Source organism: Thalassophryne amazonica, chromosome 14 (genome assembly GCF_902500255.1).
Source record: "Thalassophryne amazonica chromosome 14, fThaAma1.1, whole genome shotgun sequence".
Classification (NCBI taxonomy): domain Eukaryota; kingdom Metazoa; phylum Chordata; class Actinopteri; order Batrachoidiformes; family Batrachoididae; genus Thalassophryne; species Thalassophryne amazonica.
The window spans coordinates 19310342-19370305 of NC_047116.1; the positions used below are offsets into that span (position 1 = coordinate 19310342).

General features: G+C 43.1%; 1 protein-coding gene across 1 annotated transcript; it reads right to left on the minus strand.

The window, feature by feature from the left end:
- Nucleotides 1-3958: 3958 nt before the first annotated feature.
- LOC117524351 (lanC-like protein 3) lies at nucleotides 3959-53907 on the minus strand. Its single transcript, XM_034186113.1, has 5 exons — nucleotides 53318-53907; nucleotides 49324-49447; nucleotides 16444-16641; nucleotides 6651-6858; nucleotides 3959-4403 (listed from the first exon to the last, which is right to left on the minus strand). Exons 1-5 carry the CDS (start codon nucleotides 53849-53851, stop codon nucleotides 4244-4246), a joined length of 1224 nt encoding a protein of 407 aa, XP_034042004.1. The 5' UTR covers nucleotides 53852-53907; the 3' UTR covers nucleotides 3959-4243.
- Between the last annotated feature and the right edge of the window lie 6057 nt (nucleotides 53908-59964).

Here is a 59964-nt window from a genome sequence, read left to right on the forward strand (position 1 = left end):
ACCGACACAGGACGACCAGCTTTTAAAGTCCTGTCCCAAATATTACTGCAGATATGCTTTAAAAACTACATTTAATCAAATCATGTCTTTGCCTCAATTACTGAGCAGGGGCGTAGGCAGAGCGGGGCCTCAGCACTCAGACTCACTCATTCTTTTGTTTAGCATGAGGAACATCATTTACTTTGCCTAAACCTTTGCATAGTACTGTACAAGTATATGTCACTCTTTATTTGATAGATTTGTCAACAATGACAGTTAAAAGTTAAAAAAAGACCTGCAAGAAAACAATAAATTGTGTAAAGTGTGTAAATGGTTATAAGCTTGAGTCTCTTCATGTACAAATAAATGTTTCTGAATGCTTTAAATGACACCACAGCATATTTTCAGATAATAACAAAATTAAGCAGATATAGTCAATGTAATATAGGTAAACCAGTAGCTTCTTCACAAATACTGACTTTATTAAACTGTATAAATCAGGTGACTCTGTGGGACAGAAGGATCTGGACTACCATCATATAGACTGGGGTCTTATTCCAGATCAGTCGACTTGTGTGGCATCCTGTCCATTTGCATTTGATGACTGAGGTGTTGATTCAGCTCTGTGTTCATTTTTAACACCCTCTCAATTAAGTTGTATGAACTATATTGAAATATTTCTAAGATATTTTCTCATGCGCATTTGTTTAAAGGAGCTTGACAAAATATTAGAAAGCGGTTTCAAGTTCAGTGCAATCAAATGCAACAGCTGATCCTGATAAATTTGACTCCCTTTGTGCTCTTGTGTGATTAAAAGTGAAGCTTTTCTATTGGATTCTGAAGAAGTGACCATTTTAGTTTGATCCACATACTTTATTGATAATTGTTTTTTAGGCTTGTTGTAGACAGGTGAGATTGCAAACACAAAGAACAGCCCACACATAAACACACTTTATTTAATTTCACAGGTAAATATAATAAATGTTCCACATCAGGCACAGTTAATTTGGACTTTATATCGTCCACTTGAACACAAAGTGTTTTCAGTTTCCAGTTTCTACTCTGTACTCTGAAAAATAAACTCTGCAGACGCATACATTTGATCGTAAGGCCTCATCATCACGTTTACTGCAGGTTAACTGGAATTCTGACTTTTGAAAAAAAAAGCACAAAAATGAAACATCCTCAATATCTGCACACATCTGAAGCATAATGACAACAAATAGAACATTTTAAAAGTCCTGACAGCTAACACAGCTTGAAACGTCAAACACAAACTGGAACATCCACATAGTGTCACTGTGTTTCAAAGCGGCTCCATATTGCTCGGACAATAAGCTCTATTTAACCACTCAATAGTGTTTCTGTCACTGCTGGTTTTTTTTCTGATATGATTCAGCGAGTTTAGTATCAAAAATCATTTTCATCAGCATTGGATTTGCATGTTTTTATAAGTAAAGCTTGTTCCATCAATAATCTGAGACCAATTTGTTAGAAATTAGGAAACCAGGGACAATAAAGTCAAAGGGTTTGTGATTGGTGAGCTGGTGAAGCGGTAGAAAAATTTCAAAGGCATTCATGTGACGTTCTTCTCCGTTTCGTGCGATTTGCATGAGTGTGATTATGGTTTATTTTAGCCTTTTCATTAGTGCAGATGCATCTGTGTTCCTGACCTGAGAGCAGCGTTTGTGCAGACTTTGCTGCAGCTTTCATTCACTGCACGAACACTCAAAAGGAGAACTTTTTCACTTTTTTGCAGCCTTACTCACATTACGTAAAATGTTGTTATCTGACAATCCATGTGAGTGTTGACATCACTTTTATCAATTGCATCGTGTGAAAGAAATCCTGTCATCAAAAATGCTCAAATACAAGAGAATGAATAGGGTGCGTGTAGTAGAGCTGTAATTTAAACCTTAAAACTGTGTTGTGTAGTTCTTACTATATTATTGCATTTTAAGTCTGCGTACAAAATACACTCACCGGCCTCTTTATTAGGTACACCTTGCTAGTACCGGGTTGGACCCCTTTTTGCTTTCAGAACTGCCTTAATTCTTCATGGCATAGATTCAATGGGGTGTTGGAAACATTCCTCAGAGATGTTGGTCCATACTGACATGACAGCATCACGCATTCACTCATTCATCCAGTGTGACCTCTGACATCAACAAGGCATTTTCGTACACACAACTGCCGCTCACTGGATATCTTCTCTTTTTCGGACCATTCTCTGTAAACCCTACAGATGGTTGTGTGTGAAAATCCCAGTAGTTTCTGAAATATTCAGACCAGCCCGTCTAGCACTAACAAACATGTCACGTTTAAATTCACTTAAATTGCTTTTCTTCCTCATTCTGATGCTCGGTTTGAAGTCGTCTTCACCTCGTCTAGATGCCTAAATGCATTGAGTTGCTGCCATATGATTGACTGATTAACTATTTGTTTTAACAAGCAATTGAACAGATGTACCTAATAAAGTGGCCAGTTAGTGTATTTTTGTGGTGATATTATTAAAAGTGTAGTCCCTTTTGATTTTGCACAAACTTGACCAAATTAACTTCATGTTGAAATCAAGTTATTGTAAAGTGCCTTCATTTCTTTTATTGTTCGCAAAGTATTTATTTTGTAGGAACTCTGTGGAAAATATAGTACGTTAACACTGACAGACAGCATGGAGGAGGAAGTGCACATGCAAGGTTTGAAGTTCATGCTGCATCTGATGGAAACTGGGAACTCTGGATTTCTGATGGGGAAAAATACATATAGAGTTTATAAATCTATGATAAATTGTTAGTCTCCCTTTTGACACCTTATTGTTGTCAGATGACACAGTAGCTATGTGGGTTGTCTTACCTGTCCAGCAGATATCCAGCGAAACTGCCATGCTAAATTTGTCCAAATGTTATCCTGAATTCTTCCCAGTGGGATGTAGCTGTGACTGTCACTGTCTTTCTGCTTCAATTTGACATTTGGGTACTTTCAGTCCCAATTAAAAGTCTACTCTGTTCCTTCGGCTGCATGATGCTAACACTGCCATACATAGCATAGCAGTCACTTTATACACAAATGGTATCGTTTCCCAGCATGCCATTCAGCAGTTGGACCCCACACCTCCCCCGATATCATCAATGATGTCACCACCATCCAAAGTCAAAGAAGTGAAACTGAGCTGGTTTGGACACGTGCAACGGAGGGACCCAGGGTATATAGGGAGAAGGATGCTGAGGATGAGGTCACCAGGCAGGAGGAGAAGAGGGAGGCCACAGAGGAGGTTTATTATTTTATGGGTGCAGTGAGGGAGAACATGCAGGTGGTTGGGGTGGCAGAGGAAGATCCAGAGGACAGGGTGGGATGGAGACAGATGGTCTGCTGTGGTGATCCGCCACAAAACAGCCAAAAGAAGAATACTAAGGAACAAAATTCTAGTGGTGCAGAAGAAAATCCTTCTAAAGGCTTACATGGTTTAAAAAAATCTAAAGAGACTATATTTTTTAGGTAATAATATAACTATTTACCACAGTATACATCCGAACAAACAAATTGACCGGAACTATCTTCTAAGGCCGATACAGGCTTGATGTAATTTATTAATTTAGAAAATAGAAATACTCATCTGGCCTTTTTATTTATTTATTTGTACCACTAAAATGTCAGTAATTTTAAAATAGAATTTATACCATAGCTATTTTGAGCATGAAGTACAAGTAGATTTTACTTTTCCCCATTGAGTGTTGAGTGATTACCTCCTTTAAAAAACAACAACAACAACAACAAAAAAAAAGGATTTCTTGCACACGAAGAAAACATCAAACGTGAATTGCTGAAGAAATGAAATCCCTCCTCATCACGGCGGTAAAGACCTCAGGTTAAAATGAAAGAATTGCGTCATTCAGTGGTCAGTTTATGAATAATTCTTTGAAAGTCTTTGTCACTCATTAATTTTTCTGTGATTTTTTTTTGTTTGTTTGTTTGTTTTTTGGTCTGCTTTCTGCACAGCAAAGACGGTGCGAATGGATTAAAGCCTGAAAGCTGAACAGCAACTTGATCACAGACACAAAACGATAGTTTTCTATTGTAACATATTCACATGATTTCTTTTTAAACTACCACCACAACAAATACCATCATCCCAATTTCCAATTCGACTCTAATCACAGTTTGGGTTCTGTTTTTTTTTTTTTAACTGCTGCTGCTCACTACATTTATATGGAGCCACTTCTCCAGAGGGATGATGTCTGTTCGGGTCAGTGCCTGTCAGCTCTGTTCATGTAAACACGCTAAAAAGGGGGAACTCTGCTTGGTCCGGCTGCAGGAGGTCAACCAGGAAGCAAACTGTTCCTGACAGGCCTTCGAACAAACTGTAGATGCTGGTCATAGAGCGGGAGCCCGACTTAAATTCCTCTGTGAAGAGGAACTCAGCAAACCTTTGCAGAAGGGGAAACAAAAACAACACAAAAAAAAAACACATATGATCAGACAGTAAAACTTTAAATATACTCCCCAATCCAGGTTTAAAGGGGTCATGTTACACTGGCTTTCAGATCTGTCTTAAAAACAGATTTTAAAGTCTACAGCCAAAAATACCTCATAGACACTGAGATGACACAACCACTTACAAAAAATAAGTTTGTTTATGTGTCTGTTGCTTTAAATGGAAAGGAGCTGCTGCAGGCCACGCCCTCATCACACTGTGGGCTGCTTTTCTCCCACAAACTGTCTGGTACAGAGTTAGACCAACTTATTGAGGGCGCTCACAGAGAAAGTCCAAACATATGTGTCTGTGACATATGTCACAGTAATGTGAAGTGAGCCATTTTAAGGCTAAATGGTTTTAAAGCAGGTTTTTGACATGCACAGCCACAGAATTATGGGAGTTGGTGGAGGTAGTAAGAGGAAATTTTATTTGACTTAAAGCGGTCATATTTTGCAAAATTGTTGGTGTCTACTTTTTAGTTACATATGTATGGGGTTTCATGTTAAACACCCACAAACAATTTAGCAAAATATGACCGCTTTAAGTCAAATAAAATTTCCTCTTATTACCTCCTACAATGAAGTTGAGCGGAGGTTATGTTATCGCCCATGTTTGTGTGTTTGTTTGTTTGTTTGGCTGTTTGTGAACAGCCTGGAACCCACAATTTTTCATATATGTTATAAAAGTTTTACTGAAGATTCATATCCTGGTAGGCAAGAACTGATTCAATTTTCAAGGTAATAGGTCAAAGTCAGGAAAAATCCCTATGCTTTAACATTGAACAATTTTTAAAAAAAAAATCATAACTGTCAGAAAATATAAATTTTTTTTCATATTTGAGAGCGTTACGTAGTATGGTATCCTTTATCGACTGACAAATTTTGATGCAGATCTGATTCATTTAAATTTATCATTGAAACCCCCATTTAATATATATTTTACATTGTATCTTAATCAAACGTGCCCCAATCACTCTCGTATTTGAAAGTGAGGTGCAGACTGACACACACTATCACCTGACAAAGTTTGATCAGGATCTGATCTGGATTGTTGACTTTGTGGACATTTGAATTTAATATTGAAAAGCCTATCTGGTGTACATTTTGCATTATATCTCAATCAAAAGTGCTTCAGTCACTGTCATTTGTGACACTGAGGTGCAAACTGGCACTCTCAATGAACAAGTTTGATCCACATCTGTTCCATTTTGTGGATTTAGAGGTTATTTGATTTTAACATTGAAAAGCCCTTTTGATCTATATTTTTTATTATATTTTAGCTTATGAAAAAAGCCATTTCTAACAGGACTTTGACCTTGAAATTTTTTTCCAAGGTAAAAATTTGTGGAATTGGAAACTAGTGTTGGCGGAGGTTCATGCTCTTTTTGTTTTTTGTTTGAAACTGTTCCATTAAAATACTGAATAAATGTTCATCTTCTCATGATCCCACTTTGAAAAAGACAAGCACAAATAAGCCCCGCCCTCTGGTCTAGTTGTGGGAGGCTCCACCCTCATGTTCATTTGCATACTTGGCTGTTATTGGCCTGATCAAATGTGTGATGTTAAAAATCAAAGTTGCCTGTCCTTTGACTCTATTAGAGGAAAAGCAACTGCAAAGAAACTTACTAATTTCTGCAGAGAGTTGAATGGGAGAAAAAAGTCCATTAATCACTCACTCATCTTCAACCACCAACTCCAATTAAGGGTCATGGGGGGGAGGGGGGCTGGAACCTATCCCAACAGTCATAGGGCGTGAGGTGGGGTACACCTTGGACAGGACGCCGGTCTGTCGCAGGGTCACATGTAGACACACAAACACATTCACACACCTACGGACAATTTTAAGTCTCCAACCCAACTAACCTGCAGGTCTTTGGATGTGGGAGGAAGCCGGAGCACCCAGAGGGAACCCACGCAAACACACTGAGAACATGCAAACTCCACACAGAAAGGCCATAGGTGGGAATCGAGCCCATGACCTGCTTACTGTGAGGCAACAGTGCTAACCACTAAGCCACCGTGCTGCCCAACTCCATTAATGTATCATGAAAATAAAACATCCATGGAAGTATTTCCACAAGAAGAAGAAAAACAAAACATTTATGAGTGAAGAGGCTCTTTAGTTAAAATCACCAGGAAGCGCTGTGCAATTAGCCAATTAATCCATGTAAGTGATAATCACAGGGGACATGACTTGCCTCTGAGCACGGTAGATGTATTTGGAGTTACCGGTGAGCCGAAAAAGGAGGAGGAAGACGTAAGCGCTGCCTGCAACACCATGACAAATCCCAGGTCCTTTTTTCAGCAAACCTTTCTGCCACACCAGCTCCCCACTGCGGATGCACGTGTCCAAATACTGAGGCTTCTTATTAATCAGGTACGCTTTTGCAAAAAGGTACGCCACACCTGCACAAGAGGATCACAACATACATTCCACTTAGAGGTGTGCACGGATCCAGCGACATGTGCTGAGAGCTTGAGGGGGCGCGGGGGTGTCTGACACTACGACTGTCGCCACATCGGCACAATGGTGCATGTTATCACACATCTACAGTTCAACTATAAGTTTGTGCAGAAGATAGAGTATTTACAGAGGAATCCTGCAAATGGTGATACAAGCATCAAATTAGGCACAAATACAATTTAGACATTCCTCTTATGAAAAAAAAAAGAAAAAAAAAAACATTGGCCACTTCAATTTTCAATAGGCAGCCAGGTAGGGGTCAACTGAAAAATTACACAGGAGTCAAAATTAAAAGATGCTTCAATCATATTGAAAACTATACCACAGTATTTGCCTAATCATAAAGATTCCAAAAAGGTATAGTTTGGACTATCTGTGACTGAATGTTATGGAGTTATGGGGTAAAAACAGCAAGAATGGTGACAAAGGTCAGTTTCAGTTTGTACAGGGGTCAAAAGTTAAAGTTGCTCCAATTTTGGTAAAAAAAAAAAAAAAGTAATGCAAATTATTGGCTTTTAAAAAGGAATAGTTTGGACCATGTATCATGCTTAGTTATCACGTTACACACAGGGATCAAATATTAAAGTTGCTCCAATTTCAGTAACAAACTATGTAAAAAAGTAGTAAAAAATTATTAATATTATTATTAAATGATTGTCTGGGTTAATGGGGTTCTAAAAAGGAATAGTTTGCACCATCTGCATGCTTAGTTGTCATGTTACAGGGTAACGTCACATGTCATAGAATCCAATGGACGTTGTGTTGTGTGGGCCGCTGAAGAGGAGGTACTGCTGGCCCACCACCACCAGAGGGAGCCCTGCCTGGAGTGCGGGCTCCAGGCACCAGAGGGTGCCGCCGCCTCACGGGAGCAGCCTCGGTGACAGCTGTCACCCATCACCTGAGACAGCTGATGGCAATCATCAGTGGGGTATATCAGCAGGACGGCATCTCCACCTCATCGCCGAGATATCGTTTCTACCGGAGAGGTAACATATCGAAGCAAACAGAGTACATATTTTTGGATTGAGCTAGTTTATTGGATTACTGTTCCAACGAGAGGTGGAGGTACCTTTCCTGCTGTTCGGAGTTCTGGGTGCAAACGCGCCCCCATCTAACTGTTCTTTGTTCCTCGCCAGCAGTACCAGGTCCGACACGCGGAGGCAGTGGCCACCTGGGAGTTCGGGACTTGCCGGCTCCAGTATTCCCGGGGTCCTGTGGCGGAGGAAGCCGTGTGGTTCCGGTCTTACCTTGGAGAGGCGTCTCCTATCTTCGAGCCTGCCCACACGACACTTTTGTGAATTGACTGTTGTCCATTTCTGTAATTGGTTGTATTCGTTGTGCACATTCACAACAGTAAAGCGTTGTTATTTTGACTTATTCCATTGTCCGTTCATTTGCGCCCCCTGTTGTGGGTCCGTGTTCCTACACTTTCCCAACAGGATATCTCGGCCAGCGTCATGGATCCCGAGGGGCGTCAACCGGCTGTTGAACAGCCAATGGAAGAACAAGGCGCACAGGCGTCCGCAGGAGGGGTAATCGGTGAGTTGCAGCGGATCCTCACCGCTTTCACGACTCGGTTGGACTTGATGGCCGAGCAGAACGTCCTCCTGAACCGCAGGGTGGAGGCTCTCGCCGCGCAGGTGGAAGCGCGCCCTCCGGGCGCCGCTGCGGCTCTCCCTCCCGTAGACCCTGTGCGTGACAGCGACGTTCCACTGGTTGTCCAACGACCCCTCCCACCTTCCCCTGAAGCATACATAAGCCCCCCAGAGCCGTACGGAGGCTGTGTGGAGACGTGCGCGGATTTCCTTATGCAGTGTTCGCTCGTCTTCGCACAGCGTCCCGTCATGTACGCGACCGACGCTAGCAAAGTAGCTTATGTGATAAATCTGCTTCGTGGTGAGGCACGCGCTTGGGCTACAGCGCTCTGGGAGCAAAGTTCACGGCTCCTTCTGACATATGATGGGTTTGTGAGGGAGCTCAGAACGGTGTTCGATCACCCTAATAGAGGAGAGACCGCTTCAGCCATGCTGCTGTCAATGAGACAGGGGCGCCGAAGCGCAGCTGCCTATGCAGTCGACTTCCGCATCGCGGCTGCGAGGTCCGGCTGGAATAGCACTGCCCTCCGTGCCGCCTTCGTAAACGGACTGTCGTTGGTCCTCAAGGAGCACCTGGTGGCTAAGGACGAACCGCGGGATTTAGATGGGCTTATCGATCTTGTCATACGATTAGACAATCGGTTAAATGAGCGCCGTCGGGAACGAGACGAAGGGCGTGGCCAGGCACGCGTCGTCCCTCTCCCTTCCGGTTCCGACCGCGTTCCGCCCTCCCCACGCTCCACGGCCCCTGCGCTCCGTGCGATTACAGCCCCCCCTGCTGACGAAGCTATGGACACGAGTAGGGCAACATTTAGGGCACCGGTCACACAAAGGAGGCTGGCCCGCGGGGCGTGTTTTGTTTGTGGCTCGATTGAGCATCAGGTAAGAGACTGCCCCGAGCGGTTAAACACCAACGCCCGCCCCTAGAAACTGGGCTAGGGGGGGGCCGAGACGTTCACGTGGGACACACCCACATCGCCACACGACTCCCAATTACAATCCTTTATGAGGATTTAACCCTGAAGGCCCCAGCACTGGTGGACACGGGCTCAGAAGGGAATTTGCTAGACAGCAAATGGGCCAGGGAGATAGGGTTCCCTCTGGTGGCGCTTACCTCGCCTGTGCAGGTACGGGCGCTAGATGGCTCCCTACTCCCTCCAATCACTCACAAGACACCACCAGTAACTCTGGTGGTGTCGGGGAATCACCGGGAGGAGATTGAGTTTTTTGTGACTCCGGCCACCTCCCGTGTGATTTTAGGTTTTCCCTGGATGTTGAAACACAATCCCCGGATCGATTGGCCGTCCGGGGTAGTGGTTCAGTGGAGCGAAACCTGCCATCGGTTATGTTTAGGTTCCTCGGTTCCTCCCGGTTCCCAGGCCAGAGAGGAGGTCAGAGCCCCGCCCAATCTAGGGACGGTGCCGGTACAGTACCATGACCTTGCGGAGGTGTTTAGCAAGGATCTGGCGCTCACCCTTCCCCCGCACCGCCCGTATGATTGTGCCATTGATTTGGTTCCAGGCGTTGAGTTCCCGTCCAGTAGGCTGTACAACCTCTCACGACCCGAACGCGAATCAATGGAGACCTACATCCGGGACTCTTTGGTTGTCGGGTTGATCCGGAATTCCACCTCCCCGATGGGTGCGGGTTTCTTTTTTGTGGGGAAAAAGGATGGCGGATTACGTCCATGCATTGATTATAGGGGGCTGAACGAAATCACGGTTCGTAACCGATACCCTTTACCCTTGTTGGATTCGGTGTTCACGCCCCTGCATGGAGCCAAGATATTCACCAAGCTTGATCTTAGGAATGCGTATCACCTGGTTCGGATCCGTAAGGGAGACGAGTGGAAGACGGCATTTAACACCCCGTTAGGTCATTTTGAGTACCTGGTCATGCCGTTCGGTCTTACAAACGCTCCCGCGACGTTCCAAGCATTAGTTAATGACGTCTTGCGGGACTTCCTGCACCGATTCGTCTTCGTATATCTAGACGACATACTCATCTTTTCTCCGGATCCTGAGACCCATGTCCGACATGTACGTCAGGTCCTGCAGCGGTTATTGGAGAACCGGCTGTTTGTTAAGGGCGAGAACCCAACCCACAAGCCGTAGGAAGCTGCAACAGTTCCTCGGCTTTGCAAATTTCTACAGGAGGTTCATTAAGGGCTACAGTCAGGTTGTTAGCCCCCTGACAGCCCTGACCTCACCAAAAGTCCCCTTCACCTGGTCGGATCGTTGCGATGCCGCGTTCAAGGAGTTGAAACGGCGCTTCTCGTCTGCACCCATTCTGTTGCAGCCCAATCCTAGTTGCCAGTTAGTGGTTGAAGTGGACGCCTCGGACTCAGGGATAGGAGCTGTGCTGTCCCAGAGTGGGAAGACCGATAAGGTCCTTCATCCGTGTGCCTATTTTTCCCGCAGGTTGACCCCGGCTGAACGGAACTATGACGTCGGCAACCGAGAACTCCTTGCGGTGAAAGAGGCTCTTGAAGAGTGGAGACATCTGTTGGAGGGAACGTCCGTGCCATTCACGGTTTTCACTGACCACCGGAACCTGGAGTATATCAGGACCGCCAAGCGGCTGAATCCCAGGCAAGCCCGCTGGTCACTGTTCTTCGGCCGTTTTGACTTCCGCATCACCTACCGGCCCGGGACCAAGAACCAGAAATCGGATGCCTTGTCCCGGGTACACGAAGACGAGGTCAAAACGGAGTTGTCGGATCCACCGGAACCCATCATCCCGGAGTCCACTATCGTGGCCACCCTCACCTGGGACGTAGAGAGAACCGTCCGGGAGGCCCTGCCACGAAGCCCGGACCCCGGGACTGGACCAAAGAACAGACTTTACGTCCCACCAGAGGCAAGGGCTGCAGTCCTGGACTTCTGTCACGGCTCTAAGCTCTCCTGTCATCCAGGGGTGCGAAGAACCGTGGCAGTTGTCCGGCAGCGCTTCTGGTGGGCGTCCCTGGAGGCCGACGTCCGGGACTATATCCAGGCCTGTACCACCTGCGCCAGGGGCAAGGCCGACCATCGCAAGGCTCTGGGACTGCTACAGCCGCTGCCCGTGCCTCATCGCCCCTGGTCCCACATCGGGCTGGATTTTGTCACGGGCCTCCCGCCGTCCCAGGGAAACACCGTCATCCTCACGATAGTGGACCGATTCTCCAAGGCGGCCTACTTCGTGGCCCTCCCGAAGCTCCCAACGGCCCAGGAGACAGCGGACCTCCTGGTCCACCACGTCGTCCGTCTGCATGGAATCAACTCAACTCAACTCTTTTTTTTATATAGCGCCAAATCATAACAAACAGTCGCCCCAAGGCGCTTTACATTGTAAGGCAAGGCCACACAACAATTATGAAAAACCCCAACGGTCAAAACGACCCCCTGTGAGCAAGCACTTGGCTACAGTGGGAAGGAAAAACTCCCTTTTAACAGGAAGAAACCTCCAGCAGAACCAGGCTCAGGGAGGGGCAGTCTTCTGCTGAGACTGGTTGGGGCTGTGGGAAAGAACCAGGAAAAAGACATGCTGTGGAGGGGGGCAGAGATCGATCACCAATGATTAAATGCGGAGTGATGCATACAGAGCAAAAAGAGAAAGAAACAGTGCATCATGGGAACCCCCCACAGTCTACGTCTAAAGCAGCATAACCAAGGGATAGTCCAGGGTCACCTGATCCAGCCCTAACTATAAGCCTTAGCGAAAAGGAAAGTTTTAAGCCTAATCTTAAAAGTAGAGAGGGTATCTGTCTCCCTGATCTGAATTGGGAGCTGGTTCCACAGGAGAGGAGCCTGAAAGCTAAAGGCTCTGCCTCCCATTCTACTCTTACAAACCCTAGGAACTACAAATAAGCCTGCAGTCTGAGAGCGAAGCGCTCTATTAGGGTGATATGGTACTACGAGGTCCCTAAGATAAGATGGGACCTGATTATTCAAAACCTTATAAGTAAGAAGAAGAATTTTAAATTCTATTCTAGAATTAACAGGAAGCCAATGAAGAGAGGCCAACACGGGTGAGATATGCTCTCTCCTGCTAGTCCCCGTCAGTACTCTAGCTGCAGCATTTTGAATTAACTGAAGGCTTTTTAGGGAATTTTAGGACAACCTGATAATAAAGAATTACAATAGTCCAGCCTAGAGGAAATAAATGCATGAATTAGTTTTTCAGCATCACTCTGAGACAAGACCTTTCTGATTTTGGAGATATTGCGTAAATGCAAAAAGGCAGTCCTACATATTTGTTTAATATGCGCTTTGAATGACATATCCTGATCAAAAATGACTCCAAGATTTCTCACAGTATTACTAGAGGTCAGGGAAATGCCATCCAGAGTAAAGATCTGGTTAGACACCATGCTTCTAAGATTTGTGGGGCCAAGTACAATAACTTCAGTTTTATCTGAGTTTAAAAGCAGGAAATTAGAGGTCATCCATGTCTTTATGTCTGTAAGACAATCCTGCAGTTTAGCTAATTGGTGTGTGTCCTCTGGCTTCATGGATAGATAAAGCTGGGTATCATCTGCGTAACAATGAAAATTTAAGCAATACCGTCTAATAATACTGCCTAAGGGAAGCATGTATAAAGTGAATAAAATTGGTCCTAGCACAGAACCTTGTGGAACTCCATAATTAGCTTTAGTCTGTGAAGAAGATTCCCCATTTACATGAACAAACTGTAATCTATTAGACAAATATGATTCAAACCACCGCAGCGCAGTGCCTTTAATACCTATGACATACTCTAATCTCTGTAATAAAATTTTATGGTCAACAGTATCAAAAGCAGCACTGAGGTCCAACAGAACAAGCACAGAGATAAGTCCACTGTCCGAAGCCATAAGAAGATCATTTGTAACCTTCACTAATGCTGTTTCTGTACTATGATGAATTCTAAAACCTGACTGAACCTCTTCAAATAGACCATTCCTCTGCAGGTGATCAGTTAGCTGTTTTACAACTACCCTCTCAAGAATCTTTGAGAGAAAAGGAAGGTTGGAGATTGGCCTATAATTAGCTAAAATAGCTGGGTCAAGTGATGGCTTTTTAAGTAATGGTTTAATTACTGCCACCTTAAAAGCCTGTGGTACATAGCCAACTAACAAAGATAAGTTGATCATATTTAAGATTGAAGCATTAAATAATGGTAGGACTTCCTTGAGCAGCCTGGCAGGAATGGGGTCTAATAAACATGTTGATGGTTTGGATGAAGTAACTAATGAAAATAACTCAGACAGAACAATCGGAGAGAAAGAGTCTAACCAAATACCGGCATCACTGAAAGCAGCCAAAGATAACGATACATCTTTGGGATGGTTATGAGTAATTTTTTCTCTAATAGTCAAAATTTTGTTAGCAAAGAAAGTCATGAAGTCATTACTAGTTAAAGTTAATGGAATACTCAGCTCAATAGAGCTCTGACTCTTTGTCAGCCTGGCTACAGTGCTGAAAAGAAACCTGGGGTTGTTCTTATTTTCTTCAATTAGTGATGAGTAGAAAGATGTCCTAGCTTTACGGAGGGCTTTTTTATAGAGCAACAAACTCTTTTTCCAGGCTAAGTGAAGATCTTCTAAATTAGTGAGACGCCATTTCCTCTCCAACTTACAGGTTATCTGCTTTAAGCTACGAGTTTGTGAGTTATACCACGGAGTCAGACACTTCTGATTTAAAGCTCTCTTTTTCAGAGGAGCTACAGCATCCAAAGTTGTCTTCAATGAGGATGTAAAACTATTGACGAGATACTCTAACTCCCTTACAGAGTTTAGGTAGCTACTCTGCTCTGTGTTGGTATATGACATTAGAGAACATAAAGAAGGAATCATATCCTTAAACCTAGTTACAGCGCTGATGGAATACCATCAGACATCGTCTCCGATCGCAGTCCCCAGTTCTCCTCACATGTCTGGAGGAGCTTTTGCCGGGAACTGGGGGCCACGGTCAGTCTCTCATGCGGGTATCACCCCCAGACCAACAGGCAGGCAGAGCGGGCCAATCAAGAAATGGAGCAAACGCTACGTTGTGTGACAGCCGCGCACCCGGCGGCCTGGAGTACTCATCTGGCCTGGATCGAGTACGCCCACAACAGTCAAGTGTCATCAGCCACCGACCTCTCCCCCTTTGAGGTGTGTTTGGGGTATCAGCCCCCATTATTCCCGGTGGTTGAGGGAGAGGTCGGTGTGCCCTCGGTCCAGGCCCACCTGCGGAAGTGCCGTTGGGTGTGGCGCGCCGCCCGTTCTGCTTTGCTGAAGGCCCGGATGAGGGCGAAGACCCATGCAGACCGGCGGCGGACCCCGGCCCCTACGTATCGCTCCGGGCAGGAAGTGTGGTTGTCCACCAAGGACATTCCACTGCAAGTGGCCTCCCCAAAACTGCAAGACAGGTACATAGGTCCGTTTACAATTCTCAAGGTCATCAATCCCGCCGCAGTGAGGCTTCGGCTTCCAGCCTCACTGCGGATCCATCCAGTATTTCATGTGTCAAAAATCAAGCCCCATCACACCTCGCCCCTCTGTACACCCGGTCCGGCACCACCTCCTGCCCGGATCATCGATGGCGAGCCGGCTTGGACAGTGCGCCGGTTGTTGGACGTCCAACGGATGGGCCGGGGCTTTCAATATCTGGTGGACTGGGAGGGGTACGGTCCCGAAGAACGCTCCTGGGTGAAGAAGAGCTTCATCCTGGACCCGGCCCTCCTGGCCGACTTCTACCGTCGCCACCCGGACAAGCCCGGTCGGGCGCCAGGAGGCGCCCGTTGAGGGGGGGGTCCTGTTGTGTGGGCCGCTGAAGAGGAGGTACTGCTGGCCCACCACCACCAGAGGGAGCCCTGCCTGGAGTGCGGGCTCCAGGCACCAGAGGGCGCCGCCGCCTCACGGGAGCAGCCTCGGTGACAGCTGTCACCCATCACCTGAGACAGCTGACGGCAATCATCAGTGGGGTATATCAGCAGGACGGCATCTCCACCTCATCGCCAAGATATCGTTTCTACTGGAGAGGTAACATATTGAAGCAAACAGAGTACATATTTTTGGATTGAGCTAGTTTATTGGATTACTGTTCCAACGAGAGGTGGAGGTACCTTTCCTGCTGTTCGGAGTTCTGGGTGCAAACGCTCCCCCATCTAACTGTTCTTTGTTCCTCGCCAGCAGTACCAGGTCCGACACGCGGAGGCAGTGGCCACCTGGGAGTTCGGGACTTGGCGGCTCCAGTATTCCCGGGGTCCTGTGGCGGAGGAAGCCGTGTGGTTCCGGTCTTACCTTGGAGAGGCGTCTCCTATCTTCGAGCCTGCCCACACGACACTTTTGTGAATTGACTGTTGTCCATTTCTGTAATTGGTTGTATTCGTTGTGCACATTCACAACAGTAAAGCGTTGTTATTTTGACTTATTCCATTGTCCGTTCATTTGCGCCCCCTGTTGTGGGTCCGTGTTCCTACACTTTCCCAACACGTTGACCTTGTTTGACCTTTACTTTGCAGACCAAGCATTCAGCACTGTCAAAACTATTCCATTTATTAATTCTATTAGCTCAACCAATAATTTGCATCACTTTTTACCAAAATTGGAGCAACTTTAACTTTTGGTCCTGTACCAACTGAAATTGACCTTTGTCACCATTCTTGCTGTTTTTACCCCAAAACTCCAGAACATTCAGTCACATATAGTCCAAACTATACCTTTTTGGAATCTTTATAATCAGAAAAGTAATGTGGTATAATTTTCAATTTGATTGGAGCATTTTAAAATTTTGACCCCTGTGTAATTCAATTGTCCCCTACTTGGCTGCCTATTGAAAATTCAAGTGGCCAGTCACCTTTTTCAAAAGAGTAACATCTAAGGTGTATTTGCACCAAATTTGGTGCTTGTATCACCATTTGAACAATTGTTTCAGGTGTCTGCTGTACTAAAGGTTCTGTGCAGTAACAACATGGTAACCAGCATACCTGGGGCTCCGTGGCACCAGTGCACGAGTTCATTCTCTCTCTCGATGATGGCGCCCAGCTCAGCGGGCCAGTTGCAGTTCTGCTCCTGGTTCATGAGGAAATCGACACTCTGCCATACCAGATCCTTTTCCGTGCCGCTCAGCAAATCCTGGTAGCTCAGCAACATCTGCAGCACTGAGGAAAGGCCGTGTGCTGCACCTGTGAATAAAGGTGCCAGTAAGACATGCAGGAAGAAGGAACCATGCCAAGGATGCAAAAACAACTTGAAGCATACAACAAGCTCTCACAAAGAAACATTTTTGTTTTCTTGACTGTTGCATTATAAGTTTAGCCAGGTTCAATATATTCAGGTATGACGAGCTGTCTTTGGAATTTTGTGGAGATTTGCAAAACTAGAAATTTTTTGAAAAGCGCATACAATAGCCAATCAGAAAATGGATGATTCCAGTTTCCCAAAAGACACCATGGTGGTGACCAGCTTGGATTTGTAAAAATGGCGTCTTAGAATGGGAGTCTTTCACCACTTTGGCTTCTTGATGACCCAGGATCTTGATTCCAGTAGTTAAGTAGACATTTTCAAGGCCAAGGAACCCAATGGAGCTAATTAAAATCCAAGATTGCCACCCATAAATGTGACTTTACCCATTTTTGCAATTAGCTTCATGGGATTCCTTGAGCCTGATGTATGTGTCTCCACTGGAATAAATAACCCAGGTCATCTACAAGCTTAGATGTTGGGGGGAGATAGGTGAACTCAAACCATTTGAGGAAACCGATTGCCTTAAACCATTTGAGTTTGCCAACTTAAATAAAATAATTTTTAAAAATTTAATTGTTAACCCTCTGGGGTCCGAGGGTATTTTTTGGACAGTTCACTCACCTGGCATAAATGATTTATTATTGCTGTTAACAGCTCTCCCTGCATCCCACAATCAAGTTTTATGTCTCTTTTTTCAGGACAATCTGTGCTTTCATAATATATATGCGTTTGTTGTGTTTTATAAGTGTAATAAAGGTTTACAATCAAAAATAAGGAAGGAAAAAGTAAAGCGGAAAATAATTTTCCACACACATTTATTCAAAACACACAGCAAACTATAATAAACAACTGTTTTGACACTTTATAAAGGTAATTTGAGGTCGTGTGAAAGACGGTACAACAAAAAGGTTCAAACAATAAACACAAATGCACATTTTGAACAATATATACAAAATGGTCTATGTGTTTTTTTGTCTTCATGGTAAAAGCAAGAGTTATCCAGTAACATTCATATGCAAACTAGTGGATCAATCCTGATAGTTACACACTCTTTGTTTGAGCACACTGTCATCAGAGGCGCTCTGTCTGCTTTCACTGATCACTGTGCGTAATGGCGCAGGGCGCATTTGGAGCCCAATAGTATGTACTCATTGGAGCACGGAGTTAACTTTTCAGCAAAAAAAAAAGTAAGTTTCTATCTCATATCATTAAAAAGTTATTTATAATTTAGTAAAGCTTGGTCTTAGCTGTCGTATACGATGTCGTCGGCCCCAGAGGGTTAAAGTTTTTGTAACTTAACAATTTATAGTTAATTAAACTTATGTAAATCTAGTTTATGTTTTTCAATAAAAAAGTGACAAATAAATGTCTGCCAAAAAAAATTCCATTACATTTTGGATTAGATTTTTTGATGCATGCTTTGGTTTACTTGTTGACTCTGCGTTGTGTTGTTATGACTCTGCCCATTCCCTCCCCTCGGAACGCAAACTCTCAATCTCCGGCAAAGAAGTCGGACTCTCTAACCAGAAGGCTAAAACCCAGGGCTCTGGCATTGTGACCAGAGAGGTTTACTAACTATATATGCACAGCGACACCTGCTGGCTTCTGTTACATAAATTCAATTAAAATGAGTGAATGGAATGCACTGGAAATACATCACCAACACTTAAATGCCCCAAAACCTTAAATGCACTTAAAGGAACTGAGTTGTTATGACAACAATTCATTTTGAGTTAGTTTAATTAATAGAAATGAGTGACTATAACTTTTTCAAAGCTTGAGTTACAGTAACTTAATTATTCTATTAAAATGGAGTGTTTGGTTTAACAGTGTACAAATCCATGGTGGCGGCCGGCTATTGCATGCACTTTTCAAAAATGCATAATTTTACGAATCTCCACAAAAGTTCGATGAAATTGCATAACAAACCTGACTACAGTTGTAACTCACTATACATACTTGACAGTTTTGTCTGAGGGTAATTCCTTTGTTTTGCAGAGAGGTCATGTGCAGTACTTAGAAAATAAATGGTAAACAAATCTACTGTCAAGTACATAAAGCAGCTACACATCACCGTCTGTCCAAAATGCCTTTTTAAGACCACTCTGCTGGGATGCAAATTAACCAGAACATACTGACCCAAAACACTTTTAATTCATTTCATCCCTGAGAGCGATCGAGCCACACGCATGCGACTAAAATGGAGTTGAAATGGGAGCGTCAGCCTCTCATGCACGGAGAACGCGGCTCCCTGAGATAATCAGTGCCTGAGAATTCCCTTCAGATCTGAAGGGAAAAATCCGATCAAAAACTCCCAATGAACAAACTTTGATTATTCAGGCAAATCGTGTCACATGCACAATCCTCAACCTTTAAGTGTGTTTACACAAATAGCAACAGATTTGTTGTTCGATAATATAACAGAATGTTCATTATTTCACGTTGGTGACCACGTAGTTGCCATTGTTGTATCCATGCAGAAGAGTCCGCCGGCGCTATGCTTACTATGAACTTTGTGTTGGTTTGATAGTTACTGATGACCTCCGACCCTTATGATCTCTTCATCTGATGCAATTGAGGAAAAGGAAAGTTTGTTTTACACATGTAAAAGCAACATCAAATAAATAAATAAATAAATCTGTGCCTCCGGTATGTTTTTGTTCCAGTACATGGAGAGTGAGAATAAAGGGGTGATCTCACTACTGAAAGAATTTACTATTCTTATTTAAAAATTGTTCACAATTAAGTTTCTGAGTGCCTGATTCAGATTTGATTGGTTTGTTTGCAAAAAAACAAAAACAAAACAAAAAAACAACCTTTTTCCAAAAAATAAGTTTGGGGAATATTTGTTCTGGTCTGGCCAGTGTAACTTTTTTTAACATGTTGATTATTTTTTGTGGTGTTTGATTGTTTTAGATATTTTTCAGTAGCACGAATCTGTTGCACATCAGATCTCAGTTTTCTATCTCTGTCACTATGTTCTGTTTTCATCAGCGATTCTGTTTGTCAAGTCCCTGTCAAGTTTCATCTCAATGCCAAGTCATCACATCGTGTCAGTCAAGCTTCCACATCAATCACATCAGAGCCTTCACGGCACATGACTGTGTTCCAGTGTAAACGGAACTTGGAAAAAAAACTGAGCTCTGACTGGAAAAAGTGTAGTGGAATGGCTATATGAGTAAGAATTGCAAGTCAGAAACTTAGGTAAGATCATTATGGACCAAGATCGCCAATCTGGCGTCACAACAATATGGCAGCGTGCACAATGAGCGGTAAGCAGAATGACTTTTTCATCAGTATTTACTTGTATGTTGTAGTGAGTGATGGTGGGTTTTACACAATAAGTTTATCCAGTGGATATTGAAATTAATTGTGGATCTTGGTGTTGCGGTCAGTACAGTGGTGGGCCACTAAGTTCTGACAATCCTTCTCCCAAGATGGTGGGGTGCAATATTGCAGAAAGCACCTTGATGTCCCTAGGCATGGGTTTTGCTGCTATTTATGGAGTACAAATCACCTTTTTTTAAAAAAACTAGTGTAGGAGGTCTTGCGACTTATATTATGAAGTAACTTATATATAAAAAAAATACTGCATTATCATCTATGGCCACAAGATGGCACTATTTACACGTATGACAAGCTGCTCCTGTATGCTGAAAGGGGTACCGTGATTTACCCTCTGGTGCAGAAGAAGAATATAACTTTTATTCTGCTCGACACAACACTTATTAAAAGTGTGAGACAACAAGAAGTGCATCGGCAAGTCAGTTAAGACAAATTAAGTCTATGACCTCATGTGTCCCTCATGTACGACCAAAAGAAGCAGTTCACTTATGTTTTGGTGCCTGTCACCATAACATTAATGAGCTTGTTAGCGTCTGGTGACTAGCGGAGTGTTTGTGTTTAAATAAATAATTCTTCGAATACATTTTTGGTAGGTGTGACTTATACTCTGTAAAATATAGTAGATCGGAAGTCGGAAATCCCAACTCAAAATGATCAACTTCCAACTTGTAATGGAACGCAGCCAAGTCCTCGCACCATGCCAAGCTTTCACTACTATACCTGACATTTCGAAACACATTTTTTTCTCCTTTTTCAGCAATTTTCTGAACAGATTTCTCTTGTGTTATCCTGTTCGTTGACAAATGTTTGCAGAGCACTCAGAAGCTTGATTAATGTTTTAATATGACTAAGGCTGAAATAAACCAAAATCTTGGTTGACAATTCTTGCTCTGATAATGAGAACAGACTTTAAAGACCAGTAAGGTGATGACATATTTCTCTTTTAGTCATCTTCCCTTTTAAGTTGGCTACTGTTTGAAGTTCTTACCAAGATACTCGGTTCCGTAGTATGAATACATGAGGGGGGAAAGGCTTCCTCTTCCTCTTGGCATTACTGCTTTCCCGAATCAGTGATGGCCTGGCAAATAGATTTGATTTGATCCTTGCTCAGAATCTGCAAAATAATAATGACATACTTAATTGCAAAGTAGATAATAACAGGATAAGGATAAAGGATAAAATCCTTTGCATCATTAGTCATTCAACACCTTTAACAGACAAAAAGCCCCTATCATCACTTTTACAGATAGTTGACTTCAGAAGTCCATTACTGAAATAGAGTTCAGCTGTGATGATGAGTTAAAGAATTTTAATAAAGTGGTGTCCAGATGGGTCATCTTGTGACACGGTCATGGGAAGAGGATTTGGGTTGGGGTACTGTAGCAGGGTGTCCCGCTAAACTGACAAGAACACATACAAAAAGGCTACATACAATATTTTAATGGCACAAAATTGACTATATTTTATGAAAAACAGCCTTCTCTGTGGCAGGGCACAGGCATCGGGGATACACACACGCATGCACGTACACACACATCCATTAACAGCATTTCCAAATCAATAGATGCTACAAAAAAATTGAGCAAGTGTTGCAACTAACACTATCAAATTCCCTTATACTGTTGTAGAATACTTATTCAAAATGGCTTATTACTCTCAAAAACTTCATCAAACATTCCATTTTGTTGTAAATAAGTAAGTCATGTTTATTTATATAGCACGTTTCACAGAGAAGTCACAAAGTGCTTCACAAAAGGCACACACAGATAAAAAATTCTGTGAAAAATTCATCACAGTAATATTTTATTAACAATTTTTTACAAAAATTAATTGTTAAACTTGTTTAAAAATGTAAAAATTTAACACATTTTAAAAATGTTTATTCATTTCTTTTTTATTATACTTTTGTCATCTGGCAAGTGGTGCTGTGACATAGAAAAGTGGTTTAGTGTACTTGATTTGCTTTGTCCTCTACAACGTTAATTAAACTGAACCAACTTAATTAAAAGGTGTTGGTGTTAATAGGTAGGCAACTTATTTTATTTGTTATGCTAACTTCTTTATCTTACCTCCAACTCTACTCAGAAAAATCTACGCAAATCGTTTAAATTGTATTTTGATTGTTTGTTTGTTTGAACTTATTTTACTTACTTTGAACTGTTTCCTTTCAAACCATTGCCACCCCATAGTTCAACAGTTTTTTTTAAACTGTGAACAATTTACAGACATCTTGTTGGTTATCAACTTACTAAAATGTGAACATACAAAGATTTTATTATTCGCATGGTGGAAATACTCTTCAGTTTAAGTTACACAAACTAATCCCATGAAACATTTTTTTTTAGAGTGTACAAACACCATCCTGGCTGTCGCGGTGGCAGCAGCAGAATGCTGTGGGAGGCTTCTGTGCTCAAGGCCCAGGAAGCTTATTAGGACAGATGGCAATAAGATGCACAAAATCCAGGAGGGAAACCTGATATCACCTGACAGTACAAGAATAGAATAAGCAGAAACTGTAGTGTCCTGATGTGCAAAGCTGAGAAAGTGCCCAAAATCTAACACAAAAGAAAATAGTAAACCTGTTTCTGAATAAAAGAATAACATTTGATCTGCATCACATGTAAGTAAAATAATCAGCTCACTAAATACATCGTTCATGTGAATACAGCATGAAATTTTGGATCATTCACATACAAACATTCATACACAGAGGATCTGGCACGCAAGAAGCTCAGCTGCACACCGGGAGCAACAATGGCATTGTGGAACATGCTCAAGGGCACCTTAGCAGAGGTAAGACAAGAAAGACAAATGCTGCTTCTCAACCACATTTCCCTGTCTGATGAGGGATTGAACTAATGATCCTGTGGTCCCCACATAGCTGCCTTTCTAACCTTTACACCATCACAATTCCTGGAAGCTCATCTCTGTTATTTGACTGCTGCAAGAAAAAAATTGTAGAGCCAATTTGCATTGAATGATCACAAATGCGCTCAAAAACTGATGCATTGGATGAACTCAATTCAATTATGTGCAGGATTTCCATCTAATAAATATATGTAGCCCCAACTCAAATGGAAATCCTGCCCATAATTGAATTGAGTTCATCCAATGAGTTATTTGTTTGAGTGATATCACTCAAAAAACTGACTCACTGTATTGGATTCCATCTCATAAATATATGCAGTCCCAACTAAATTAAATTACATTATCTTGCATTGATGTATTTTATTTGAGTTTGGGCTACATATATTTATTAGATGGAAGTCCTGCACATAATTGAATTGAGTTCATCCAAAGAGCCATTTTGAGTGTAGTGTTAAGTCAATTCTGTCCTGTTGTTAGATCAACTCCATGATAGTCTGACATCAAGCAAATCAATCGAAATACATGTAATTATATTACAGTAGTGTTGATTTAGCACTCTTTGGAATCAGACTAGATGCACTCCCTGAAGAGTCAGTTTAACTCTGCAAAATTTACTGTGTTTCTGAAAGAGAAAATGTGTCTGGCCAAAAAAAGAAGAACAAAAAACAAAGATTCAGGTCACTTCCGATGGTAATGTAAATGCATTGCAGATCCTGTACAACAGTTTTATCAAGATATGCTTAAGAGTTATTGGCCAAAATAATCAAAGTGCTCAAACAGATTAGCACTCGAACACCAACTCATGGATCCAGTCCCAGTTTCCCCAATAAACTCACATTAATATAAGCAGTTGCAGGTTTCTGGCTTTTGGGGGAGGGCTGGAGGGTATGTGGCAAGAAAATCTACTAACCATGGGGTGAAATAGTTTTGGAAGTCTGCTCAGGATCATCCACCATGGTGCAGAACGCCCTGGATCCTAATTGGCAACCACCCAGACCATGGAATCAGAAATATATTGATTCTTCTTGAATCAGAATATTGCCAACCCTCTGAAGTAACATTTTCTGCAGCCAGGTCAAAAATGGGCATCCCTTGGGCATTTCCAGTTGCTTGTGTCTTCAGCACCGAGTCTCCTGCACATGAGATCATCCTCAAGGAAGTGTGACATGGCCACAGTGTCATAGCTGAGGTTCCTTCACAATTCAGGTACATCTCATGTAAGGGAAGTCCCTTCGGCTGCTCCCTTGTTTGCACTCAGGGTCACCACAGCAAATCCAAGGTGGATCTGCATGTTGAATTGGCACAGGTTTTACGCCGGATGCCCTTCCTGACGCAACTCCACATTACATGGAGAAATGTGGCAGGGGTGGGATTTGAACCCTGAAACCTTCTGCACTGAAACCAAGTGCATTAACCGCTTGGCCACCACCCCTGCCTCAGGTACATCTCATGTGAATCTTGTAAAGTAGGTGTTCTCTTGACTCAAAGTTATTCCAAGCAGTACCTTAAGATTCTGTGCATATAGGCTGTGGGCCACACACCCTGAAAGTGGATGTGTCACTTCCACCTATGGGTGCAAAATTTACCATCCATCATTTAGAGATACATCTCTTGTTAATATTCTGGTATGATAGCCATCCCAGGGTGGTAACTATGGTATAATTTAGATTATAGACCAAATGTTATGTCGTAAAAAGTGCAAAAATGGTGACAAAGGTCAGTTTTAGTTTGTAGAGGGATCAAAAATGAAACTTTCCCAAATTTTGGCTAAAAAAGTGATGCCAATCATTGGTTGAGTTAACAGGGTTCTAAAAAGGAATTGGTTGCCCCTTACAGGGTAACATATCAATGGAAGTTGACCTTCTTTGACCATGACTTTGGAAACCCAATGTCAAAGTAATTAATCCTAACGATCAACAATAATTTGCAATAGAACTGGACCAACTTTAACTTTTGAAGACGTCAAACCTGATTTATTCAAATGCGTAAGTGGCGCAATCAGATCCATCTGTGGTCATATGACCAGAGAACCTGTCAGGTCAAACATGAAAGTCAACTCATGGGTTTGTTCTTGTTGAAGTTTGTGACCGAGATATGAGAGCAGCTCACCTCGATGCCCAGCTTCTGCCTGAGGACCAGGGCGGCGCACAGGTACCGGCCCGACCCACGAACAGCTCGTCGGAGCCGCACTCCAGGAAATTGATGGGCGCGCACACCTCCCACAGGTTCCGAAATTTGGTCAGCGGCTTGACGAAGTCAGCCAAGCCCATTGTCTTGTAGATCATCGCGGCCACCGCGTAGATTCCCGCCCCGCCGAGCAGGAAGGCGACGCGCATGTTTTTGTCCGGTTCCGCGTCCACGTACTTCACCGACACGTCGATGATCTGCTTGGCCGCCTTCAGGTATTCTTCCCGGTGCTCGGAGAAGTACGCGGACTCGCTGACGTGATACAGCATGTAAGCCCGCCGGCGGGGCCATCGTACAGTCCGCCGTCACAGTCGGTCTGGTCCAGAGGAACCTTCTTCAGGATCCGGTCCACGGCGCCGTCACGGCTGGAACCACCAGCCTCCGCGCCCTGACCCGGCAGCAGCGCCACCTTTGTAGTCGAGAAGCGGTTCGCAAAACAGCGGGGTTTTCCATCACAGAGTGCGGGCCCGCGCCGAGAACGAGCTGTGCGTCAGGCGGCTCTAGGTATCCAAGGATGCGGCGGCGCTCCGTGGAGCCCGCAGATGATTTGGACGCCAGGAGGTGATGTGACGGAGGCGCAGACCCGAACTTCAACTTAATCCAAATATGATTAGTATTGTTCATAAAGATAAAATTATTTTCTCCAAAGTGTTTATTGTACATAGGTCCACACCCTGCAGTGTTACTGCAACTCTTTCCAAAGTGTTAACATTTACACCATAATGCAGAGGCAGATCCAAGATTTTGTAAAGGGGGTGGGGGAATATTTGAGGTGCCATTTCCTGCATTTTGGTGCATGTTTTCATCAGAAAATACACCACAGAGAAAACATAGTTTACAACCAGTTTTATTATTATTCATTTGAACTTGTATTGTAGAATGATGGCAAAACAGACAACATATGAAATGTCTGTACCTAAAAAAGTGAAGAACACATCTTACTGAATCATGGTTTGGTACAAATCTTGCCGAGTCACTTGTTGCTGAATAGTTTCTGGCCCCACTCAAAAAATGGATGTATTGGATGAACTCAGTTCAATTATGTGGAGGATTTCCACCTATACTGGTAAAGATGGAAATCATGCATTATATTATATATCATAGTATACACTGGTGCTACATATATTATATGTAGGGCCAATTCAAATAAAGTACATCCATGCAAGATAATTTAATTTAGTTGGGACTACATATACAACCCCTGGCAAAAATTATGGAATCACCGGCCTCTGAGGATGTTCATTCAGTTGTTTAATTTTGTAGAAAAAAAGCAGATCACAGACATGACACAAAACTAAAGTCATTTCAAATGGCAACTTTCTGGCTTTAAGAAACACTATAAGAAATGTGTGGCTGGCGTGCCTGGCTGGCTTTTGTTTGTCTTCTGTTTCTGTCTTTTGGTTTTCCTTCCAGGTGGTGCACATTGGGACTGAGGCTGGGTGCTGAGTTACCAGGACCGCACCTGATCAGCCTCAGGTGATCAGGTGCGGCTCGTCAGGACTCACAGCTGTGGTGCATCTACACGGACTGGAACATGGTGGCATTTAAGTCTGGAGTACACAGTGTGTATTTGCCAGAGACTCGACCTTGTGACCAGACGGGTGAGATCGTCGTCTCGAGAGCCCTCATCATCAGTGGATGCAGAGAAGTCCAGGTTTGATGCATGGTCTGTGAAAGAGGAGAGGGTGAGGTCTCACGCTCGTCAGCACACTTCCTGAGGTACGTTAGGTTTTGTGACTAACATTTGTACAGTCAGTAAATGTGGTGTCCCTCACACCTTATTATATTGAGCTGTTATGTTAGTCGTTTAATCAGCTTCCACTGCAGTGAGTTTGTGAACAGGGTGTTCCATGCCTGCAGGGTGGGAAGCTGATTAGTAATTAAGCCAGGAAGTGTTTGTACACCTTTGAGTGGTCTCTCTGTGTGTGGAGTGTGGACTCACATGATGATTTCTTCTTTCACAGACTCGGTTTGTCGTGGCCACCTGGGGGGTGTCGGCGGGGTCCTTGGGTCCGAACTGGTTCTGGCTCCGGACCGTTAGCGCTGCTGAGAGCGCACCATAATCCACCACGCCAGACCACGCACTCTTTTGTTATATTAGCACGTCACTGTTATGTTTATTAAACTCTGTTATCCTTTGTACCGTGCTCTGCTTATTTTATACTGGGTCCTTCAAACGCTGGTCGGTTCTCCGGGCTGCGTCCGACACATAACAAGAAATCAAGAAAAAAAGATTGTGGCAGTCAGTAACGGTTACTTTTTTAGACCAAGCAGAGGAAAAAAAAATATGGAATCACTCAATTCTGAGGAAAAAATTATGGAATCACCCTGTAAATTTTCATCCCCAAAACTAACACCTGCATCATATCAGATCTGCTCGTTAGTCTGCATCTAAAAAGGAGTGAACACACCTTGGAGAGCTGTTGCACCAAGTGGACTGACATGAATCATGGCTCCAACACGAGAGATGTCAATTGAAACAAAGGAGAGGATTATCAAACTCTTAAAAGAGAGTAAATCATCATGCAATGTTGCAAAAGATGTTGATTGTTCACAGTCAGCTGTGTCTAAACTCTGGACCAAATACAAACAACATGGGAAGGTTGTTAAAGGCAAACATACTGGTAGACCAAGGAAGACAAAGCGTCAAGACAGAAAACTTAAAGCAATATGTCTCAAAAATCGAAAAATGTACAACAAACAAATGAGGAACGAATGGGAGGAAACTGGAGTCAACGTCTGTGACCGAACTGTAAGAAACCGCCTAAAGGAAATGGGATTTACATACAGAAAAGCTAAACAAAAGGCATCATTAACACCTAAACAGAAAAAAACAAGGTTACAATGGGCTAAGGAAAAGCAATTGTGGACTGTGGATGACTGGATGAAAGTCATATTCAGTGATGAATCTCGAATCTGCATTGGGCAAGGTGATGATGCTGGAACTTTTGTTTGGTGCCTTTCCAATGAGATTTATAAAGATGACTGCCTGAAGAGAACATGTAAATTTCCACAGTCATTGATGATAGGGGCTGCATGTCAGGTAAAGGCACTGGGGAGATGGCTGTCATTACATCATCAATAAATGCACAAGTTTATGTTGATATTTTGGACAATTGAAAGGATGTTTGGGGATGATGAAATCATTTTTCAAGATGATAATGCATCTTGCCATAGAGCAAAAACTGCAAAAACATTCCTTGCAAAAAGACACATAGGGTCAATGTCATGGCATAGGGTCAATGTCAATGAGCAGATCTGATTTGATGCAGGTGTTAATTTGGGGGATGAAAATTTACAGGGTGATTCCACCATTTTTTCCTCAGAATTGAGTGATTCCATATTTTTTTCCTCTGCTTGGTCTAAAAAAGTAACCGTTACTGACTGCCACAATCTTTTTTTCTTGATTTCTTATAGTGTTTCTTAAAGCCAGAAAGTTGCCATTTGAAATGACTTTAGTTTTGTGTCATGTCTGTGATCTGCTTTTTTTCTACAAAATTAAACAACTGAATGAACATCCTCTGAGGCCGGTGATTCCATAATTTTTGCCAGGGGTTGTATATTATGTGGAAATCCTGCACATAATTGATTTGAGTTCATCCAATGAGTCATTTGTTTGTGTGATACACTCAAAAAACTGACTTATTGGATTGGATTCCATCTAATAAATATATGTAGTCCCAACTTAATTCAATTATCTTCCATGGATGTGCATTTTTGAGTTAGGGCTACATATATTTACTAGATGGAAATCTTGCCCATAATTGAATCAAATTCATCCAATGAGTCATTTGTTTGTGTGATACACTCAAAAAACTGACTCACTGGATTGGATTCCATCTAATAAATATATGTAGTCCCAACTTAATTCAATTATCTTCCATGGATTTGCATTTTTTGAGTTAGGGCTACATATATTTATTAGATGGAATCCTGCCCATAATTGAATTGAGTTAATCCATTGAATCATTTTTCCCCCTGCCACAGTGGACTAACTAATAAATTTAACAATACTGACTATCAAATGTTTTTAAAAAAATGTTCTCAACACTTGTATCAGGAGTTAAAATTAAATTATTTTGAAGTGTTGCATACTTTTAACACTTTAAGCTGTTAAAAGTGTTTCCATGCAGGCATAAGTCAGCTCAGATCTGCCAAAATGTGTCACATCAGGGAACTGGTCTTGGACCCTGGGTGGCGACTTCCAAGGCAGACAACCGGTTAATCTCCATCTCGCAAAAGTAATCGTCTATCTGCTGCAGCCAGGTGGGACGTGGGCGTCCCTTTGGTCTTCTCCAGCTGCTGAGGTCCTGACCACTGTGGCATTTTTGGCATCAGCAGTAGACCGCTGGTAGAAGTGTCAGGCTTTGACCGCTAGAGGGTGATAGAGGCGCGCTGGTGCTGTCCATGGTTCTGAAAGCAGCCAATATGGGTGAATTAAATTAATAATCTCATATTACACTTTATCTTTTTTTTTTTTTTTTTTTTTGCTGTTTTACATGAATACGCTAGCAACAAAATAAACTATTTAACATCACTTAAATAAATTGGTTTGTTTGGGTTTTGTAATTTCTGCCTGTCTTTAAAGCAGCAGTACTTTAACATTTAAATTCTAATTTGCATAGGAAAATACTTTTTTCTTTTTTGGTAAATATTTATTTTCCTTATTTTTGGTCTATTAATTACTAAAATCCAATCAGATATTGCGAAGGCTTACCGTTCATCTGTCTATCCGTTGGTCATATAACTCTATTCCTATTACTACCAGGGTCTTTAAATTCACAGGGAACATTCCTGGGACACAGACCTTGGACACAAAGGCATTCATGTGACGTTCTTCTCCGTTTCGTGCGATTTGCATGAGTGTGATTATGGTTTATTTTAGCCTTTTCATTAGTGCAGATGCATCTGTGTTCCTGACCTGAGAGCAGCGTTTGTGCAGACTTTGCTGCAGCTTTCATTCACTGCACGAACACTCAAAAGGAGAACTTTTTCACTTTTTTGCAGCCTTACTCACATTACGTAAAATGTTGTTATCTGACAATCCATGTGAGTGTTGACATCACTTTTATCAATTGCATCGTGTGAAAGAAATCCTGTCATCAAAAATGCTCAAATACAAGAGAATGAATAGGGTGCGTGTAGTAGAGCTGTAATTTAAACCTTAAAACTGTGTTGTGTAGTTCTTACTATATTATTGCATTTTAAGTCTGCGTACAAAATACACTCACGGCCTCTTTATTAGGTACACCTTGCTAGTACGGGTTGGACCCCTTTTTGCTTTCAGAACTGCCTTAATTCTTCATGGCATAGATTCAATGGGGTGTTGGAAACATTCCTCAGAGATGTTGGTCCATACTGACATGACAGCATCACGCATTCACTCATTCATCCAGTGTGACCTCTGACATCAACAAGGCATTTTCGTACACACAACTGCCGCTCACTGGATATCTTCTCTTTTCGGACCATTCTCTGTAAACCCTACAGATGGTTTGTGTGAAAATCCCAGTAGTTTCTGAAATATTCAGACCAGCCCGTCTAGCACTAACAAACATGTCACGTTTAAATTCACTTAAATTGCTTTTCTTCCTCATTCTGATGCTCGGTTTGAAGTCGTCTTCACCTCGTCTAGATGCCTAAATGCATTGAGTTGCTGCCATATGATTGACTGATTAACTATTGTTTTAACAAGCAATTGAACAGATGTACCTAATAAAGTGGCCAGTTAGTGTATTTTTGTGGTGATATTATTAAAAGTGTAGTCCCTTTTGATTTTGCACAAACTTGACCAAATTAACTTCATGTTGAAATCAAGTTATTGTAAAGTGCCTTCATTTCTTTATTGTTCGCAAAGTATTTATTTTGTAGGAACTCTGTGGAAAATATAGTACGTTAACACTGACAGACAGCATGGAGGAGGAAGTGCACATGCAAGGTTTGAAGTTCATGCTGCATCTGATGGAAACTGGGAACTCTGGATTTCTGATGGGGAAAAATACATATAGAGTTTATAAATCTATGATAAATTGTTAGTCTCCCTTTTGACACCTTTGTTGTCAGATGACACAGTAGCTATGTGGGTTGTCTTACCTGTCCAGCAGATATCCAGCGAAACTGCCATGCTAAATTTGTCCAAATGTTATCCTGAATTCTTCCCAGTGGGATGTAGCTGTGACTGTCACTGTCTTTCTGCTTCAATTTGACATTTGGGTACTTTCAGTCCCAATTAAAAGTCTACTCTGTTCCTTCGGCTGCATGATGCTAACACTGCCATACATAGCATAGCAGTCACTTTATACACAAATGGTATCGTTTCCCAGCATGCCATTCAGCAGTTGGACCCCACACCTCCCCCGATATCATCAATGATGTCACCACCATCCAAAGTCAAAGAAGTGAAACTGAGCTGGTTTGGACACGTGCAACGGAGGGACCCAGGGTATATAGGGAGAAGGATGCTGAGGATGAGGTCACCAGGCAGGAGGAGAAGAGGGAGGCCACAGAGGAGGTTTATTATTTTATGGGTGCAGTGAGGGAGAACATGCAGGTGGTTGGGGTGGCAGAGGAAGATCCAGAGGACAGGGTGGGATGGAGACAGATGGTCTGCTGTGGTGATCCGCCACAAAACAGCCAAAAGAAGAATACTAAGGAACAAAATTCTAGTGGTGCAGAAGAAATCCTTCTAAAGGCTTACATGGTTTAAAAAAATCTAAAGAGACTATATTTTTTAGGTAATAATATAACTATTTACCACAGTATACATCCGCACAAACAAATTGACCGGAACTATCTTCTAAGGCCGATACAGGCTTGATGTAATTTATTAATTTAGAAAATAGAAATACTCATCTGGCCTTTTTATTTATTTATTTGTACCACTAAAATGTCAGTAATTTTAAAATAGAATTTATACCATAGCTATTTTGAGCATGAAGTACAAGTAGATTTTACTTTTCCCCATTGAGTGTTGAGTGATTACCTCCTTTAAAAAACAACAACAACAACAACAAAAAAAAAGGATTTCTTGCACACGAAGAAAACATCAAACGTGAATTGCTGAAGAAATGAAATCCCTCCTCATCACGGCGGTAAAGACCTCAGGTTAAAATGAAAGAATTGCGTCATTCAGTGGTCAGTTTATGAATAATTCTTTGAAAGTCTTTGTCACTCATTAATTTTTCTGTGATTTTTTTTTGTTTGTTTGTTTGTTTTTTGGTCTGCTTTCTGCACAGCAAAGACGGTGCGAATGGATTAAAGCCTGAAAGCTGAACAGCAACTTGATCACAGACACAAAACGATAGTTTTCTATTGTAACATATTCACATGATTTCTTTTTAAACTACACACCACAAAATACCATCATCCCAATTTCCAATTCGACTCTAATCACAGTTTGGGTTCTGTTTTTTTTTTTTAACTGCTGCTGCTCACTACATTTATATGGAGCCACTTCTCCAGAGGGATGATGTCTGTTCGGGTCAGTGCCTGTCAGCTCTGTTCATGTAAACACGCTAAAAAGGGGGAACTCTGCTTGGTCCGGCTGCAGGAGGTCAACCAGGAAGCAAACTGTTCCTGACAGGCCTTCGAACAAACTGTAGATGCTGGTCATAGAGCGGGAGCCCGACTTAAATTCCTCTGTGAAGAGGAACTCAGCAAACCTTTGCAGAAGGGGAAACAAAAACAACACAAAAAAAAAAACACATATGATCAGACAGTAAAACTTTAAATATACTCCCCAATCCAGGTTTAAAGGGGTCATGTTACACTGGCTTTCAGATCTGTCTTAAAAACAGATTTTAAAGTCTACAGCCAAAAATACCTCATAGACACTGAGATGACACAACCACTTACAAAAAATAAGTTGTTTATGTGTCTGTTGCTTTAAATGGAAAGGAGCTGCTGCAGGCCACGCCCTCATCACACTGTGGGCTGCTTTTCTCCCACAAACTGTCTGGTACAGAGTTAGACCAACTTATTGAGGGCGCTCACAGAGAAAGTCCAAACATATGTGTCTGTGACATATGTCACAGTAATGTGAAGTGAGCCATTTTAAGGCTAAATGGTTTTAAAGCAGGTTTTTGACATGCACAGCCACAGAATTATGGGAGTTGGTGGAGGTAGTAAGAGGAAATTTTATTTGACTTAAAGCGGTCATATTTTGCAAAATTGTTGGTGTCTACTTTTTAGTTACATATGTATGGGGTTTCATGTTAAACACCCACAAACAATTTAGCAAAATATGACCGCTTTAAGTCAAAAAAATTTCCTCTTACCTCCTACAATGAAGTTGAGCGGAGGTTATGTTATCGCCCATGTTTGTGTTTGTTTGTTTGTTTGGCTGTTTGTGAACAGCCTGGAACCCACAATTTTTCATATGTTATAAAAGTTTTACTGAAGATTCATATCCTGGTAGGCAAGAACTGATTCAATTTTCAAGGTAATAGGTCAAAGTCAGGAAAAATCCCTATGCTTTAACATTGAACAATTTTTAAAAAAAAATCATAACTGTCAGAAAATCTAAATTTTTTTTCATATTTGAGAGCGTTACGTAGTATGGTATCCTTTATCGACTGACAAATTTTGATGCAGATCTGATTCATTTAAATTTATCATTGAAACCCCCATTTAATATATATTTTACATTGTATCTTAATCAAACGTGCCCCAATCACTCTCGTATTTGAAAGTGAGGTGCAGACTGACACACACTATCACCTGACAAAGTTTGATCAGGATCTGATCTGGATTGTTGACTTTGTGGACATTTGAATTTAATATTGAAAAGCCTATCTGGTGTACATTTTGCATTATATCTCAATCAAAAGTGCTTCAGTCACTGTCATTTGTGACACTGAGGTGCAAACTGGCACTCTCAATGAACAAGTTTGATCCACATCTGTTCCATTTTGTGGATTTAGAGGTTATTTGATTTTAACATTGAAAAGCCCTTTTGATCTATATTTTATTATATTTTAGCTTATGAAAAAAGCCATTTCTAACAGGACTTTGACCTTGAAATTTTTTCCAAGGTAAAAATTTGTGGAATTGGAAACTAGTGTTGGCGGAGGTTCATGCTCTTTTTGTTTTTGTTTGAAACTGTTCCATTAAAATACTGAATAAATGTTCATCTTCTCATGATCCCACTTTGAAAAAGACAAGCACAAATAAGCCCCGCCCTCTGGTCTAGTTGTGGGAGGCTCCACCCTCATGTTCATTTGCATACTTGGCTGTTATTGGCCTGATCAAATGTGTGATGTTAAAAATCAAAGTTGCCTGTCCTTTGACTCTATTAGAGGAAAAGCAACTGCAAAGAAACTTACTAATTTCTGCAGAGAGTTGAATGGGAGAAAAAAGTCCATTAATCACTCACTCATCTTCAACCACCAACTCCAATTAAGGGTCATGGGGGGGAGGGGGGCTGGAACCTATCCCAACAGTCATAGGGCGTGAGGTGGGGTACACCTTGGACAGGACGCCGGTCTGTCGCAGGGTCACATGTAGACAAACACATTCACACACCTACAGACAATTTTAAGTCTCCAACCCAACTAACCTGCAGGTCTTTGGATGTGGGAGGAAGCCGGAGCACCCAGAGGGAACCCACGCAAACACACTGAGAACATGCAAACTCCACACAGAAAGGCCATAGGTGGGAATCGAGCCCATGACCTGCTTACTGTGAGGCAACAGTGCTAACCACTAAGCCACCGTGCTGCCCAACTCCATTAATGTATCATGAAAATAAAACATCCATGGAAGTATTTCCACAAGAAGAAGAAAAACAAAACATTTATGAGTGAAGAGGCTCTTTAGTTAAAATCACCAGGAAGCGCTGTGCAATTAGCCAATTAATCCATGTAAGTGATAATCACAGGGGACATGACTTGCCTCTGAGCACGGTAGATGTATTTGGAGTTACCGGTGAGCCGAAAAAGGAGGAGGAAGACGTAAGCGCTGCCTGCAACACCATGACAAATCCCAGGTCCTTTTTTCAGCAAACCTTTCTGCCACACCAGCTCCCCACTGCAGATGCACGTGTCCAAATACTGAGGCTTTATTAATCAGGTACGCTTTTGCAAAAAGGTACGCCACACCTGCACAAGAGGATCACAACATACATTCCACTTAGAGGTGTGCACGGATCCAGCGACATGTGCTGAGAGCTTGAGGGGGCGCGGGGGTGTCTGACACTACGACTGTCGCCACATCGGCACAATGGTGCATGTTATCACACATCTACAGTTCAACTATAAGTTTGTGCAGAAGATAGAGTATTTACAGAGGAATCCTGCAAATGGTGATACAAGCATCAAATTAGGCACAAATACAATTTAGACATTCCTCTTATGAAAAAAAAAAGAAAAAAAAAAACATTGGCCACTTCAATTTTCAATAGGCAGCCAGGTAGGGGTCAACTGAAAAATTACACAGGAGTCAAAATTAAAAGATGCTTCAATCATATTGAAAACTATACCACAGTATTTGCCTAATCATAAAGATTCCAAAAAGGTATAGTTTGGACTATCTGTGACTGAATGTTATGGAGTTATGGGGTAAAAACAGCAAGAATGGTGACAAAGGTCAGTTTCAGTTTGTACAGGGGTCAAAAGTTAAAGTTGCTCCAATTTTGGTAAAAAAAAAAAAAAAAAAGTAATGCAAATTATTGGCTTTTAAAAAGGAATAGTTTGGACCATGTATCATGCTTAGTTATCACGTTACACACAGGGATCAAATATTAAAGTTGCTCCAATTTCAGTAACAAACTATGTAAAAAAGTAGTAAAAAATTATTAATATTATTATTAAATGATTGTCTGGGTTAATGGGGTTCTAAAAAGGAATAGTTTGCACCATCTGCATGCTTAGTTGTCATGTTACAGGGTAACGTCACATGTCATAGAATCCAATGGACGTTGTGTTGTGTGGGCCGCTGAAGAGGAGGTACTGCTGGCCCACCACCACCAGAGGGAGCCCTGCCTGGAGTGCGGGCTCCAGGCACCAGAGGGCGCCGCCGCCTCACGGGAGCAGCCTCGGTGACAGCTGTCACCCATCACCTGAGACAGCTGACGGCAATCATCAGTGGGGTATATCAGCAGGACGGCATCTCCACCTCATCGCCGAGATATCGTTTCTACCGGAGAGGTAACATATCGAAGCAAACAGAGTACATATTTTTGGATTGAGCTAGTTTATTGGATTACTGTTCCAACGAGAGGTGGAGGTACCTTTCCTGCTGTTCGGAGTTCTGGGTGCAAACGCGCCCCCATCTAACTGTTCTTTGTTCCTCGCCAGCAGTACCAGGTCCGACACGCGGAGGCAGTGGCCACCTGGGAGTTCGGGACTTGCCGGCTCCAGTATTCCCGGGGTCCTGTGGCGGAGGAAGCCGTGTGGTTCCGGTCTTACCTTGGAGAGGCGTCCTATCTTCGAGCCTGCCCACACGACACTTTTGTGAATTGACTGTTGTCCATTTCTGTAATTGGTTGTATTCGTTGTGCACATTCACAACAGTAAAGCGTTGTTATTTTGACTTATTCCATTGTCCGTTCATTTGCGCCCCTGTTGTGGGTCCGTGTTCCTACACTTTCCCAACAGGATATCTCGGCCAGCGTCATGGATCCCGAGGGGCGTCAACCGGCTGTTGAACAGCCAATGGAAGAACAAGGCGCACAGGCGTCCGCAGGAGGGGTAATCGGTGAGTTGCAGCGGATCCTCACCGCTTTCACGACTCGGTTGGACTTGATGGCCGAGCAGAACGTCCTCCTGAACCGCAGGGTGGAGGCTCTCGCCGCGCAGGTGGAAGCGCGCCCTCCGGGCGCCGCTGCGGCTCTCCCTCCCGTAGACCCTGTGCGTGACAGCGACGTTCCACTGGTTGTCCAACGACCCCTCCCACCTTCCCCTGAAGCATACATAAGCCCCCCAGAGCCGTACGGAGGCTGTGTGGAGACGTGCGCGGATTTCCTTATGCAGTGTTCGCTCGTCTTCGCACAGCGTCCCGTCATGTACGCGACCGACGCTAGCAAAGTAGCTTATGTGATAAATCTGCTTCGTGGTGAGGCACGCGCTTGGGCTACAGCGCTCTGGGAGCAAAGTTCACGGCTCCTTCTGACATAATGGGTTTGTGAGGGAGCTCAGAACGGTGTTCGATCACCCTAATAGAGGAGAGACCGCTTCAGCCATGCTGCTGTCAATGAGACAGGGGCGCCGGAGCGCAGCTGCCTATGCAGTCGACTTCCGCATCGCGGCTGCGAGGTCCGGCTGGAATAGCACTGCCCTCCGTGCCGCCTTCGTAAACGGACTGTCGTTGGTCCTCAAGGAGCACCTGGTGGCTAAGGACGAACCGCGGGATTTAGATGGGCTTATCGATCTTGTCATACGATTAGACAATCGGTTAAATGAGCGCCGTCGGGAACGAGACGAAGGGCGTGGCCAGGCACGCGTCGTCCCTCTCCCTTCCGGTTCCGACCGCGTTCCGCCCTCCCCACGCTCCACGGCCCCTGCGCTCCGTGCGATTACAGCCCCCCCTGCTGACGAAGCTATGGACACGAGTAGGGCAACATTTAGGGCACCGGTCACACAAAGGAAGCTGGCCCGCGGGGCGTGTTTTGTTTGTGGCTCGATTGAGCATCAGGTAAGAGACTGCCCCGAGCGGTTCAACACCAACGCCCGCCCCTAGAAACTGGGCTAGGGGGGGGCCGAGACGTTCACGTGGGACACACCCACATCGCCACACGACTCCCAATTACAATCCTTTATGAGGATTTAACCCTGAAGGCCCAGCACTGGTGGACACGGGCTCAGAAGGGAATTTGCTAGACAGCAAATGGGCCAGGGAGATAGGGTTCCCTCTGGTGGCGTTACCTCGCCTGTGCAGGTACGGGCGCTAGATGGCTCCCTACTCCCTCCAATCACTCACAAGACACCACCAGTAACTCTGGTGGTGTCGGGGAATCACCGGGAGGAGATTGAGTTTTTTGTGACTCCGGCCACCTCCCGTGTGATTTTAGGTTTTCCCTGGATGTTGAAACACAATCCCCGGATCGATTGGCCGTCCGGGGTAGTGGTTCAGTGGAGCGAAACCTGCCATCGGTTATGTTTAGGTTCCTCGGTTCCTCCCGGTTCCCAGGCCAGAGAGGAGGTCAGAGCCCCGCCCAATCTAGGGACGGTGCCGGTACAGTACCATGACCTTGCGGAGGTGTTTAGCAAGGATCTGGCGCTCACCTTCCCCCGCACCGCCCGTATGATTGTGCCATTGATTTGGTTCCAGGCGTTGAGTTCCCGTCCAGTAGGCTGTACAACCTCTCACGACCCGAACGCGAATCAATGGAGACCTACATCCGGGACTCTTTGGTTGTCGGGTTGATCCGGAATTCCACCTCCCCGATGGGTGCGGGTTTCTTTTTTGTGGGGAAAAAGGATGGCGGATTACGTCCATGCATTGATTATAGGGGGCTGAACGAAATCACGGTTCGTAACCGATACCCTTTACCCTTGTTGGATTCGGTGTTCACGCCCCTGCATGGAGCCAAGATATTCACCAAGCTTGATCTTAGGAATGCGTATCACCTGGTTCGGATCCGTAAGGGAGACGAGTGGAAGACGGCATTTAACACCCCGTTAGGTCATTTTGAGTACCTGGTCATGCCGTTCGGTCTTACAAACGCTCCCGCGACGTTCCAAGCATTAGTTAATGACGTCTTGCGGGACTTCCTGCACCGATTCGTCTTCGTATATCTAGACGACATACTCATCTTTTCTCCGGATCCTGAGACCCATGTCCGACATGTACGTCAGGTCCTGCAGCGGTTATTGGAGAACCGGCTGTTTGTTAAGGGCGAGAACCCAACCCACAAGCCGTAGGAAGCTGCAACAGTTCCTCGGCTTTGCAAATTTCTACAGGAGGTTCATTAAGGGCTACAGTCAGGTTGTTAGCCCCCTGACAGCCCTGACCTCACCAAAAGTCCCCTTCACCTGGTCGGATCGTTGCGATGCCGCGTTCAAGGAGTTGAAACGGCGCTTCTCCGTCTGCACCCATTCTGTTGCAGCCCAATCCTAGTTGCCAGTTAGTGGTTGAAGTGGACGCCTCGGACTCAGGGATAGGAGCTGTGCTGTCCAGAGTGGGAAGACCGATAAGGTCCTTCATCCGTGTGCCTATTTTTCCCGCAGGTTGACCCCGGCTGAACGGAACATGACGTCGGCAACCGAGAACTCCTTGCGGTGAAAGAGGCACTTGAAGAGTGGAGACATCTGTTGGAGGGAACGTCCGTGCCATCCACGGTTTTCACTGACCACCTGGAAACCTGGAGTATATCAGGACCGCCAAGCGGCTGAATCCCAGGCAAGCCCGCTGGGCACTGTTCTTCGGCCGTTTTGACTTCCGCATCACCTACCGGCCCGGGAACCAAGAACCAGAAATCGGATGCCTTGTCCGGGTACACGAAGACGAGGTCAAAACGGAGTTGTCGGATCCACCGGAACCCATCATCCCGGAGTCCCACTATCGTGGCCACCCTCACCTGGGACGTAGAGGAGAACCGTCCGGGAGGCCCTGCCACGAAGCCCGGACCCCGGGACTGGACCAAAGAACAGACTTTACGTCCCACCAGAGGCAAGGGCTGCAGTCCTGGACTTCTGTCACGGCTCTAAGCTCTCCTGTCATCCAGGGGTGCGAAGAACCGTGGCAGTTGTCCGGCAGCGCTTCTGGTGGGCGTCCCTGGAGGCCGACGTCCGGGACTATATCCAGGCCTGTACCACCTGCGCCAGGGGCAAGGCCGACCATCGCAAGGCTCTGGGACGCTACAGCCGCTGCCCGTGCCTCATCGCCCCTGGTCCCACTCGGGCTGGATTTTGTCACGGGCCTCCCGCCGTCCCAGGGAAACACCGTCATCCTCACGATAGTGGACCGATTCTCAAGGCGGCCCACTTCGTGGCCCTCCCGAAGCTCCCAACGGCCAGGAGACAGCGGACCTCCTGGTCCACCACGGTCGTCCGTCTGCATGGAATCAACTCAACTCAACTCTTTTTTTATATAGCGCCAAATCACAACAACCAGTCGCCCCAAGGCGCTTTACATTGTAAGGCAAGGCCACACAACAATTATGAAAAACCCCAACTGGTCAAAACGACCCCTGTGAGCAAGCACTGGGCTACAGTGGGAAGGAAAAACTCCCTTTTAACAGGAAGAAACCTCCAGCAGAACCAGGCTCAGGGAGGGGCAGTCTTCTGCTGAGACTGGTGGGGCTGGGGAAAGAACCAGGAAAAAGACATGCTGTGGAGGGGGGCAGAGATCGAATCACCAATGATTAAATGCGGGAGTGATGCATACAGAGCAAAAAGAGAAAGAAACAGTGCATCATGGGAACCCCCCCACAGTCTACGTCTAAAGCAGCATAACCAAGGGATAGTCCAGGGTCACCTGATCCAGCCCTAACTATAAGCCTTAGCGAAAAGGAAAGTTTTAAGCCTAATCTTAAAAGTAGAGAGGGTATCTGTCTCCCTGATCTGAATTGGGAGCTGGTCCACAGGAGAGGAGCCTGAAAACTAAAGGCTCTGCCTCCCATTCTACTCTACAAACCCTAGGAACTACAAGTAAGCCTGCAGTCTGAGAGCGAAGCGCTCTATTAGGGTGATATGGTACTACGAGGTCCCTAAGATAAGATGGGACCTGATTATTCAAAACCTTATAAGTAAGAAGAAGAATTTTAAATTCTATTCTAGAATTAACAGGAAGCCAATGAAGAGAAGGCCAACACGGGTGAGATATGCTCTCTCCTGCTAGTCCCCGTCAGTACTCGTAGCTGCAGCATTTTGAATTAACTGAAGGCTTTTTAGGGAATTTTAGGACAACCTGATAATAAAGAATACAATAGTCCAGCCTAGAGGAAATAAATGCATGAATTAGTTTTTCAGCATCACTCTGAGACAAGACCTTTCTGATTTGGAGATATTGCGTAATGCAAAAAGCAGTCCTACATATTTGTTTAATATGCGCTTTGAATGACATATCCTGATCAAAAATGACTCCAAGATTTCTCACAGTATTACTAGAGGTCAGGGAATGCCATCCAGAGTAAAGATCTGGTTAGACACCATGCTTCTAAGATTTGTGGGGCCAAGTACCATAACTTCAGTTTTATCTGAGTTTAAAAGCAGGAAATTAGAGGTCATCCATGTCTTTATGTCTGTAAGACAATCCTGCAGTTTAGCTAATTGGTGTGTGTCCTCTGCTTCATGGATAGATAAAGCTGGGTATCATCTGCGTAACAATGAAAATTTAAGCAATACCGTCTAATAATACTGCCTAAGGGAAGCATGTATAAAGTGAATAAAATTGGTCTAGCACAGAACCTTGTGGAAACTCATAATTAGCTTTAGTCTGTGAAGAAGATTCCCCATTTACATGAACAAACTGTAATCTATTAGACAAATATGATTCAAACCACCGCAGCGCAGTGCCTTTAATACCTATGACATACTCTAATCTCTGTAATAAAATTTTATGGTCAACAGTATCAAAAGCAGCACTGAGGTCCAACAGAACAAGCACAGAGATAAGTCCACTGTCCGAAGCCATAAGAGATCATTTGTAACCTTCACTAATGCTGTTTCTGTACTATGATGAATTCTAAAACCTGACTGAACCTCTTCAAATAGACCATTCCTCTGCAGGTGATCAGGTTAGCTGTTTTACAACTACCCTCTCAAGAATCTTTGAGAGAAAAGGAAGGTTGGAGATTGGCCTATAATTAGCTAAATAGCTGGGTCAAGTGATGGCTTTTTAAGTAATGGTTTAATTACTGCCACCTTAAAAGCCTGTGTACATAGCCAACTAACAAAGATAAGTTGATCATATTTAAGATTGAAGCATTAAATAATGGTAGGACTTCCTTGAGCAGCCTGGCAGGAATGGGGTCTAATAAACATGTTGATGGTTTGGATGAAGTAACTAATGAAAATAACTCAGACAGAAACATCGGAGAGAAAGAGTCTAACCAAATACCGGCATCACTGAAAGCAGCCAAAGATAACGATACATCTTTGGGATGGTTATGAGTTAATTTTTCTCTAATAGTCAAAATTTTGTTAGCAAAGAAAGTCATGAAGTCATTACTAGTTAAAGTTAATGGAATACTCAGCTCAATAGAGCTCTGACTCTTTGTCAGCCTGGCTACAGTGCTGAAAAGAAACCTGGGGTTGTTCTTATTTTCTTCAATTAGTGATGAGTAGAAAGATGTCCTAGCTTTACGGAGGGCTTTTTATAGAGCAACAAACTCTTTTTCCAGGCTAAGTGAAGATCTTCTAAATTAGTGAGACGCCATTTCCTCTCCAACTACAGGTTATCTGCTTTAAGCTACGAGTTTGTGAGTTATAACCACGGAGTCAGACACTTCTGATTTTAAAGCTCTCTTTTTCAGAGGAGCTACCAGCATCCAAAGTTGGTCTTCAATGAGGATGTAAAACTATTGACGAGATACTCTAACTCCCTTACAGAGTTTAGGTAGCTACTCTGCTCTGTGTTGGTATATGAACATTAGAGAACATAAAGAAGGAATCATATCCTTAAACCTAGTTACAGCGGCTGATGGAATACCATCAGACATCGTCTCCGATCGCAGTCCCCAGTTCTCCTCACATGTCTGGAGGAGCTTTTGCCGGGAACTGGGGGCCACGGTCAGTCTCTCATCCGGGTATCACCCCCAGACCAACAGGCAGGCAGAGCGGGCCAATCAAGAAATGGAGCCAACGCTACGTTGTTGACAGCCGCGCACCCGGCGGCCTGGAGTACTCATCTGGCCTGGATCGAGTACGCCCACAACAGTCAAGTGTCATCAGACACCGACCTCTCCCCCCTTTGAGGTGTGTTTGGGGTATCAGCCCCATTATTCCCGGTGGTTGAGGGAGAGGTCGGTGTGCCCTCGGTCCAGGCCCACCTGCGGAAGGCCGTTGGTGTGGCGCGCCGCCCGTTCTGCTTTGCTGAAGGCCCGGATGAGGGCGAAGGACCCATGCAGACCGGCGGCGGACCCCGGCCCTACGTATCGCTCCGGGCAGGAAGTGTGGTTGTCCACCAAGGACATTCCACTGCAAGTGGCCTCCCCAAAACTGCAAGACAGGTACATAGGTCCGTTTACAATTCCAGGTCATCAATCCCGCCGCAGTGAGGCTTCGGCTTCCAGCCTCACTGCGGATCCATCCAGTATTTCATGTGTCAAAAATCAAGCCCCATCACACCTCGCCCCTCTGTACACCCGGTCCGGCACCACCTCCTGCCCGGATCATCGATGGCGAGCCGGCTTGGACAGTGCGCCGGTTGTTGGACGTCCAACGGATGGGCCGGGGCTTTCAATATCTGGTGGACTGGGAGTGGTACGGTCCCGAAGAACGCTCCATGGGTGAAGAAGAGCTTCATCCTGGACCCCCCCTCCTGGCCGACTTCTACCGTCGCCACCCGGACAAGCCCGGTCGGGCGCCAGGAGGCGCCCGTTGAGGGGGGGTCCTGTTGTGTGGGCCGCTGAAGAGGAGGTACTGCTGGCCCACCACCACCAGAGGGCGCCCTGCCTGGAGTGCGGGCTCCAGGCACCAGAGGGCGCCGCCGCCTCACGGGAGCAGCCTCGGTGACAGCTGTCACCCATCACCTGAGACAGCTGACGGCAATCATCAGTGGGGTATATCAGCAGGAAAGGTACCTCCACCTCTTCGCCGAGATATCGTTTCTTACTGGAGAGGTAACATATCGAAGCAAACAGAGTACATATTTTTGGATTGAGCTAGTTTATTGGATTACTGTGTCCAACGAGAGGTGGAGGTACCTTTCCTGCTGTTCGGAGTTCTGGGTGCAAACGCGCCCCCATCTAACTGTCTTTGTCCTCGCCAGCAGTACCAGGTCCGACACGCGGAGGCAGTGGCCACCTGGGAGTTCGGGACTTGGCGGAGGAAGCCGTGTGGTTCCGGTCTTACCTTGGAGAGGCGTCTCCTATCTTCGAGCCTGCCCACACGACACTTTTGTGAATTGACTGTTGTCCATTTCTGTAATTGGTTGTATTCGTTGTGCACATTCACAACAGTAAAGCGTTGTTATTTTGACTTATTCCATTGTCCGTTCATTTGCGCCCCCTGTTGTGGGTCCGTGTTCCTACACTTTCCCAACACGTTGACCTTGTTTGACCTTTACTTTGCAGACCAAGCATTCAGCACTGTCAAAACTATTCCATTTATTAATTCTATTAGCTCAACCAATAATTTGCATCACTTTTTACCAAAATTGGAGCAACTTTAACTTTTGGCCCTGTACCAACTGAAATTGACCTTTGTCACCATTCTTGCTGTTTTTACCCCAAAACTCCAGAACATTCAGTCACATATAGTCCAAACTATACCTTTTTGGAATCTTTATAATCAGAAAAGTAATGTGGTATAATTTTCAATTTGATTGGAGCATTTTAAAATTTTGACCCCTGTGTAATTCAATTGTCCCCTACTGGCTGCCTATTGAAATTCAAGTGGCCAGTCACCTTTTTCAAAAGAGTAACATCTAAGGTGTATTTGCACAAATTTGGTGCTTGTACTCACCATTTGAACAATTGTTTCAGGTGTCTGCTGTACTAAAGGTTCTGTGCCAGTAACAACATGGTAACCAGCATACCGTTGGGCTCCGTGGCACCAGTGCACGAGTTCATTCTCTCTCTCGATGATGGCGCCCAGCTCAGCGGGCCAGTTGCAGTTCTGCTCCTGGTTCATGAGGAAATCGACACTCTGCCATACCAGATCCTTTTCCGTGCCGCTCAGCAAATCCTGGTAGCTCAGCAACATCTGCAGCACTGAGGAAAGCCGTGTGCTGCACCGTGAATAAAGGTGCCAGTAAGACATGCAGGAAGAAGGAACCATGCCAAGATGCAAAAAACAACTTGAAGCATACAACAAGCTCTCACAAAGAAACATTTTTGTTTTCTTGACTGTTGCATTATAAGTTTAGCCAGTTCAATATATCAGGTATGACGAGCTGTCCTTTGGAATTTTGTGGAGATTTGCAAAACTAGAATTTTTTGAAAAGCGCATACAATAGCCCAATCAGAAAATGGATGATTCCAGTTTCCCAAAAGACACCATGGTGGTGACCAGCTTGGATTTGTAAAAATGGCGTCTTAGAATGGGAGTCTTCACCACTTTGGCTTCTTGATGACCCAGGATCTTGATTCCAGTAGTTAAGTAGACATTTTCAAGGCCAAGGAACCCAATGGAGCTAATTAAAAATGCCAAGATTGCCACCCATAAATGTGACTCTTTACCCAGTTTTGCAATTAGCTTCATGGGATTCCTTGAGCTGATGTATGTGTCTCACTGGAATAATAACCCAGGTCATCTACAAGCTTAGATGTTGGGGGGAGATAGGGTGAACTCAACCATTTGAGTAAACCGATTGACCTTAAACCATTTGAGTTTGCCAACTTAAATAAAATAATTTTAAAAATTTAATTGTTAACCCTCTGGGGTCCGAGGGTATTTTTGGACAGTTCACTCACCTGGCATAAATGATTTATTATTGCTGTTAACAGCTCTCCCTGCATCCCACAATCAAGTTTTATGTCTCTTTTTTCAGGACAATCTGTGCTTTCATAATATATATGCGTTTGTTGTGTTTTATTAAGTGTAATAAAGGTTTACAATCAAAAATAAGGAAGGAAAAAGTAAAGCGGAAAATAATTTTCCACACACATTTATTCAAAACACACAGCAAACTATAATAAACAACTGTTTTGACACTTTATAAAGGTAATTTGAGGTCGTGTGAAAGACGGTACAACAAAAGGTTCAAACAATAAACACAAATGCACATTTTGAACAATATATACAAATGGTCTATGTGTTTTTTTTGTCTTCATGGTAAAAGCAAGAGTTATCCAGTAACATTCATATGCAAACTAGTGGATCAATCCTGATAGTTACACACTCTTTGTTTGAGCACACTGTCATCAGAGGCGCTCTGTCTGCTTTCACTGATCACTGTGCGTAATGGCGCAGGGCGCATTTGGAGCCAATAGTATGTACTCATTGGAGCACGGACGTTAACTTTTCAGCAAAAAAAAAGTAAGTTTCTATCTCATATCATTAAAAAGTTATTTATAATTTAGTAAAGCTTGGTCTTAGCTGTCGTATACGATGTCGTCGGCCCCAGAGGGTTAAAGTTTTGTAACTTAACAATTTATAGTTAATTAAACTTATGTAAATCTAGTTTATGTTTTCAATAAAAAGTGACAAATAAATGTCTGCCAAAAAAAAATTCCATTACATTTTGGATAGATTTTTGATGCATGCTTTGGTTTACTTGTTGACTCTGCGTTGTGTTGTTATGACTCTGCCCATTCCCTCCCCTCGGAACGCAAACTCTCAATCTCCGGCAAAGAAGTCGGACTCTCTAACCAGAAGGCTAAAACCCAGGGCTCTGGCATTGTGACCAGAGAGGTTTACTAACTATATATGCACAGCGACACTGCTGGCTTCTGTTACATAAATTCAATTAAAATGAGTGAATGGAATGCACTGGAAATACATCACAACACTTAAATGCCCCAAAACCTTAAATGCACTTAAAGGAACTGAGTTGTTATGACAACAATTCATTTTGAGTTAGTTTAATTAATAGAAATGAGTGACTATAACTTTTTCAAAGCTTGAGTTACAGTAACTTAATTATTCTATTAAAAGGAGTGTTTGGTTTTTAACAGTGTACAAATCCATGGTGGCGGGCCGGCTATTGCATGCACTTTTCAAAAATGCATAATTTTACGAATCTCCACAAAAGTTCGATGAAATTGCATAACAAACCTGACTACAGTTGTAACTCACTATACATACTTGACAGTTTTGTCTGAGGGTAATTCCTTTGTTTTGCAGAGAGGTCATGGCAGGTACTTAGAAAATAAATGGTAAACAAATCTACTGTCAAGTACATAAAGCAGCTACACATCACCGTCTGTCCAAAATGCCTTTTTAAGACCACTCTGCTGGGATGCAAATTAACCAGAACATACTGACCCAAAACACTTTTAATTCATTTCATCCCTGAGAGCGATCGAGCCACACGCATGCGACTAAAATGGAGTTGAAATGGGAGCGTCAGCCTCTCATGCACGGAGAACGCGGCTCCCTGAGATATCAGTGCCGAGATTCCCTTCAGATCTGAAGGGAAAAATCCGATCAAAAACTCCCAATGAACAAACTTTGATTATTCAGGCAAATCGTGTCACATGCACAATCCTCAACCTTTAAGTGTGTTTACACAAATAGCAACAGATTTGTTGTTCGATAATATAACAGAATGTTCATTATTTCACGTTGGTGACCACGTAGTTGCCATTGTTGTATCCATGCAGAAGAGTCCGCCGGCGCTATGCTTACTATGAACTTTGTGTTGGTTTGATAGTTACTGATGACCTCCGACCCTTATGATCTCTTCATCTGATGCAATTGAGGAAAAGGAAAGTTTGTTTTACACATGTAAAAGCAACATCAAATAAATAAATAAATAAATCTGTGCCTCCGGTATGTTTTTGTTCCAGTACATGGAGAGTGAGAATAAAGGGGTGATCTCACTACTGAAAGAATTTACTATTCTTATTTAAAAATTGTTCATAATTAAGTTTCTGAGTGCCTGATTCAGATTTGATTGGTTTGTTTGCAAAAAAACAAAAACAAAACAAAAAAACAACCTTTTTCCAAAAAATAAGTTTGGGGAATATTTGTTCTGGTCTGGCCAGTGTAACTTTTTTTAACATGTTGATTATTTTTGTGGTGTTTGATTGTTTTTAGATATTTTTCAGTAGCACGAATCTGTTGCACATCAGATCTCAGTTTTCTATCTCTGTCACTATGTTCTGTTTTCATCAGCGATTCTGTTTGTCAAGTCCCTGTCAAGTTTCATCTCAATGCCAAGTCATCACATCGTGTCAGTCAAGCTTCCACATCAATCACATCAGAGCCTTCACGGCACATTGACTGTGTTCCAGTGTAAACGGAACTTGGAAAAAAACTGAGCTCTGACTGGAAAAAGTGTAGTGGAATGGCTATATGAGTAAGAATTGCAAGTCAGAAACTTAGGTAAGATCATTATGGACCAAGATCGCCAATCTGGCGTCACAACAATATGGCAGCGTGCACAATGAGCGGTAAGCAGAATGACTTTTTCATCAGTATTTACTTGTATGTTGTAGTGAGTGATGGTGGGTTTTACACAATAAGTTTATCCAGTGGATATTGAAATTAATTGTGGATCTTGGTGTTGCTGTCAGTACAGTGGTGGGCCACTAAGTTCTGACAATCCTTCTCCCAAGATGGTGGGTGCAAATATTGCAGAAAGCACCTTGATGTCCCTAGGCATGGGTTTGCTGCTATTTTATGGAGTACAAATCACTTTTTTAAAAAACTAGTGTAGGAGGTCTTGCGACTTATATTATGAAGTAACTTATATATAAAAAAAATACTGCATTATCATCTATGGCCACAAGATGGCACTATTTACACGTATGACAAGCTGCTCCTGTATGCTGAAAGGGGTACCGTGATTTACCCTCTGGTGCAGAAGAAGAATATAACTTTTATTCTGCTCGACACAACACTTATTAGAACAGTGTGAGACAACAAGAAGTGCATCGGCAAGTCAGTTAAGACAAATTAAGTCTATGACCTCATGTGTCCCTCATGTACGACCAAAAAGAAGCAGTTCACTTATGTTTGGTGCCTGTCACCATAACATTAATGAGCTTGTTAGCGTCTGGTGACTAGCGGAGTGTTTGTGTTATAAATAAATAATTCTTCGAAATACATTTTTGGTAGGTGTGACTTATACTCTGTAAAATATAGTAGATCGGAAGTCGGAAATCCCAACTCAAAATGATCAACTTCCAACTTGTAATGGAACGCAGCCAAGTCCTCGCACCATGCCAAGCTTTCACTACTATACCTGACATTTCGAAACACATTTTTTTCTCCTTTTTCAGCAATTTTCTGAACAGATTTCTCTTGTGTTATCCTGTTCGTTGACAATGTTTGCAGAGCACTCAGAAGCTTGATTAATGTTTTAATATGACTAAGGCTGAAATAAACCAAAATCTTGGTTGACAATTCTTGCTCTGATAATGAGAACAGACTTTAAAGACCAGTAAGGTGATGACATATTTCTCTTTTAGTCATCTTTCCCTTTTTAAGTTGGCTACTGTTTGAAGTTCTTACCAAGATACTCGGTTCCGTAGTATGAATACATGAGGGGGAAAGGCTTCCTCTTCCTCTTGGCATACTGCTTTCCCGAATCAGTGATGGCCTGGCAAATAGATTTGATTTGATCCTTGCTCAGAATCTGCAAAATAATAATGACATACTTAATTGCAAAGTAGATAATAACAGGATAAGGATAAAGGATAAAATCCTTTGCATCATTAGTCATTCAACACCTTTAACAGACAAAAAGCCCCTATCATCACTTTTACAGATAGTTGACTTCAGAAGTCCATTACTGAAATAGAGTTCAGCTGTGATGATGAGTTAAAGAATTTTAATAAAGTGGTGTCCAGATGGGTCATCTTGTGACACGGTCATGGGAAGAGGATTTGGGTTGGGGTACTGTAGCAGGGTGTCCCGCTAAACTGACAAGAACACATACAAAAGGCTACATACAATATTTAATGGCACAAAATTGACTATATTTTATGAAAAACAGCCTTCTCTGTGGCAGGGCACAGGCATCGGGGATACACACACGCATGCACGTACACACACATCCATTAACAGCATTTCCAAATCAATAGATGCTACAAAAAAATTGAGCAAGTGTTGCAACTAACACTATCAAATTCCCTTATACTGTTGTAGAATACTTATTCAAAATGGCTTATTACTCTCAAAAACTTCATCAAACATTCCATTTTGTTGTAAATAAGTAAGTCATGTTTATTTATATAGCACGTTTCACAGAGAAGTCACAAAGTGCTTCACAAAAGGCACACACAGATAAAAAAATTCTGTGAAAAATTCATCACAGTAATATTTTATTAACAATTTTTTACAAAAATTAATTGTTAAACTTGTTTAAAAATGTAAAAATTTAACACATTTTAAAAATGTTTATTCATTTCTTTTTTATTATACTTTTGTCATCTGGCAAGTGGTGCTGTGACATAGAAAAGTGGTTTAGTGTACTTGATTTGCTTTGTCCTCTACAACGTTAATTAAACTGAACCAACTTAATTAAAAGGTGTTGGTGTTAATAGGTAGGCAACTTATTTTATTTGTTATGCTAACTTCTTTATCTTACCTCCACTCTACTCAGAAAAATCTACGCAAATCGTTTTAAATTGTATTTTGATTGTTTGTTTGTTTGAACTTATTTTACTTACTTTGAACTGTTTCCTTTCAAACCATTGCCACCCCATAGTTCAACAGTTTTTTTTAAACTGTGAACAATTTACAGACATCTTGTTGGTTATCAACTTACTAAAATGTGAACATACAAAGATTTTATTATTCGCATGGTGGAAATACTCTTCAGTTTAAGTTACACAAACTAATCCCATGAAACATTTTTTTTTAGAGTGTACAAACACCATCCTGGCTGTCGCGGTGGCAGCAGCAGAATGCTGTGGGAGGCTTCTGTGCTCAAGGCCCCAGGAAGCTTATTAGGACAGATGGCAATAAGATGCACAAAAATCCAGGAGGGAAACCTGATATCACCTGACAGTACAAGAATAGAATAAGCAGAAACTGTAGTGTCCTGATGTGCAAAGCTGAGAAAGTGCCCAAAATCTAACACAAAAGAAAATAGTAAACCTGTTTCTGAATAAAAGAATAACATTTGATCTGCATCACATGTAAGTAAAATAATCAGCTCACTAAATACATCGTTCATGTGAATACAGCATGAAATTTTGGATCATTCACATACAAACATTCATACACAGAGGATCTGGCACGCAAGAAGCTCAGCTGCACACCGGGAGCAACAATGGCATTGTGGAACATGCTCAAGGGCACCTTAGCAGAGGTAAGACAAGAAAGACAAATGCTGCTTCTCAACCACATTTCCCTGTCTGATGAGGGGATTGAACTAATGATCCTGTGGTCCCCACATAGCTGCCTTTCTAACCTTTACACCATCACAATTCCTGGAAGCTCATCTCTGTTATTTGACTGCTGCAAGAAAAAAATTGTAGAGCCAATTTGCATTGAATGATCACAAATGCGCTCAAAAACTGATGCATTGGATGAACTCAATTCAATTATGTGCAGGATTTCCATCTAATAAATATATGTAGCCCCAACTCAAATGGAAATCCTGCCCATAATTGAATTGAGTTCATCCAATGAGTTATTTGTTTGAGTGATATCACTCAAAAAACTGACTCACTGTATTGGATTCCATCTCATAAATATATGCAGTCCCAACTAAATTAAATTACATTATCTTGCATTGATGTATTTTATTTGAGTTTGGGCTACATATATTTATTAGATGGAAGTCCTGCACATAATTGAATTGAGTTCATCCAAAGAGCCATTTTTGAGTGTAGTGTTAAGTCAATTCTGTCCTGTTGTTAGATCAACTCCATGATAGTCTGACATCAAGCAAATCAATCGAAATACATGTAATTTATATTACAGTAGTGTTGATTTAGCACTCTTTGGAATCAGACTAGATGCACTCCCTGAAGAGTCAGTTTAACTCTGCAAAATTTACTGTGTTTCTGAAAGAGAAAATGTGTCTGGCCAAAAAAAGAAGAACAAAAAACAAAGATTCAGGTCACTTCCGATGGTAATGTAAATGCATTGCAGATCCTGTACAACAGTTTTATCAAGATATGCTTAAGAGTTATTGGCCAAAATAATCAAAGTGCTCAAACAGATTAGCACTCGAACACCAACTCATGGATCCAGTCCCAGTTCCCCAATAAACTCACATTAATATAAGCAGTTGCAGGTTTCTGGCTTTTGGGGGAGGGCTGGAGGGTATGTGGCAAGAAAATCTACTAACCATGGGGTGAAAATAGTTTTGGAAGTCTGCTCAGGATCATCCACCATGGTGCAGAACTGCCCTGGATCCTAATTGGCAACCACCCAGACCATGGAATCAGAATATATTGATTCTTCTTGAATCAGAATATTGCCAACCCTCTGAAGTAACATTTTCTGCAGCCAGGTCAAAAATGGGCATCCCTTTGGGCATTTCCAGTTGCTTGTGTCTTCAGCACCGAGTCTCCTGCACATGAGATCATCCTCAAGGAAGTGTGACATGGCCACAGTGTCATAGCTGAGGTTCCTTCACAATTCAGGTACATCTCATGTAAGGTAAGTCCCTTCGGCTGCTCCCTTGTTTGCACTCAGGGTCACCACAGCAAATCCAAGGTGGATCTGCATGTTGAATTGGCACAGGTTTTACGCCGGATGCCCTTCCTGACGCAACTCCACATTACATGGAGAAATGTGGCAGGGGTGGGATTTGAACCTGAAACCTTCTGCACTGAAACCAAGTGCATTAACCGCTTGGCCACCACCCCTGCCTCAGGTACATCTCATGTGAATCTTGTAAAGTAGGTGTTCTCTTGACTCAAAGTTATTCCAAGCAGTACCTTAAGATTCTGTGCATATAGGCTGTGGGCCACACCCCTGAAAGTGGATGTGTCACTTCCACCTATGGGTGCAAAATTTACCATCCATCATTTAGAGATACATCTCTTGTTAATATTCTGGTATGATAGCCATCCCAGGGTGGTAACTATGGGTATAATTTAGATTATAGACCAAATGTTATGTCGTAAAAAGTGCAAAAATGGTGACAAAGGTCAGTTTTAGTTTGTAGAGGGATCAAAAATGAAACTTTCCCAAATTTTGGCTAAAAAAGTGATGCCAATCATTGGTTGAGTTAACAGGGTTCTAAAAAGGAATTGGTTGCCCCTTACAGGGTAACATATCAATGGAAGTTGACCTTCTTTGACCATGACTTTGGAAACCCAATGTCAAAGTAATTAATCCTAACAGATCAACAAATAATTTGCAATAGAACTGGACCAACTTTAACTTTTGAAGACGTCAAACCTGATTTATTTCAAATGCGTAAGTGGCGCAATCAGATCCATCTGTGGTCATATGACCAGAGAACCTGTCAGGTCAAACATGAAAGTCAACTCATGGGGTTGTTCTTGTTGAAGTTTGTGACCGAGATATGAGAGCAGCTCACCTCGATGCCCAGCTTCTGCCTGAGGACCAGGGCGGCGCACAGGTACCCGGCCCGACCCACGAACAGCTCGTCGGAGCCGCACTCCAGGAAATTGATGGGCGCGCACACCTCCCACAGGTTCCGAAATTTGGTCAGCGGCTTGACGAAGTCAGCCAAGCCCATTGTCTTGTAGATCATCGCGGCCACCGCGTAGATTCCCGCCCCGCCGAGCAGGAAGGCGACGCGCATGTTTTTGTCCGGTTCCGCGTCCACGTACTTCACCGACACGTCGATGATCTGCTTGGCCGCCTTCAGGTATTCTTCCCGGTGCTCGGAGAAGTACGCGGACTCGCTGACGTGATACAGCATGTAAGCCACGCCGGCGGGGCCATCGTACAGTCCGCCGTCACAGTCGGTCTGGTCCAGAGGAACCTTCTTCAGGATCCGGTCCACGGCGGCCGTCACGGCTGGAACCACCGCCTCCGCGCCCTGACCCGGCAGCAGCGCACCTTTGTAGTCCGAGAAGCGGTTCGCAAAACAGCGGGTGTTTTCCATCACAGAGTGCGGGCCCGCGCCGAGAACGAGCTGTGCGTCAGGCGGCTCAGGTATCCAAGGATGCGGCGGCGCATCCGTGGAGCCCGCAGATGATTGGACGCCAGGAGGTGATGTGACGGAGGCGCAGACCCGAACTTCAACTTAATCCAAATATGATTAGTATTGTTCATAAAGATAAAATTATTTTCTCCAAAGTGTTTATTGTACATAGGTCCACACCCTGCAGTGTTACTGCAACTCTTTCCAAAGTGTTAACATTTTAACACCATAATGCAGAGGCAGATCCAAGATTTTGTAAAGGGGGTGGGGGGAATATTTAGGTGCCATTTCCTGCATTTTGGTGCATGTTTCATCAGAAAATACACCACAGAGAAAACATAGTTTACAACCAGTTTTTATTATTATTCATTTGAACTTGTATTGTAGAATGATGGCAAGTAACAGACAACATATGAAATGTCTGTACCTAAAAAAGTGAAGAACACATCTTACTGAATCATGGTTTGGTACAAATCTTGCCGAGTCACTTGTTGCTGAATAGTTTCTGGCCCCACTCAAAAAATGGATGTATTGGATGAACTCAGTTCAATTATGTGGAGGATTTCCACCTATACTGGTAAAGATGGAAATCATGCATTATATATTATATATCATAGTATACACTGGTGCTACATATATTATATGTAGGGCCAATTCAAATAAAGTACATCCATGCAAGATAATTTAATTTAGTTGGGACTACATATACAACCCCTGGCAAAAATTATGGAATCACCGGCCTCTGAGGATGTTCATTCAGTTGTTTAATTTTGTAGAAAAAAAGCAGATCACAGACATGACACAAAACTAAAGTCATTTCAAATGGCAACTTTCTGGCTTTAAGAAACACTATAAGAAATGTTGTGGCTGGCGTGCCTGGCTGGCTTTTGTTTGTCTTCTGTTTCTGTCTTTTGGTTTTCCTTCCAGGTGGTGCACATTTGGGACTGAGTGGCTGTGTGGCTGAGTTACCAGGACCTCACCCTGATCACCTGAGGCTGATCAGGTGCGGCTCGTCAGGACTCACAGCTGTGGTGCATCTACACGGACTGGAACATGGTGGCATTTAAGTCTGGAGTACACAGTGTGTATTTGCCAGAGACTCGACCTTGTGACCAGACGGGTGAGATCGTCGTCTCGAGAGCCATCTCATCATCAGTGGATGCAGAGAACGTCCAGGTTTGATGCAGGGTCTGTGAAAGAGGAGAGGGTGAGGTCTCACGCTCGTCAGCACACTTCCTGAGGTACGTTAGGTTTTGTGACTAACATTTGTACAGTCAGTAAATGTGGTGTCCCTCACACCTTATTATATTGAGCTGTTATGTTAGTCGTTTTAATCAGCTTCCACTGCAGTGAGTTTGTGAACAGGGTGTTCCATGCCTGCAGGGTGGGAAGCTGATTAGTAATTAAGCCAGGAAGTGTTTGTACACCTTTGAGTGGTCTCTCTGTGTGTGGAGTGTGGACTCACATGATGATTTCTTCTTTCACAGACTCGGTTTGTCGTGGCCACCTGGGGGGTGTCGGCGGGGGTCCTTGGGTCCGAACTGGTTCTGGCTCCGGACCGTTAGCGCTGCTGAGAGCGCACCATAATCCACCACGCCAGACCACGCACTCTTTTGTTATATTAGCACGTCACTGTTATGTTTATTAAACTCTGTTATCCTTTGTACCGTGCTCTGCTTATTTTATACTGGGTCCTTCAAACGCTGGTCGGTTCTCCGGGCTGCGTCCGACACATAACAAGAAATCAAGAAAAAAAGATTGTGGCAGTCAGTAACGGTTACTTTTTTAGACCAAGCAGAGGAAAAAAAAATATGGAATCACTCAATTCTGAGGAAAAAATTATGGAATCACCCTGTAAATTTTCATCCCCAAAACTAACACCTGCATCATATCAGATCTGCTCGTTAGTCTGCATCTAAAAAGGAGTGAACACACCTTGGAGAGCTGTTGCACCAAGTGGACTGACATGAATCATGGCTCCAACACGAGAGATGTCAATTGAAACAAAGGAGAGGATTATCAAACTCTTAAAAGAGAGTAAATCATCATGCAATGTTGCAAAAGATGTTGATTGTTCACAGTCAGCTGTGTCTAAACTCTGGACCAAATACAAACAACATGGGAAGGTTGTTAAAGGCAAACATACTGGTAGACCAAGGAAGACAAAGCGTCAAGACAGAAAACTTAAAGCAATATGTCTCAAAAATCGAAAAATGTACAACAAACAAATGAGGAACGAATGGGAGGAAACTGGAGTCAACGTCTGTGACCGAACTGTAAGAAACCGCCTAAAGGAAATGGGATTTACATACAGAAAAGCTAAACAAAAGGCATCATTAACACCTAAACAGAAAAAAACAAGGTTACAATGGGCTAAGGAAAAGCAATTGTGGACTGTGGATGACTGGATGAAAGTCATATTCAGTGATGAATCTCGAATCTGCATTGGGCAAGGTGATGATGCTGGAACTTTTGTTTGGTGCCTTTCCAATGAGATTTATAAAGATGACTGCCTGAAGAGAACATGTAAATTTCCACAGTCATTGATGATATGGGGCTGCATGTCAGGTAAAGGCACTGGGGAGATGGCTGTCATTACATCATCAATAAATGCACAAGTTTATGTTGATATTTTGGACAATTGAAAGGATGTTTGGGGATGATGAAATCATTTTTCAAGATGATAATGCATCTTGCCATAGAGCAAAAACTGCAAAAACATTCCTTGCAAAAAGACACATAGGGTCAATGTCATGGCATAGGGTCAATGTCAATGAGCAGATCTGATTTGATGCAGGTGTTAATTTGGGGGATGAAAATTTACAGGGTGATTCCACCATTTTTTCCTCAGAATTGAGTGATTCCATATTTTTTTCCTCTGCTTGGTCTAAAAAAGTAACCGTTACTGACTGCCACAATCTTTTTTTCTTGATTTCTTATAGTGTTTCTTAAAGCCAGAAAGTTGCCATTTGAAATGACTTTAGTTTTGTGTCATGTCTGTGATCTGCTTTTTTTCTACAAAATTAAACAACTGAATGAACATCCTCTGAGGCCGGTGATTCCATAATTTTTGCCAGGGGTTGTATATATTATGTGGAAATCCTGCACATAATTGATTTGAGTTCATCCAATGAGTCATTTGTTTGTGTGATACACTCAAAAAACTGACTTATTGGATTGGATTCCATCTAATAAATATATGTAGTCCCAACTTAATTCAATTATCTTCCATGGATGTGCATTTTTGAGTTAGGGCTACATATATTTACTAGATGGAAATCTTGCCCATAATTGAATCAAATTCATCCAATGAGTCATTTGTTTGTGTGATACACTCAAAAAACTGACTCACTGGATTGGATTCCATCTAATAAATATATGTAGTCCCAACTTAATTCAATTATCTTCCATGGATTTGCATTTTTTGAGTTAGGGCTACATATATTTATTAGATGTAAATCCTGCCCATAATTGAATTGAGTTAATCCATTGAATCATTTTTCCCCCTGCCACAGTGGACTAACTAATAAATTTAACAATACTGACTATCAAATGTTTTTAAAAAAATGTTCTCAACACTTGTATCAGGAGTTAAAATTAAATTATTTTGAAGTGTTGCATACTTTTAACACTTTAAGCTGTTAAAAGTGTTTCCATGCAGGCATAAGTCAGCTCAGATCTGCCAAAATGTGTCACATCAGGGAACTGGTCTTGGACCCTGGGTGGCGACTTCCAAGGCAGACAACCGGTTAATCTCCATCTCGCAAAAGTAATCGTCTATCTGCTGCAGCCAGGTGGGACGTGGGCGTCCCTTTGGTCTTCTCCAGCTGCTGAGGTCCTGACCACTGTGGCATTTTTGGCATCAGCAGTAGACCGCTGGTAGAAGTGTCAGGCTTTGACCGCTAGAGGGTGATAGAGGCGCGCTGGTGCTGTCCATGGTTCTGAAAGCAGCCAATATGGGTGAATTAAATTAATAATCTCATATTACACTTTATCTTTTTTTTTTTTTTTTTTTTTTGCTGTTTTACATGAATACGCTAGCAACAAAATAAACTATTTAACATCACTTAAATAAATTGGTTTGTTTGGGTTTTGTAATTTCTGCCTGTCTTTAAAGCAGCAGTACTTTAACATTTAAATTCTAATTTGCATAGGAAAATACTTTTTTCTTTTTTGGTAAATATTTATTTTCCTTATTTTTGGTCTATTAATTACTAAAATCCAATCAGATATTGCGAAGGCTTACCGTTCATCTGTCTATCCGTTGGTCATATAACTCTATTCCTATTACTACCAGGGTCTTTAAATTCACAGGGAACATTCCTGGGACACAGACCTTGGACAAGTTCAAAGATGGTTAACCTTGACCTATTTTAAGAGGTCAAAATGTCACATTCTGTTTCCTATTTTTATGCTCATATGGCCGAGGGTATTTTAGCATTGCATTATATTTTATTTTAATTACTGACTTGGTTGTTTGTCCATGTGTAAATATTGTGACTTTTGTTGCAAGAGTTTGAGACAACAATCATTGAAATAAAAGACCCTTCGGCTGCTCCCTTGTTTGCACTCAGGGTCGCCGCAGCAAATCCAAGGTGGGTCTGCATGTTGATTTGGCACAAGTTTTATGCTGGATGCCCTTCCTGACATTACATGGAGAAATGTGGCAGCAGTGGGATTTAAACCAGGAACCTTCCACACGGGATCCAAGCACACAAACCACTTGGCCGCCATCGCTGCAAAATGAAATAACCATTTAAAAATTTTATCCGTGACCTGCTGTTGTGTGGGCCGCTGAAGAGGAGGTACTGCTGGCCCACCACCAGAAGGCGCCCTACCTGAAGTGCGGGCTTCAGGCACGAGAGGGCGCTGCCGCCTCAGGAACAAGCCGTGGTGACAGCTGTCACTAATCATCACATCTGGTATAAAAGCAGGAAGACACCTCCACCAAACTGCCGAGATATCATCTTCATCTGGAGGTAATACTATCAGCCTTTTGTGATATATAAATCTGTTATTGTGAGTGTTTGCAGGAGAACCGGTCGTTTTTGCGGAGGCTGTGCAAGACGGCGCTCCTTTTCATCTGAGACCGCTGCAACGTGTTGAGTGAGAGGTGGAGGTGGCATTCCCACCATTGTTACTGGGTGTTCACACACCCACCCTTTGACTGTCTTTTGCTTTCTGCCAGCAGTACCAGATCCGACACGCCGGGAAGGTGGCCACCTGGGGACTCCGGGACTTGGCGGCTCCAGTATTCCTCGGGTTCAGGTGGCGGTGGAAATCGTGTGGTTCCGGTTCGTTTCCAGACGGGCGTCTCCTATCGTCGAGCCTGCCCACACGACACCTTTATTAATTGACTGTTGCACATTCTGATTCTGCTGTGTTTGGTTGTGACATTCACAACAGTAAAGTGTTATAATTTGACTCCTTCCATTGTCCGTTCATTTACGCCCCCTGTTGTGGGTCCGTGTCACTACACTTTCCCAACACCTGCACCAGCAAGACACATCAAGCATTATCATTATTAGACTGTTGTCCAGCATCTGGACGCCTAGCTGCTCTTCAAGGTGTTTCACTGCTTGTCCAAGCAGTGTCATTGGGGGGGATCGCCTGGATGAGGTTTTGAAAAAGCCAACAAGTCCAGCTGCTGCAAATTTCCAGATATGACTGAGAACCTTCAACATTTTTATTACTGTTAATCACACCATGTAGCTTTTCACCAAGTGGTAATCAGCGCATCATTTATACAACAGAAGCTTTGAATCCTATTGTAATGTAAAATGAGGCATTTTTACCAAGATTACAAAGACAGAAAAAAAAAACAGTTCATGTCATTTTCACTGTAACACAAGGTGGGTGTTTCTCAGTTCACAAGATAAACAGATAGTATTGCAAAAAGTGTTTTTACACTGTGCAACACTGCCCCCTTGTGTGTAAAATGAGGCAGCATTAAATTAACTTTTTCATTATGCTATTACATCCAGTGCATCGTCATAACAGTGTAAGATAAACAGACATGAACATATCTTTTATGCAACAACAACACTAATGACAAAAATATTAATGCATTTGTT

Bases quoted from the DNA above. Each gene is read 5' to 3' on its own strand.
- LOC117524351 (XM_034186113.1), bottom strand. From the start codon at position 53,851: ATGGAAAACACCCGCTGTTTTGCGAACCGCTTCTCGGACTACAAAGGT. The intron at 6,859-16,443 runs GTATGCTGGTTA...CCTCTTGTGCAG, and splicing joins CTGGTGCCACGGAGCCCCAG to GTGTGGCGTACCTTTTTGCA. The intron at 4,404-6,650 runs GCAAGTCATGTC...CCTTCTGCAAAG, and splicing joins TACATCTACCGTGCTCAGAG to GTTTGCTGAGTTCCTCTTCA.